The sequence below is a fragment of the Oncorhynchus mykiss genome, chromosome 17, assembly GCF_057628025.1.
Source record: "Oncorhynchus mykiss isolate SJ-2025 chromosome 17, ASM5762802v1, whole genome shotgun sequence".
Taxonomy (NCBI): Eukaryota; Metazoa; Chordata; class Actinopteri; order Salmoniformes; family Salmonidae; genus Oncorhynchus; species Oncorhynchus mykiss.
The window spans coordinates 77,182,073-77,251,420 of NC_143038.1; the positions used below are offsets into that span (position 1 = coordinate 77,182,073).

Consider the following 69,348-nt stretch of genomic DNA (forward strand, 5'->3'; position numbering starts at 1 on the left):
GGATACTTCTCCCGGTAGACAGACCACACCTTGGATACTTCTCCCGGTAGACTGACCACACCTTGGATACTTCCCCTGGTGACAGAAGACTCACACCATGGAATGGATCAATCTCATCTCTTTCTGTGGTTGTATAGGTAGTACAATGAATCAATATAAATGCTTGGTTGACACCTCTGAGACCAAACTTCTTTATTGTTCTATCTAAAACACGATGTAGAAATTATCATGTAACTATATATTTTCAAATAAGTGCCCTTTTTTTCAGGCCCGCAAATTGATCTTGACAAATAAATGGGTCCAACAGCAATATGTGCGGCCATCCGATGAATTTCCCGAACCCTGATGTGACCGTTGAGCCCCAAAAGGTGTCCACCCTGGGCATGATTCTCTTCTCTGTGTCCCTGTAGACCTGCAGACTGCGGTCAACAGTCAGTCAGGTAGTGGTTAGACCTGCAGACTGCGGTCAACAGTCAGTCAGGTAGTGGTTAGACCTGCAGACTGCGGTCAACAGTCAGTCAGGTAGTGGTTAGACCTGCAGACCACGGTCAACAGTCAGTCAGGTAGGGGTTAGACCTGCAGACCACAGTCAACAGTCAGTCAGGTAGTGGTTAGACCTGCAGACCACGGTCAACAGTCAGTCAGGTAGGGGTTAGACCTGCAGACCACGGTCAACAGTCAGTCAGGTAGTGGTTAGACCTGCAGACCACGGTCAACAGTCAGTCAGGTAGTGGTTAGACCTGCAGACCACGGTCAACAGTCAGTCAGGTAGTGGTTAGACCTGCAGACCGCGGTCAACAGTCAGTCAGGTAGAAGTTAGACCTGCAGACTGCGGTCAACAGTCAGTCAGGTAGTGGTTAGACCTGCATACCACGGTCAACAGTCAGTCAGGTAGGGGTTAGACCTGCAGACCACGGTCAACAGTCAGTCAGGTAGAGGTTAGACCTGCAGACTGCGGTCAACAGTCAGTCAGGTAGTGGTTAGACCTGCAGACCGCGGTCAACAGTCAGTCAGGTAGTGGTTAGACCTGCAGACCACAGTCAACAGTCAGTCAGGTAGTGGTTAGACCTGCAGACCACGGTCAACAGTCAGTCAGGTAGTGGTTAGACCTGCAGACCACGGTCAACAGTCAGTCAGGTAGTGGTTAGACCTGCAGACCACGGTCAACAGTCAGTCAGGTAGTGGTTAAACCTGCAGACCACGGTCAACAGTCAGTCAGGTAGGGGTTAGACCTGCAGACCACAGTCAACAGTCAGTCAGGTAGTGGTTAGACCTGCAGACCACGGTCAACAGTCAGTCAGGTAGTGGTTAGACCTGCAGACCACGGTCAACAGTCAGTCAGGTAGTGGTTAGACCTGCAGACCACGGTCAACAGTCAGTCAGGTAGTGGTTAAACCTGCAGACCACGGTCAACAGTCAGTCAGGTAGAGGTTAGACCTGCAGACCACGGTCAACAGTCAGTGATTAGACCTGCAGACCATGGTCAACAGTCAGTCAGGTAGAGGTTAGACCTGCAGACCACGGTCAACAGTCAGTCAGGTAGAAGTTAGACCTGCAGACCGCGGTCAACAGTCAGTCAGGTAGTGGTTAGACCTGCAGACCGCGGTCAACAGTCAGTCAGGTAGAGGTTAAACAGGTTAGGAGGTTAGAAGACCATACCGTCGGCATCTACAGCCTGTTGGTCCTACAGTCCGTGTTGTGTTCTGACTGGTGAGGAGGGCGAGTAGAAGCCCAAGAAATCTTGTCAGGTAGTTTAGTCTGACTCAGTCACTTCTGGGAGTTGAAGTTTGTTTCATTCACAGAAAAATAGAGTAGTCTTCTGAATGAAATACCCAGAAAAAGGAAATGTTGACGCCCTTCACTTGATCTGCCCCCACAAACCAAGCTAGCCAACCACAGCACTGCAAAACATGATACAGCCAATCAGACAATGGGATCCTGTAGAGTAGATGATCCAAGATCACACAACAAGAGATATGGTCTGGCTGGATGGGTTATATAGAACTATGGTTTGACTGGATGGGTTATATAGAGCTATGGTCTGGCTGGATGGGTTATATAGAGCTATGGTCTGGCTGGATGGGTTCTATAGAGCTATGGTCTGGCTGGATGGGTTATATAGAGCTATGGTCTGGCTGGATGGGTTATATAGAGCTATGGTCTGGCTGGATGGGTTATATAGAGCTATGGTCTGGCTGGATGGGTTATATAGAGCTATGGTCTGGCTGGATGGGTTATATAGAACTATAGTCTGGCTGGATGGGTTATATAGAGCTATGGACTGGCTGGATGGGTTATATAGAGCTATGGACTGGCTGGATGGGTTCTATAGAGCTATGGTCTGGCTGGATGGGTTATATAGAGCTATGGTCTGGCTGGATGGGTTATATAGAGCTATGGACTGGCTGGATGGGTTCTATAGAGCTATGGTCTGTCTGGATGGGTTATATAGAGCTATGGTCTGGCTGGATGGGTTATATAGAGCTATGGTCTGGCTGGATGGGTTATATAGAGCTATGGTCTGGCTGGATGGGTTATATAGAACTATAGTCTGGCTGGATGGGTTATATGGAGCTATGGTCTGGCTGGATGGGTTGTAGATTACAATGTCTAGTCAAGTAAGTAACCTCTCTCTCTCTCTAACCCATTACACTGTCTTGTAGGTAACCTCTCTCTCTAACCTATTACACTGTCTAGTAAGTAACCTCTCTCTCTAACCTATTACACTGTCTTGTAAGTAACCTTTCTCTCTCTAACCCATTACACTGTCTAGTAAGTAACCTCTCTCTCTCTAACCCATAACACTGTCAAGTAAGTAACCTCTCTCTCTAACCCATTACACTGTCTAGTCTATTAAGTAACCTCTCTCTCTAACCCAGTAAGTAACCTCTCTCTCTCTGACCCATTACACTGTCTAGTAAGTAACCTCTCTCTCTCTAACCCATTACACTGTCTAGTAAGTAACCTCTCTCTCTAACCTATTACACTGTCTAGTAAGTAATCTCTCTCTCTAACCCATTACACTGTCTAGTCTAGTAAGTAACCTCTCTCTCTAACCCATTACACTGTCTAGTCTAGTAAGTAACCTCTCTCTCTAACCCATTACACTGTCTAGTCTTGTAAGTAACCTCTCTCTCTCTCTCTAACCCATTACACTGTCTTGTAAGTAACCTCTCTCTCTCTCTAACCCATTACACATTCTAGTCTTTAACTAACCTCTCTCTCTCTAACCCATTACACTGTCTAGTCTAGTAAGTAACCTCTCTCTCTAACCCATTACACATTCTAGTCTTTAACTAACCCCTCTCTCTCTAACCCATTACACTGTCTAGTAAGTAACCTCTCTCTCTAACCTATTACACTGTCTAGTCTTGTAAGTAACCTCTCTCTCTAACCCATTACACTTTCTCGTAAGTAACCTCTCTCTCTCTAACCCATTACACTGTCTAGTCTAGTATGTAACCTCTCTCTCTCTAACCCATTACACCGTCTAGTCTAGTAAGTAACCTCTCTATCTAACCCATTATACAGTCTTGTAAGTAACCTCTCTCTCTAACCCATTACACTGTCTTGTAACCTCTCTCTCTAACCCATTACACTGTCTAGTTTAGTAAGTAACCTCTCTCTCTAACCCATTACACTGTCTAGTCTTGTAAGTAACCTCTCTCTCTAACCCATTACACTGTCTAGTCTAGTAAGTAACCTCTCTCTCTCTAACCCATTACACTGTCTAGTCTAGTATGTAACCTCTCTCTCTCTAACCCATTACACTGTCTAGTCTAGTAAGTAACCCATCTCTCTAACCCATTACACAGTCTTGTAAGTAACCTCTCTCTCTAACCCATTACACTGTCTTGTAACCTCTCTCTCTAACCCATTGCACTGTCTAGTTTAGTAAGTAACCTCTCTCTCTCTAACCCATTACACTGTCTAGTAAGTAACCTCTCTCTCTAACCCATTACGCTGTCTTGTAACCTCTCTCTCTAACCCATTACACGGTCTAGTAAGTAACCTCTCTCTCTAACCCATTACACTGTCTAGTCTTGTAAGTAACCTCTCTCTCTAACCCATTACACTGTCTTGTAAGTAACGTCTCTCTCTAACCCATTGCACTGTCTAGTAAGTAACCTCTCTCTCTAACCCATTACACTGTCTTGTAAGTAACCTCTCTCTCTAACCCATTACACTGTCTTGTAACCTCTCTTTCTAACCCATTACACTGTCTTGTCACCTCTCTCTCTAACCCATTACACTGTATTGTAAGTAACCTCTCTCTCTAACCCATTACACTGTCTTGTAACCTCTCTCTCTCTAACCCATTACACTGTCTAGTTTAGTAAGTAACCTCTCTCTCTAACACATTACACTGTCTAGTAAGTAACCTCTCTCTCTAACCTATTACACTGTCTTGTAACCTCTCTCTCTCTAACCCATTACACTGTCTAGTTTAGTAAGTAACCTCTCTCTCTAACACATTACACTGTCTAGTTTGTAAGTAACCTCTCTCTCTAACCCATTACACTGTCTAGTTTAGTAAGTAACCTCTCTCTCTCTAACCCATTACACTGTCTTGTAACCTCTCTCTCTAACCCATTACACTGTCTAGTTTAGTAAGTAACCTCTCTCTCTCTAAACCCATTACACTGTCTAGTTTAGTAAGTAACCTCTCTCTCTCTAAACCCCATTACACTGTCTAGTTTAGTAAGTAACCTCTCTCTCTCTAAACCCATTACACTGTCTTGTAACCTGCGTAGCAGAGCAGGCTCCTTCCTCTCTGTCTCTCCGTCTGTTTTAAAAACTTGTATCTGCTTGGCAGAGTAGAGCACACTGTCTAGTTTAGTAAGTAACCTCTCCCTGTGTTTAGCTTTCAGACTCTGACTGCGGCTAGGCTAGCCTTGGCGTCCCCAGACTTCTATGAGCGTAGCGTAGCAGAGCAGGCTCCTCTCACTCTCTGTCTCTCCGTCTGTTTTAAAACTTGCATCTGCTTGGCAGAGTAGAGCACACTGTCCTACATCTGTCTTGGGAGAGGGAAGAAATTACTTGGCCTTGCACCGTACAGACAGCCTGCCTGCGAACCTCCGGTAAAGTATACTGGGTTGTCTCACTTTTATTTAGCTTTCTGGCCATCGCTGGTCATTAAGTTTACTGTGTTGGAGTGTTGATAAGGCTGCAGTGAGGGGTGTGTTCTGCATTGTGAGGCTTGTATTGATCCTTGTCCTGTCTGGAGCATGTTTTCTGTTTTCATGTAAGCGATGAGCATCAACTTTTAGTTTACTGCAATGTTAGTTATAAACAGCTTTTAAAAGTCACTTCCTGTTTCTTGCTGGTTAATCGAGGAACTTCAAGTCTTTCTCCTTCTGATGTTGGCAACAAATCCTTTCAGCATTACATCATATCCAACTATCTCGTAAGACTTAAACAAGTAAATCTTTTTTTTTTTTTTAAGTTAAAATAGTTGTTACAGCCTTGAAAAAGACTGTTCCAGAGGCAAACTATCGTGGGTTTCATTATTACAGTCTAAAAATGGCCTCTTTCAGTGTCTCATCCTCTCCTCTAGGTTCGTTTTTATTTCAGTCAGCTCTGTATTCCTCCCTCCCTCCCTCCCTCCCTCCCTCCCTCCCCTGTTTGTTTCGAGTTCCTTCCTCCATGTGAGCCTAGTCATCCAGAGGGTCACGTTAATCACAATGTTTTCCTCTTTTTCCCCTCCTCTCTTCTCCCTCTCTTTCCCCTCCTCTCTTCTCCCCTCTGAGTGGATGGAGGGAGGGTTTGTGTCCCAAAGGGCACTTTATTCCCTTCAAAAGTAGTACACTATATAGGGAACATGGTGGCATTTTGGACAAAGAAGGGGTTTTAATGGTTATATTCCAGGGACTATTTATGACTAAACACTGAGTTAACAGTACTGGCATTCTGTTGAAGGATGGTCTCCTGGGAAGGTTGGGGAAACAGTTGAGATATCCCAGGATCTGTTTACAACATAAACTAGTTTGGAGTAAATAAAACCCAATCCTCAACAGGACTGATTCTCCTCTGCCTCAGCGCTAAAGCTCAACACACTGCTTTTTTGGCATAGACCACTGCTTCATTGAGGCAGGAGCTGACGAAATCAAACAAGTACGTCAAACAGTGAAACCATTCTGCTTGTTCAAGGAATACAGGTCTTTGTTTTCTCTAGAAGTTATTTTCAGATGCAGAATAATTGTAGATCTGTATTAATAGCTGTTGTCTAGGTGACAGGATGGATGTAGATCTGTATTAACAGCTGTTGTGTAGGTGACAGGATGGATGTAGATCTGTATCAACAGCTGTTGTCTAGGTGACGGGATGGATGTAGATCTGTATTAACAGCTGTTGTCTAGGTGACAGGATGGATGTAGATCTGTATCAACAGCTGTTGTCTAGGTGACGGGATGGATGTAGATCTGTATTAACAGCTGTTGTGTAGGTGACAGGATGGATGTAGATCTGTATCAACAGCTGTTGTCTAGGTGACGGGATGGATGTAGATCTGTATTAACAGCTGTTGTCTAGGTGACAGGATGGATGTAGATCTGTATCAACAGCTGTTGTCTAGGTGACGGGATGGATGTAGATCTGTATTAACAGCTGTTGTCTAGGGAAGGGAGAGACTCCTTCGGGGAAGGAACCCTGCTGAGCACCGCCAAACTTCCACCAGACCAGAGCGCCGTCCGGCTATGCGGGCGTGGGTTTCCCAGTAGCTTGTGTAGGATTGCTACTTGCTTGCTAAGATTAGCCACTTTGCTCACATAGTCCTGTGCAAGCAAGTAGTTGCTACATTGAAAGTCAGCGCGGTCCACATTGTCCCGGAACAAAGCAAAGTAAACACAGCTCCTGCAGCGCTGGAAACGTTCAATAGCGAACTCCATTTGAGACCGGTGAGTCAGGCTTTCACGTCTCTCCCCCTATGCGGAAACTGGCAGGATCCCGGGACAGACAGTAGCGCTCACAACAATTTAGCCCAACAGAGCTGCAGGATTCAAAATAAAATTAAAGTCTAGGAAAACACTGTCAGCTTTCAAAGGTCTTTAGTTCAGGTTTCAGCATTCAACAACAACAAACATACGTCGTGCTTTGATGACACGCTTTCCCTCATTTTTATTTAATTTATTTCACCTTTATTTAACCAGTGCCTTGCGAAAGTATTCGGCCCCCTTGAACTTTGCGACCTTTTGCCACATTTCAGGCTTCAAACATAAAGATATAAAACTGTATTTTTTTGTGAAGAATCAACAACAAGTGGGACACAATCATGAAGTGGAACGACATTTATTGGATATTTCAAACTTTTTTAACAAATCAAAAACTGAAAAATTGGGCGTGCAAAATTATTCAGCCCCTTTACTTTCAGTGCAGCAAACTCTCTCCAGAAGTTCAGTGAGGATCTCTGAATGATCCAATGTTGACCTAAATGACTAATGATGATAAATACAATCCACCTGTGTGTAATCAAGTCTCCGTATAAATGCACCTGCACTGTGATAGTCTCAGAGGTCCGTCAAAAGCGCAAAGAGCATCATGAAGAACAAGGAACACACCAGGCAGGTCCGACATACTGTTGTGAAGAAGTTTAAAGCCGGATTTGGATACAAAAATATTTCCCAAGCTTTAAACATCCCAAGGAGCACTGTGCAAGCGATAATATTGAAATGGAAGGAGTATCAGACCACTGCAAATTATACTTCCGGCGCCGACAGAGATGGCCGCCTCGCTTCGCGTTCCTAGGAAACTATGCAGTTTTTTGTTTTTTTACGTGTTATTTCTTACATTAGTACCCCAGGTCATCTTAGGTTTCATTACATACAGTCGAGAAGAACTACTGAATATAAGAGCAACGTCAACTCACCATCAGTACGACCAAGAATATGTTTTTCGCGACGCGGACCCTGTGTTCTGCCTTACAAACAGGACAACGGAGTGGATCCTATGCAGCGACCGAAAAAAACGACTCCGAAAGAGAGGGAAACGAGGCGGTCTTCTGGTCAGACTCCGGAGACGGGCACATCGCGCACCACTCCCTAGCATTCTTCTTGCCAATGTCCAGTCTCTTGACAACAAGGTTGATGAAATCCGAGCAAGGGTAGCATTCCAGAGGGACATCAGAGACTGTAACGTCCTTTGCTTCACTGAAACATGGCTCACTGGAGAGACTCTATCCGAAGCGTTGCAGCCAACGGGTTTCTCCACACATCGCGCTGACAGAAACAAACATCTTTCTGGTAAGAAGAGGGGCGGGGGCGTATGCCTCATGGCCAACGTGACATGGTGTGATGAAAGAAACATACAGGAACTCAAATCCTTCTGTTCACCTGATTTAGAATTCCTCACAATCAAATGTAGACCGCATTATCTACCAAGAGAATTCTCTTAGATTATAATCACAGCCGTATATATCCCCCCAAGCAGACACATCATGGCTCTGAACGAACTTTATTTAACTCTTTGCAAACTGGAAACCATTCATCCGGAGGCTGCATTCATTGTAGCTGGGGATTTTAACAAGGCTAATCTGAAAACAAGACTCCCTAAATTTTATCAGCATATCGATTGCGCAACCAGGGGTGGAAAGACCTTGGATCATTGTTACTCTAACTTCCGCGACGCATATAAGGCCCTGCCCCGCCCCCCTTTCGGAAAAGCTGACCACGACATTTTGTTGATCCCTGCCTACAGACAGAAACTAAAACAAGAGGCTCCCACGCTGAGGTCTGTCCAACGCTGGTCCGACCAAGCTGACTCCACACTCCAAGACTGCTTCCACCACGCGGACTGGGACATGTTTCGTATTGCGTCAGACAACAACATTGACGAATACGCTGATTCGGTGTGTGAGTTCATTAGAACGTGCGTTGAAGATGTCGTTCCCATAGCAACGATTAAAACATTCTCTAACCAGAAACCGTGGATTGATGGCAGCATTCGCGTGAAACTGAAAGCGCGAACCACTGCTTTTAATCAGGGCAAGGTGTCTGGTAACATGACCGAATACAAACAGTACAGCTATTCCCTCCGCAAGGCTATCAAACAAGCTAAGCGTCAGTACAGAGACAAAGTAGAATCTCAATTCAACGGCTCAGACACAAGAGGCATGTGGCAGGGTCTACAGTCAATCACGGACTACAGGAAGAAATCCAGCCCAGTCACGGACCAGGATGTCCTGCTCCCAGGCAGACTAAATAACTTTTTTGCCCGCTTTGAGGACAATACAGTGCCACTGACACGGCCTGCAACAAAAACATGCGGTCTCTCCTTCACTGCAGCCGAGGTGAGTAAGACATTTAAACGTGTTAACCCTCGCAAGGCTGCAGGCCCAGACGGCATCCCCAGCCGCGCCCTCAGAGCATGCGCAGACCAGCTGGCCGGTGTGTTTACGGAGATATTCAATCAATCCCTATACCAGTCTGCTGTTCCCACATGCTTCAAGAGGGCCACCATTGTTCCTGTTCCCAAGAAAGCTAAGGTAACTGAGCTAAACGACTACCGCCCCGTAGCACTCACTTCCGTCATCATGAAGTGCTTTGAGAGACTAGTCAAGGACCATATCACCTCCACCCTACCTGACACCCTAGACCCACTCCAATTTGCTTACCGCCCTAACAAGTCCACAGACGATGCAATCTCAACCACACTGCACACCGCCCTAACCCATCTGGACAAGAGGAATACCCATGTGAGAATGCTGTTCATTGACTACAGCTCGGCATTCAACACCATAGTACCCTCCAAGCTCGTCATCAAGCTCGAGACCCTGGGTCTCGACCCCGCCCTGTGCAACTGGGTACTGGACTTCCTGACGGGCCGCCCCCAGGTGGTGAGGGTAGGCAACAACATCTCCTCCCCGCTGATCCTCAACAATGGGGCCCCACAAGGGTGCGTTCTGAGCCCTCTCTTGTACTCCCTGTTCACCCACGACTGCGTGGCCACGCACGCCTCCAACTCAATCATCAAGTTTGCGGACGACACGACAGTGGTAGGCTTGATTACCAACAACGACGAGACGGCCTACAGGGAGGAGGTGAGGGCCCTCGGAGTGTGGTGTCAGGAAAATAACCTCACACTCAACGTCAACAAAACTAAGGAGATGATTGTGGACTTCAGGAAACAGCAGAGGGAACACCCCCCTATCCACATCGATGGAACAGTAGTGGAGAGGGTAGCAAGTTTTAAGTTCCTCGGCATACACATCACAGACAAACTGAATTGGTCCACTCACACAGACAGCATTGTGAAGAAGGCGCAGCAGCGCCTCTTCAACCTCAGGAGGCTGAAGAAATTCGGCTTGTCACCAAAAGCACTCACAAACTTCTACAGATGCACAATCGAGAGCGTCCTGGCGGGCTGTATCACCGCCTGGTACGGCAACTGCTCCGCCCTCAACCGTAAGGCTCTCCAGAGGGTGGTGAGGTCTGCACAACGCATCACCGGGGGCAAACTACCTGCCCTCCAGGACACCTACACCACCCGATGTCACAGGAAGGCCATAAAGATCATCAAGGACATCAACCACCCGAGCAACTGCCTGTTCACCCCGCTATCATCCAGAAGGCGAGGTCAGTACAGGTGCATCAAAGCTGGGACCGAGAGACTGAAAAACAGCTTCTATCTCAAGGCCATCAGACTGTTAAACAGCCACCACTAACATTGAGTGGCTGCTGCCAACACACTGACACTGACTCAACTCCAGCCACTTTAATAATGGGAATTGATGGGAAATGATGTAAATATATCACTAGCCACTTTAAACAATGCTACCTTATATAATGTTACTTACCCTACATTATTCATCTCATATGCATACGTATATACTGTACTCTATATCATCGACTGTATCCTTATGTAATACATGTATCACTAGCCACTTTAACTATGCCACTTTGTTTACATACTCATCTCATATGTATATACTGTACTCGATACCATCTACTGTATCTTGCCTATGTTGCTCTGTACCATCACTCATTCATATATCCTTATGTACATATTCTTTATCCCCTTACACTGTGTACAAGACAGTAGTTTTGGAATTGTTAGTTAGATTACTTGTTGGTTATTACTGCATTGTCGGAACTAGAAGCACAAGCATTTCGCTACACTCGCATTAACATCTGCTAACCATGTGTATGTGACAAATAAAATTTGATCTGAGTTGATCTACCAAGACCTGGCCGTCCCTCTAAACTTTCAGCTCATACAAGGAGAAGACTGATCAGAGATGCAGCCAAGAGGCCCATGATCACTCTGGATGAACTGCAGAGATCTACAGCTGAGGTGGGAGACTCTGTCCATAGGACAACAATCAGTCGTATATTGCACAAATCTGGCCTTTATGGAAGAGTGCCAAGAAGAAAGCCATTTCTTAAAGATATCCGTTTAAAGTTTGCCACAAGCCACCTGGGAGACACACCAAACATGTGGAAGAAGGTGCTCTGGTCAGATGAAACCAAAATTGAACTTTTTGGCAACAATGCAAAACGTTATGTTAGGCGTAAAAGCAACACAGCTGAACACACCATCCCCACTGTCAAACATGGTGGTGGCAGCATCATGGTTTGGGCCTGCTTTTCTTCAGCAGGGACAGGGAAGATGGTTAAAATTGATGGGAAGATGGATGGAGCCAAATACAGGACCATTCTGGAAGAATGCTCTCCATCCAACCTCACTGAGCTCGAGCTGTTTTGCAAGGAGGAATGGGAAAAAATGTCAGTCTCTCGATGTGCAAAACTGATAGAGACATACCCCAAGCGACTTACAGCTGTAATCGCAGCAAAAGGTGGCGCTACAAAGTATTAACTTAAGGGGGCTGAATAATTTTGCACGCCCAATTTTTCAGTTTTTGATTTGTTAAAAAAGTTTGAAATATCCAATAAATGTCCTTCCACTTCATGATTGTGTCCCACTTGTTGATTCTTCACAAAAAAATACAGTTTTATATCTTTATGTTTGAAGCCTGAAATGTGGCAAAAGGGGGCCAAGGGGGCCGAATACTTTCGCAAGGCACTGTATTTATATATATATCCCTAACCCTTTATTTAACCAGGTAGGCCAGTTGAGAACAAGTTCTCATTTACAACTGCGACCTCGCCAAGATGAAGCAACGCAGTGAGACACAAACAACACAGAGTTATACATGGAATAAACACACGTACAGTCAATAACACAATAGAAAAGTCTATACACAGTGTGTAAATGTAGTGAGATTAGGGAGGTAAGGCAATAAATAGGCCATAGTGGCGAAATAATTTCAATTTAGTATTAATACTGGAGTGATAGATGTGCAGAAGATGAATGTGCAAGTAGAGATACTAGGATACAAAGGAGAAAAAAAATAATATTATGGGGATGAGGTAGTTGGATGGGTTATTTACAGATGGGCTATGTACAGGTGCAGTGATCGGTAAGCTGCTCTGACAGCTAACGCTTAAAGTTATTGAGGGAGATATAAGTCTCCAGTTTCAGTGAGTTTTGCAATTCGTTCCAGTCATTTGCAGCAGAGAACTGGAAGTAAAGGCGGCCAAAGAGGTGATGGCTTTGGGGATGACCAGTGAAATATACCTGATTTAGCGCGTGCTACGGGTGGGTGTTGCTATGGTGACCAGTGAAATATACCTGATGGAGCGTGTGCTACGGGTGGGTGCTGCTATGGTGACCAGTGAGCCAAGGCAGGGCTTTACCTAGAAAAGACTTATAGATAACCTGGAGCCAGTGGATTTGGCAATGAATATGAAGCGAGGGCCAGCCCACGAGAGCATGCAGGTCGCAGGGGTGGGTAGTATATTGGGCTTTGGTGATGAAACGGTTGGCACTGTGACAGACTGCATCCAGTTTGTTGAGTAGGCCAGTTCAGAACAAGTTTTCATTTACAGCTGCGACCTGGCCAAGATAAATCTGGAGACTATTTTGTAAATGACATCGCCGAAGTCGAGGATCGGTAGGATAGTCAGTTTTACGAGGGTGTGTGTGGCAGCATGAGTGAAGGACGCTTTGTTGAGAAATAGGAAGCCGATTTCTAGATTTAATTTTGGATTGGAGATGCTTGATGTGAGTCTGGAAGGAGAGTTTACAGTATAACCAGACACCTAGGTATTTGTAGTTGTCCACGTATTCTACTGTCTGTCTGACTGGGACTAGAGACCAGAGGCTTGTTATTATGGCGGTATAGCATGTGGAAACTGCACAATTTGGAAAAATTGAAAATTATTCCCTATGTAGTGCACTACTTTTGACCAGAGCCCTATGGGGGGAATAGGGAATAGGGTGCCATTTGTTACGCAGTCTCCCACAGCTCTCTATATCAGCTTTACCGGCATCTAAACCCCTCGATCCGATGTGTTACCCACAACCATGAAGCTGTAATTGATTAACTGTTTTATGAGGTCTTCCTATTGGAAGATGTTGTTGCCTGTTTTCCCCAGAGTAGGATAGAAAAAAAACACTGGAATCAGACTATTCTTTAGGGATACCATGGTGCCTTTGTGTCTTCATAATATTTTTTTAATATTTTTTTAAAATCATGTCTTGTCAATGTAATTCATTGACAATGCATGCTGGGATAAAACAATTTCCCAAGTCGGGCTTAATAAAGTAATACTCTACTCTCTCTCTCTATTCTACAGACTAGCCTGACTTTCTCCTGAGCCTCTATGGAGCGCTGGGTTCTCTTCTCTCTATTGCTCCTGGTCTACCTGTATTTGGAGGTGTCTGGAGCTGAAGCTGGGGCCCAGGACCAGAGAGTGCTGACTGGCCAGGGGAGGAGGAGGAGGAGAGGGCCATGGGAACCAGGGGGCCCGGAGTTCAACCAGCCCCAGCGAGGAGAGCTAGAATGGGGGAAGAGGAGGAAGGCAGGAGGGCCTGGGCAGGGGAGAGCCAGGGGAAACAGGGACAACCAGCGATCTCAAACCCCTCTGGGTCTGACGAGACTGGGGAGCCTTCCAGCCAACGCCGGAGGAGACGATGGAGCGTCTATTTTCATTGAGTCATACAAGAGTGTTGACGAGAGACAGACTAACTACAATGTCATCCCGGGTTGGTTCACCACCACACCTCTCTTTGTCTTCCTCTCCCTGGCTCTCTCTCTCCCTCTGGCCCTCTCTCTCTCCTTCTGGCCCTCCCTCTCTCTCCCTCTGGCCCTCTCTCTCTCCTTCTGGCCCTCTCTCTCTCCCTCTGGCCCTCTCTCTCTCCCTCTGGCCCTCTCTCTCTCCCTCTGGCCCTCTCTCTCTCCCTCTGGCCCTCTCTCTCTCTCCTTCTGGCCCTCTCTCTCTCCCTCTGGCCCTCTCTCTCTCCTTCTGGCCCTCTCTCTCTCCTTCTGGCCCTCTCTCTCTCCTTCTGGCCCTCTCTCTCTCCCTCTGGCCCTCTCTCTCTCTCTCCCTGGCCCTCTCTCTCCCTCTGGCCCTCTCTCTCTCTCCCTCTGGCCCTCTCTCTCTCCCTCTGGCCCTCTCTCTCTCTCCTTCTGGCCCTCTCTCTCTCCCTCTGGCCCTCTCTCTCTCTCCTTCTGGCCCTCTCTCTCTCTGGCCCTCTCTCCCCCTCTTTAATTCTCTCAATCGCTCTATTTGCATTCCATCTGCCGCTCCCCCTGATTTTCTCTCTCTCCCTCTGGCCCTCTCTCTCTCTCCCTCTGGCCCTGTCTCTCTCTCTCCCTCTGGCCCCCTCTCTCTCTCTCCCTCTGGCCCTCTCTCTCTCTCTCCCTCTGGCCCTCTCTCTCTCCCTCTGGCCCTCTCTCTCTCCCTCTGGCCCTCTCTCTCTCTCCTTCTGGCCCTCTCTCTCTCCCTCTGGCCCTCTCTCTCTCCTTCTGGCCCTCTCTCTCTCCTTCTGGCCCTCTCTCTCTCCCTCTGGCCCTCTCTCTCTCTCTCCCTGGCCCTCTCTCTCCCTCTGGCCCTCTCTCTCTCTCCCTCTGGCCCTCTCTCTCTCCCTCTGGCCCTCTCTCTCTCTCCTTCTGGCCCTCTCTCTCTCCCTCTGGCCCTCTCTCTCTCTCCTTCTGGCCCTCTCTCTCTCTGGCCCTCTCTCCCCCTCTTTAATTCTCTCAATCGCTCTATTTGCATTCCATCTGCCGCTCCCCCTGATTTTCTCTCTCTCCCTCTGGCCCTCTCTCTCTCTCCCTCTGGCCCTGTCTCTCTCTCTCCCTCTGGCCCCCTCTCTCTCTCTCCCTCTGGCCCTCTCTCTCTCTCTCCCTCTGGCCCTCTCTCTCTCTCTCTCTCTCCCTCTGGCCCTCTCTCTCTCTCCCTCTGGCCCTCTCTCTCTCTTTTTAATTCTCTCAATCGCTCTATTTGCCTTCCATATGCCTCTCTCCCTGATTTTCTCTCTCTCTCGTACTAGATGGTTGTTCTCTCCCTTATTTTCTCTCTCTCTCGCACTAGATGGTTGTTCTCAACCTGATTTTCTCTCTCTCTCGTACTAGATGGTTGTTGATATTACGCACCAAGAGTTATACTCACAGTCCTTTTATTTCCTACACAGTCAAACATTTAACCAGTTTGATTAGGTTTGGTGTGTTAGTACAGTTGTAGAACAGAAAAAGGCAGCGGATTATTTCAACAGGGACCAATGTCCTGTATTAGACTAGTAGGTAATGTACTGAAAGCATGATCTTGTATTTAACACTAGTAGACCTCAGTCAGTGGTTTACAGGGTGCCAGTCTGCCTGTGCTATCATACCAACTCCTTGTAACTCATTGTCATGTTTGACTTAAAATTGACAGCAATGGTGGTGTCAAGGGCACCGACAGATTGACGAAGGTGTCAAGGGCACAGACAGATTAATGGCGTTCGCCGGAGTGAAGGGCGATTCTGGCACCTGGCTGGCTGACGGCTCTGGCAGCTCCTGGCTGGCTGACGGCTCTGGCAGCTCCTGGCTGACTGACGGCTCTGGCAGCTCCTGGCTGGCTGACGGCTCTGGCAGCTCCTGGCCGGCTGATGGCTCTGGCAGCTCCTGGCTGGCTGGCGGCTCAGGACAGACTGGCGGCTCTGGCGGCTCAGGACAGACTGGCGGCTCTGGCGGCTCAGGACAGACTGGCGGCTCTGGCGGCTCAGGACAGACTGGCGGCTCTGGCGGCTCAGGACAGACTGGCGGCTCTGGCGGCTCAGGACAGACGGGAGGCTCTGGCGGCTCAGGACAGATGGGAGGCTCTGGCGGCTCAGGACAGACGGGAGGCTCTGGCGGCTCTGGACAGACGGGAGGCTCTGGCGGCTCTGGACAGACGGGAGGCTCTGACGGCTCAGGACAGACGGGAGACTCTGACGGTACTGAGCAGGAGGAAGGCTCTGGCGGCGCTGGACAGGCGGGAGCACCTGTAGTGAGAAGACGGAGAGACAGCCTGGTGCGGGGGGGTGGCACCGGATAGACCGGACCATGCAGGCGCACTGGAGCTCTTGAGCACCGAGCCTGCCCAACCTTACCTGGTTGAATGCTCCCCGTAGCCAGGCCAGTGCGGCGAGGTGGAATAGCCCGCACTGGGTTGTGCTGGCGTAAGGCTGGTGCCATGTACGCCGGCCCAAGGATGCAGTTTATCACTGTGCCATCCGTTTTGTTACTAAAGCACCTTATACCACCCACCACTGCGACCTGTATGCTCTAGTCGGCTGGCTCTCGCTACATATTCGTCGCCAGACCCACTGGCTCCAGGTCATCTACAAGTCCATGCTAGGTAAAGCTCCGCCTTATCTCAGTTCACTGGTCACGATGGCAACACCCACCTGTAGCACGTGCTCCAGCAGGTGTATCTCACTGATCATCCCTAAAGCCAACACCTCATTTGGCCGCCATTCGTTCCAGTTCTCTGCTGCCTGTGACTGGAACAAATTGCAAAAATCGCTGAAGTTGGAGACTTTTATCTCCCTCACCAACTTCAAACATCTGCTATCTGAGCAGCTAACTGATCGCTGCAGCTGTACATAGTCTATCGGTAAATAGCCCACCCAATTTTACCTACCTCATCCCCATACTGTTTTTATTTATTTACTTTTCTGCTCTTTTGCACACCAATATCTCTACCTGTACATGACCATCTGATCATTTATCACTCCAGTGTTAATCTGCAAAATTGTAACTATTTGCCTACCTCCTCATGGCTTTTGCACACAATGTATATAGACTCTCTTTTTTTCTACTGTGTTATTGACTTGTTAATTGTTTACTCCATGTGTAACTCTGTTGTCTGTTCACACTGCTATGCTTTATCTTGGCCAGGTCGCAGTTGCAAATGAGAACTTGTTCTCAACTAGCCTACCTGGTTAAATAAAGGTGTTCTCAACTAGCCTACCTGGTTAAATAAAGGCACCTGGCTCTGAAAGATTAGTGGAATCTGTGTGAGTAGCTGGACAGGTAGGATGACTGACAGTGAAGGTGAACAGGTGGTCACGTGTCAGGTGACAGAGGAATGGATGAGACTGAGGCAGGAATTCCTTTAACCATGAAGTGGTATATTTACTGAGTAGTGTGGATTCATGGACGCACAGAACTTCTGGATCAGATGGAGTTAAGGAAGAGAAAGCAGCGAGATCAGGCGATGGCAATTTCCTCCTTTTATGGAGTTGAGATCTGTCGGACATTTCCACCTGACCTAATTAAAGCGCCCCTGGCCCAGCTGAGTAAATGGCAATGAATTAAAGGATTATTCCACCAACTCCATGGGCCTTTTCTACAGGCTCGATGCCCACTCTAGCCCGGCTGATACGAGGAGCTGGAATGTACTGCACCGGGCTATACACAAGCACTGGGGACACCGTGCGCTCCACCGCATAACATGGTGCCTGCGATGGAGAGGACCAAAGCACAGCGTTGTTAGTGTTCATCTTTTTAAAAGAGAAACTGAACACTTCAAAAATACAAAAACAACAAAGTGAAAACCGAAACAGTTCTATCTGGTGCAGACACACAAAGACTGAAAATAACCACCCACAAAACACAAAGGAAAACAGGCTACCTAAATATGGTTCCCAATCAGGGACAACGATAGACAGCTGCCTCTGATTGAGAACCATATCAGGCCAAACACAGAAATAGACAATATAGAAAAACTAACATAGACTGCCCACCCCAACTCACACCCTGACCATACTAAATAAAGACAAAACAAAGGAATAAAGGACAGAACGTGACAATATCTTAATCGGCGTCAAGTCAACATTTGAAGTAAGCATACGCCAATTAAAACACATGGTTTTCTGAGTAATGTTTCAAATGGACATGTGAAGACCTTAATCGGCATTCCAGCTGTGTACTTGATCTGTGCTAGCATCAGCCAAGCTAGCCTCCCTCTTTAGCGCAAGTGAAGTGAGTTCGGAACAACTGAATGTAGTTTAGTAGAAGTAGTTTTCACATACGAGACGAGACGAGACGAGTGTAAAAATCCTTAGCAGTGTAAAATGTTTTTTTTTCTTCCTTTTTTTCCTTTACGTAGTATGTCTGAACTCAGAATAAATATACTTGCCAAAAATAACATGCTTGCTGGGTAAAATGTTTATTTTGATTGGCGATTATCTGCGTTTCTCAGAGTGCCATCAGGTAGCCTGTTTTCAGATGTGTCCATGTAAACATTATTATGCTCCATTGGGGAAAACCCCCTATGTTCTATTGGGGAAAACCCCCTGTGTTCTATTGGGGAAAACCCCCTGTGTTCTATTGGGGAAAACCCCCTGTGTTCTATTGGGGAAAACCCCCTGTGTTCTATTGGGAACCCCTCCTGTGTTCTATTGGGGAACCCCCCTGTGTTCTATTGGGGAAAACCCCTGTGTTCTATTGGGGAAAACCCCCTGTGTTCTATTGGGGGAACCCCCTGTGTTCTATTGAGGAAAACCCCTGTGTTCTATTGGGGAAAACCCCCTGTGTTCTATTGGGGAACCCCCCTGTGTTCTATTGGGGAAAACCCCCTGTGTTCTATTGGGGAACCCCCCTGTGTTCTATTGGGGAACCCTCCTGTGTTCTATTGGGGAACCTCCCTGTGTTCTATTGGGGAAAACCCCTGTGTTCTATTGAGGAAAACCCCTGTGTTCTATTGGGGAAAACCCCCTGTGTTCTATTGGGGAAAACCCCTCCTGTGTTCTATTGGGAAAAACCCCTCCAGCTAATTTGGTTCTGCTATGGAGGTGTCAAGGGCACCGACAGATTAACGGAGGTGTCAAGGACTCCGACAGAGGACTACCATTCAACTACCAACGTGGCGGTCCACTCGACTGCCACCGCGGCGGTCCACTCGACTGCCAACGTGGCGGTCCACTCGACTGCCAACGTGGCGGTCCACTCGACTGCCAACGCGGCGGTCCACTCGACTGCCAACTCAGTGCAAGAGGCGTCACTACAATCCCTGGTTTGATTCCAGGCTCTATCACATGCGGCCGTGATTGGGAGTCTTATAGGGTGACACACAATTGGCCCAGCGTCGTCCTGGTTTGGCCGGGGTAGCCGCCATTGTAAATAAGTCTGGACTTCCTAGACGATAATAGTTAGCTGCTGTTGGAGCTCCACTTCTACCACCATCACTCTCTGATAACATGACACGGTCAAACTTGGAGGAACCTGATACAGCAAACACTTCCTCCCCAAACTGGTCACCTGGAGGAACCTCACACAGCAAACACTTCCTCTCCAAGCTGGTCACCTGGAGGAACCTCACACAGCCAACACTTCCTCCCCAAGCTGGTCACCTGGAGGAAGCTCACACAGCAAACACTTCCTCCCCAAGCTGGTCACCTGGAGGTACCTCACAGCCAACACTTCCTCTCCAAGCTGGTCACCTGGAGGAACCTCACACAGCCAACACTTCCTCCCCAAGCTGGTCACCTGGAGGAACCTCACACAGCAAACACTTCCTCTCCAAACTGGTCACATGGAGGAATATCACACAGCAAACACTTCCTCTCCAAACTGGTCACATGGAGGAATATCACACAGCAAACACTTCCTCTCCAAACTGGTCACATGGAGGAATATCACACAGCAAACACTTCCTCTCCAAACTGGTCACATGGAGGAATATCACAAGCTGGTGCTGTGCTCATTTAGCCCGGGGACAAGGTTATGCCGGGAGTCCTGAGATGGTAGTGAAGTCTCAGTTTTAAAGTTTAAAATAAGAACATAATCAAATTCCTAGAATAATGAGAATATAGTACACAAAATAAGTCCATCAGTTATTCCTGATTACTGACCATGCTGCAACTACGGTCCGTACTATCTGGGATCCTTGGGACGTCCATAAGACATTGAAGTTGACATTTAATTGTTCAAGGTTGGAAAATGCAGAAATTGCTCTGCCGTTTCCTGTTTGCTAAAATTTGAAGAGTTCACCTAATTTAAGTTGACAAAGCATGAACTCGGTGTAGAGAATCATTATACCATCTAAACTGCTGTGAAATATCGTTAACATTAACCTCCAGGTATCAGCCCCTCTGCCCCGTCTCCCCCTCCAGGTATCAACCCCTCTGCCCCGTCTCTCCCTCCAGGTATCAACCCCTCTGCCCTGTCTCCCCCTCCAGGTATCAGCCCCTCTGCCCCGTCTCCCCCTCCAGGTATCAGCCCCACTGCCCCGTCTCTCCCTCCAGGTATCAGCCCCTCTGCCCCGTCTCTCCCTCCAGGTATCAGCCCCTCTGCCCCTCCAGGTATCAACCCATCTGCCCCATCTCTCCCTCCAGGTATCCACCCCTCTGTCCCGTCTCTCCCTCCAGGTATCAGCCCCTCTGCCCCATCTCTCCCTCCAGGTATCCACCCCTCTGCCCCGTCTCTCCCTCCAGGTATCAGCCCCTCTGCCCCATCTCTCCCTCCAGGTATCCACCCCTCTGCCCCGTCTCTCCCTCCAGGTATCAGCCCCTCTGCCCCATCTCTCCCTCCAGGTATCAGCCCCTCTGCCCCGTCTCTCCCTCCAGGTATCAGCCCCTCTGCCCCATCTCTCCCTCCAGGTATCCACCCCTCTGCCCCGTCTCTCCCTCCAGGTATCAGCCCCTCTGCCCCATCTCTCCCTCCAGGTATCAGCCCCTCTGCCCCTCCAGGTATCAACCCATCTGCCCCATCTCTCCCTCCAGGTATCCACCCCTCTGTCCCGTCTCTCCCTCCAGGTATCAGCCCCTCTGCCCCATCTCTCCCTCCAGGTATCCACCCCTCTGCCCCGTCTCTCCCTCCAGGTATCAGCCCCTCTGCCCCATCTCTCCCTCCAGGTATCCACCCCTCTGCCCCGTCTCTCCCTCCAGGTATCAGCCCCTCTGCCCCATCTCTCCCTCCAGGTATCAGCCCCTCTGCCCCGTCTCTCCCTCCAGGTATCAGCCCCTCTGCCCCATCTCTCCCTCCAGGTATCAGCCCCTCTGTCCCGTCTCTCCCTCCAGGTATCAGCCCCTCTGCCCCATCTCTCCCTCCAGGTATCCACCCCTCTGCCCCGTCTCTCCCTCCAGGTATCAGCCCCTCTGCCCCATCTCTCCCTCCAGGTATCAGCCCCTCTGCCCCGTCTCTCCCTCCAGGTATCCACCCCTCTGCCCCTCCAGGTATCAGCCCCTCTGCCCCGTCTCTCCCTCCAGGTATCAGCGTCTCTGCCCGTCTCTGCCTCCAGAACTAAGGGACAACGTGTGTACCAGAGCATCGACATGTTTCTCTCTCCTCTCTTTGTCTCTCACTTTTCCCCCTTCTGTGTCTTTCCCTCCCCCAGCTAAGAAGGGCATATGTATGCCAAGGCCTCAGCACGTTGGAGTCGTAGAGAAGGAAAGAGGTCTCAACTTATCTGTGCCATTATGGCATGCGTGACAGCATGGGCAGCTCCATTGAGGATTTATTGAACCAGGTCGTGTGTCATGTATTTATTGTGACCACTAGACCACTAGGTAGACCTTACAGTGAAATGCTTACTTACAGAAGACAATGCTCTGATCATTGGCTGATGCCTCCCAACCAATTGGAATCCCCACCCAGCTAACTACTTTAAAATGGTGGCCCTCAATAGCAACACAGACAGAACAAGGAGCCAGATGTTTCAATGGATGTATAAATCTGAAACATCTGGTTGGATCTTCCATTCCCCACCAAATATGGTGAGGAGAGGAAGCCCAGTGGCCGGCCGTGGGAGAGTATGAAGCGAGATGGAATTGAGCCGACATTCTGACAATTTTTCTCACAGTTTTCTGTTCCCAAAACTAGGATCTGTTACACACAAAGTGCACAAAGTTTTGTAGAATTGACCCTTTGCCAAAGTTTCAAAAATGGCATTGTTGCACACGCGTACTTCACAGAGAAGGCATTCCTTAACCGACTTGATTGTTTTGCCCTCTATGCTTCATTTGCTCCCATTGGAAACGACACATATGAATTATCTTGGGTTAGTTATTAATATCTTTGATGGCAATGTTCATGCAATTTTTTTTGATTTCCGAGTAGAGATCTCTATACATTTCTATGGTTTGATCAGGCCACCGGTCCCCCAAGCCATGTGTCACCTAGCATCTCCTAACAAACCTGCCCTTCCCCATCTCTCCCGCAGGTAAAAAGGGCCAGTGTGTGTACCAGGGCATCACCATGTTTGAGCAGGCCGTCTGGTCCCCCAAGCCGTGTGTTACCTGTCTGTGTAGCGGAGGGGAGGTGCTGTGTGACGAGGTCACATGTCCTCCTCATCGATGTCACTTCCCCTACACCCCCTCTGGCGAGTGCTGTCCTGTCTGTATGGACACAGGTAGGTGTTTGTCTGAATGATGTGGTTGTGTTAAAGGGTATCATTATCTAGCTAAACTTAGAGTTATTAGAGTAATTTTTTAAAATCTCAATATCCAATCATTTCTAGGTAACAATTAAGTACCTTACTGTGATTGTTTTGACTTTTTTAATTTAAAACAAAGTCAAAAATCAAAATTGCTTCTTCGCAAAGAACAATTTCTCAAACAAGAATTTTGATATGATTTTCTGAGTGGGGGAGGGGAAAACTGAAAACATATATTTTGTTTAACTAGGCAAGTCAGTTAGGAACTAATTCTTATTTACAAAACTAGCTGTTATTGGCAGAGGTTTGGAACTCTCTTTCTTATGCGTTTAATGAACTAATTTACCACCTAGTGATTTAACCAGCAAAACAGGCTGAAGTTTCAGGCAGCTTTTACACTAAAAGGGCGTTAACATAATTTTCACAGTATTATTCAGACTGTTTTCAGCAGCCATCAGACTGCTGAACGCTTGAACTCGACATCTGCACAGACTCTCTGCACCTTAGTACACATGCATAGACAGATACACATATACATTAATGCTACACGCACGCACGCACACACACACACACACACACACACACACACACACACACACACACACACACACACACACACACACACACACACACACACACACACACACACACACACACACACACACACACACACACACATTCATGCTACACACACACACACACACACACATTCATGCTACACACACACACACACACACATTCATGCTACACACACACACACACATTCATGCTACACACACACACACACACACATTCATGCTACACACACACACACACATTCATGCTACACACACACACATTCATGCTACACACACACACACACACACACACACACACACACACACACACATTCATGCTACACACATCACAACTGCTGCTTCCAGACTCTTATTAAACTGCTCAGTTTATACATATTATACAAATGATGGAGACATTAATTCTCACTGGGCCATTTCTGCTTCCCTCTTTCCCCTCCCTCCCTTCTCCGTCCTCTTCTCTAACACTCTGTGGTTCTGATTGGCTGGGCCAGCTTCCCGTGGTGATGTCCTTGACTTCTCTGGCGATTCCCCAGTAGCCAATGACCCAGACTCTGTGACCCCTGACCTTGACCCAATCCTTGACCCCGTGGTGACCCGCACCAAGGCCGAGATTGAGCTCCTGAATAGAGAGGAGGAGCAGCGCCTCCTCGAGAAGGAAAAGAGGAGGAAGAAACAGAAGGAGGAGGCGGATAGACAGCGGCGGCGGCAGGAGGAGAAGAGGCGGCGGCAGGAGGAGAAGAGGAGGCAGGAGGAGGAGAGGCTGCAAATGGAGAAGGAAGAGAGAAGGCAGGAAGAGGCAAGGAGACTAAAGGAGGAGGTGGCCATGAAGGAGCGGGAGAGGAAGCTGGAGGAGGAGAGGAGAAGACATGAGGAGGAGCTAAAGGAGAAACTGAGGGAACTAGCAGAGCTGGAAGAGGAAGAAGAAGAAGAGGAGGACGAAGAGGAGGAGATGGAGTGGCTGCTGAGAGGAGATGTTTTCCAAATGTTTCCAGATGAGCCGACCGAAGAGGACCTCCTTCCTCCTCCCCTAGCCAAGCCCACTGACAGAGAAGAGGAGGATGGAAAAGAGGTGGTGGTACATAGACCTGGGATCACCCTCCCGCTAGGTTGTGATATCTCTGATGTCACTGTGACGTGTGAGAACGCTAAACTGACCAACTTCCCTCCTCTCAACATCCCTGAGCTCAAGTCCCTAAGTCTGGAGGGTAAGTCTGTGTATGTTACCCTTCCCTGAACATTGTTACAGGCATAGACCAATGCAGAGATTACAGGTCATCAACTTCTATTTAGTCTCTGTAGCCAGATAGGAATTACATTCACAACCACTCTAAACACAACAACTAAAACAATCCCTTTATTGAGAAGGGAGTAGTGTGTTTGGTAATACCTAATATGGCCACAGGGACTAAAGTGAACAGAGGTAAAAACTGAGGGGGGAATATAAACCTGAGGATAGACATTTTTCCATGCTGCAGTTTTGGAGGCTTTGCAGAATTAGACAATAGAGGCACGCTATGAGAGTTTAGCCTCTGGAAAATGTTTTGACTTGCTGGACACGTAGTCATGCAGAGTACAACAGTTATTCTAAACACAAGCAGTGGCATACCGTAGTTTCGCAAGGTCCCATTTTTGGAGGGGGGGAAATAACAGTTAACTTCCTGCAGCTCTACACATTTCACCTGAGGGGCTGAGAGAAAATGTTGTAGTTTTAAAACTGAGTGGTTTCCCAAAATATTGCACTTGAAAGTCGCTTGTTATTTACCTCAGACCACTCGTAGAACCTCAGTGTGTGAGGTAAGTCTCAGCCCCTCCAGGTATCAGCCCCTCTGCCCCTCCAGGTATCAGCCCCTCTGCCCCTCCAGGTATCAGCCCCTCTGCCCCTCCAGGTATCAGCCCCTCTGCCCCTCCAGGTATCAGCCCCTGGTGCATCGCTAGTTTTTACCCTTCCGTTGTATACACAGAAGACCTCTGCTAAACATACACTACATGACCAAAAGGTATGTGGACACCTTCTTGTTGAACATCTCATTAAAAAATCATGGGCATTAATATGGAGTTGGTCCCCTCTTTGCTGCTATAACACTCTTCCACTCTTCTGGGAAGGCTTTCCACTAGATGTTGGAACATTGCTGCTACAACAGCCTCCACTCGTCTGGGAAGGCTTTCCACTAGATGTTGGAACATTGCTGCTATAACAGCCTCCACTCTTCTGGGAAGGCTTTCCACTAGATGTAGGAACATTGCTGCTATAACAGCCTCCACTCTTCTGGGAAGGCTTTCCACTAGATGTTGGAACATTGCTGCTATATCAGCCTCCACTCTTCTGGGAAGGCTTTCCACTAGGATGTTGGAACATTGCTGAGAGGACTTGCTTCCATTCAGCCACAAGAGCATTATGTGAGGTCAGGCACTGATGTTGGGTGATTAGGCCTGGCTCGCAGTCGGCGTTCCAATTCATCCCAAAGGTGTTCGATGGGATCGAGATCAGGACTCTGTGCAGGCCCGTTAATTTATTCCACACTGATCGTAACAAACCATTTCTGTATGGACCTCGCTTTGTGCATGGGGGCATTGACATGCTGAAACAGGAAAGGGCATTCCCCACACTTTTGCCACACAGTTGGAAGCACAGACTCGTCTAGAATGTCGTTGTATGCTGGAGCATTAATATTTGCCTTCACTGGAACAAAGGGGCCAACCCGAACCATGCAAAAAGAGCCCCAGACCATTATTCCTCCTCCACCAAACTTTAGTGCTGCCTCCATTGGGGCAGAAAGCATTCTCTTGGCACCTGCCAAACCCAGATTTGTCCATCGGACTGTCAGATGGTGAAGCGTGAATTATCACTCTAGAGAACGCATTTCCACTGCTCCAGAGTCCAATGGTGGCTTTACACCACTCCAGCCGACGCTTGGCATGGCCCATGGTGATCTTAGGCTTGTGTGTGGCTGCTCAGCCATGGAAACCCATTTCATGATGTTTCCGACTAACAGTTCATGTGCTGACGTTGTTTAGAGGTAGTTTGGAACTCGGAAGTGAGTGGCCCCGGTGCACAACTGTGGAAGAGGACAAGTATATTAGAGTGTCTAGTTTGAGAAACAGACGCCTCACAAATCCTCAACTGGCAGCTTCATGAAATAGTATCCACAAAACACCAGTCTCAACGTCAACAGTAAAGAGGCGACTCCGGGATGTTGGCCTTCTAGGCAGAGTACCTATGTCCAGTGTCTGTTCTTTTGCTCATCTTAATCTTTTATTTTAATTGGCCAGTCTGAGATATGGCTTTTTCTTTGCAACTGCCTAGTGACTAGTGATCCATTTATTGAAGTGGCCTTCTGGATGGTAACGGCGTGAACAGGCAGTGGCTCGGGTGGTTTTTGTCCTTGATGATCTTTTTGGCCTTCCTGTGACATCGGGTGGTTGTTGTCCTTGATGATCTTTTTGGTCTTCCTGTGACATCGGGTGGTGTAGGTGTCATGGAGGGCAGAATGTTTGCCCCCGGTGATGCTTTGTGCAGACTACACCACCCTCTGGAGAGCCTTACGGTTAAGGGCATATGTATGGCAACTGTGAAACAGCCTGACAGGATGCTCTCGATTATGCTTCTGTAAAGGTTTGTCATGATTTTGGGTGACAAGACACATTTCTTCAGGCTCCTGAGGTTGAAGAGGCGCTGTTGTGCCTTCCTCACCACACTGTCTGTGTGGACCATTTCGGTATGTCTGTGATCCGAGGAACTTAACTTTCCAACTTCTCCACCGCTGTCCCTTCGATGTGGATACGGTGGTGCGCCCTCTGCTGTTTCCTGAAGTCTACGATCATCGCCTTTGTTTTGTTGACGTTGAGTGACTCCGCACACTCCGAGTGCCCTCACCTCCTCCCTGTAGGCTGTCTCGTCGTTGTTGGTGATCAAGCCCACTACTGTAGTGTCGTCTGCAAACTTGATGATTGAGTTGGAGGAATGCATGGCCACGCAGTCATGGGTGAACAAGGAGTACAGGAGAGGGCTCAGAACGCACCCTTGTGGGGCCCCAGTGTTGAGGGTCAGCGAAGTGGAGATGGTGTTTCCTACCTTCACCACATGGGGGGGGGGGGGGCGTCAGAAAGTCCAGGACCCAATTGCACAGGGCCGGGTTGAGACCCAGGGCCTCCAGCTTGATGATGAGCTTGGAGGGTACTATGGTGTTGAATGCTGACCTGTAGTCAATGAACAGCATTCTTACATAGGTATTCCTCTTGTCCAGATGGGATAGGGCAGTGTGCAGTGTGATGGCGAATTCGTCGTCTGTGGACTTGTTTGGGCGGTATGCAAACTGAAGTTGGTCTAGGGTGGCAGGTAAGGTGGAGGTGATATGATCCTTGACTAGTCTCTCAGAGCACTTCATGATGATAGAAGTGAGTGCGGTAGTCATTTAGTTCAGTTATCTTTGACTTCTTGGATGCAAGAACAATGATGGCCATCTTGAAGCATGTTGGGACAGCAGACTGGGATATGGAGTGATTGAATATGTCCGTAAACACACCAGCCAGCTGGTCTACGCATGACCTGAGGACATGGCTAGGGATGCCGTCTGGGGTAGCAGCCTTGCGAGGGTTAACACGTTTAAGTGTTTTACTCACGTCGGCCACGGAGAAGGAGAGGGGTGGGCGTGGTCATTGTTAACGGGCCGCGACAGTGGCACTGTAAAATCCTCACAGCGGGAAAAGAAGGTGTTTAGTTTGTTTGGAAGCAAGACGTCGGTGTCCCTGACGTGGCTGGTTTTCTTTTTGTAGTCCATGATTTCCTGTAGACCCTGCCACATACGTCTCGTGTCTGAGCTGTTGAATTGCGACTCCACTTTGTCCGTGTACCGGCATTTCGCCCGTTTGATTACCTTACGGAGGGAATAACCACACTGTTTATATTCAGCCAGACCTCTTGCCATGGTTAAATGCTGTGGTTTGCACTTTCAGTCTTGTGCGAATGACCATCCACAGTTTCTGGTTAGGGTACCTTGATGTCAAGAGACTGGACATTGGTGAGTACTATATTCGGGAGCGGTGGGCGATGTGCACGTCCACGTCTGACCAGGAGGCCCCTTCTGCGGCTCTGTTGTTTTGGGTTGGCTACAGGGATCTGATCCATTGTCCTGGGTGGTGGTCTGAACAGAGGATCTGATTCGGGAAACTTGTATTCCTGGTCGTAATGTTGGTAAGTTGACGTTGCTCTTATATCCAATAGTTGTATGTATGTATGTATGTATGTATGTATGTATGTATGTATGTATGTATGTAATAAGACTTAATATTTCCTGGGGTAACAATGTAAGAAATAATCCATTAAAAACTAAATACATAGTTTCCTAAGGACTCGAAGCGAGGCGACCATCTCTGTTGGCGTCATCTTGCATATGGAGATTGCATAGCTGTGTGCTCAATTTTATACACCTGTCAGCAACGGGTGTGGCTGAAATAGCTGAATCAACTAATTTTAAGGGGTGTCCACATACTTTTGTATATATAGTGTCATTGCAATCTAAACCCAACCTTCATTTACTCATTGTGACACACTGAGAATCCAAACTCAGTTTTTGACCAGACTGACTCCTATTGTCACTTTGCAGTCCATTTTGACACTAGAATAAATGTTTCTGACCATTTTCAAAAGGATTTAGTTGTGTTTTTTTGAGGGACAGTTGCTATTTAAGGTCTTGTTGAGCAGCTAGTTAGTATAATCAGTGTTAAATTGGGATTGGACTGAAAACCCACAGGACTGTAGATCTCCAGTTAGAGGGTTGGACTGAAAACCCACAGGACTGTATAGATCTCAAGTTAGAAGCTTGGACTGAAAACCCACAGGACTGTAGATCTCCAGTTAGAGGTTTGGACTGAAAACCCACAGAACTGTAGATCTCCAGTTAGAGGGTTGGACTGAAAACCCACAGGACTGTATATCTCCAGGGAGAGGGTTGGACTAAAAACCCACAGGACTGTAGATCTCCATTTAGAGGGTTGGACTGAAATCCCACAGGACTGTATAGATCTCAAGTTAGAAGCTTGGACTGAAAACCCACAGAACTGTAGATCTCCAGTTAGAGGGTTGGACTGAAAACCCACAGGACTGTAGATCTCCAGGGAGAGGGTTGGACTGAAAACCCACAGGACTGTATATCTCCAGGGAGAGGGTTGGACTGAAAACCCACAGGACTGTAGATCTCCAGGGAGAGGGTTGGACTAAAAACCCACAGGACTGTAGATCTCCAGGGAGAGGGTTGGACAACCCTGATCTAGACGATCTAAGCATTGAGGATAATAATGTGAAGGGATTTCATATGAATGTTTGTGCTGAACCACCAGGTAACTCCATCACAACCATCCCAGTGGGGGCGTTCAACGGCATCCCCAACCTGGAGTCCATCAACCTGGGAAAGAATAAGTTGACAACTGCTGGAATCGCCCCACACACCTTCAAAGTAAGAGTATTTCCTTCAAAATAAGAGTGCTTCACAACCATTTCCACACGCCTTGAAAGTATGAATCTCACCTTCATAATACAAGTCTTTCTCTTCTGGCATCAGAAGAGTAAGAGTTACACTGCATCAATGCTAGGTATGTTAATAGCACCACCCTGGATTGCATGGTGCTACAGAGGGTGGTGCGGACAGCCCAGTACATCACTGGAACCGAGCTCCCTGCCATCCAGGACCTCTCTTTATCAGGCTGTGTGAAAGGAAGGCCTGGAAAATAATTAAAGACTCCATCCAAGCCATAGACCGTTCTCTCTGCTTGGTGTCAAGACTTGCCTATCAAGTCTGACACCAACAGGCTCCTGAACAGCTTCTGTCCCCGAGCCATAAGACTAAATGGTTACCTGGACTATTTGCATTGACCCCCTTATTTTAGTAAATAGTTATTCATATGTTTGGCACTGACTCTCTTGAACAGACTCAATGTACACTCACTGGTCTCTAACCACACACTTACATTCTACACTGACTCCAACACGCACGCACGCACGCACGCACACACACACACACACACACACACACACACACACACACACACACACACACACACACACACAAAACACGCATATTGACCCAGACATGCAAACACTGCTGCTACTCTTTGTTTATTATCCAAGTAATTTTACCCCTACCTACATGTGCATATTGTGTTCAGGACCAAAAGTGAATTGCTTTGCCACATTTTTGCATTAGTGCCTCGTTGCAAACAGGATGCATGTTTTGGAATATTTTTATTCTGTACAGGCTTCCTTCTTTTCACTCTGTTATTTAGGTTAGTATTGTGGAGTAACTACAATGTTGTTGATCCATCCTCAGTTTTCTCCTGTCACTGCCATGAAACTCTAACTGTTTGTCACCATTAGCCTCATGGTGAAATCCCTGAGCAGTTTCCTTCCTCTCTGGCAACTGAGTTAGGAAGGACGCCTGTATCTAGTGTGGGGGTGTTGATAATAACTTCACCATGCTCAAATGGATATTCAATGTCTGCTTTTTGTATTTTTACCCATCTACCAATCTGTGCTCTTCTTTGCGATGCATTGGAAAACCTCCCTGTTCTTTGTGGTTGAATCTGTGTTTGAAATACACAGCTCAGCTGAGGGACCTGACAGATAATTGTATGTTTGGGTACAGAGATGAGGTAGTCATTCATTTAAAAAACCATATTAAACACTATTACTGCACAGAGTCTATTCAACTTATTATGGGACTTGTTAAGACACGTTTTTACCCCTGAACTTATTTAGGTTTGCCATAACAAAAGGTTTGAATACTTGTTGACCCAAGACATTTCATCTTTTCAGTTTTTATTAATTAGTGCAATTTCAAAAAACACTCCGCTTTCACATTATAGGTTGTTATTGTGTGTAGTCCCATGACAAAAACATCTCAAATGAATCCCTTTTAAATTCAGGATGTAACATTTTAACAATGTTTTGTATGCTAAAATTTTTTGGGGGAAAGATTATATTATTTCGTACTAATATACTAATATGCTCAGAGAAATATTTTGTTAAAGTAATACAAAATAGATATATTTTTAAAAGACGGGTCAAAATGCTTGGATCTCCTGTTTTCTACATCATCCTGCTCTTAAGAGGATCACGACACTGAGCCTTTTTCTAAAATGTTTTATGAGATTGGAAAACACAGAGATCTTAGACCATGGGAGAGATCTTAGACCATTCCTCCATACAGAATCTTCACAGATCCTTGATATCCTTTGTCTGCTCTTATGAACTGCACTCTTCCACGACTGAAGGTCAATGTAATTCAAATCCGGAGACTGTTGATTTTGTGGTCAACTAAACATTTCCTTGTGGATTCTGATGTTTGCTTAGGGTTATTATCTCGCTGGAAGTTTCAGCCTCCTGGTTGAAACCAACCAGGTTTTTGTCTCTGTTTTATTCCAAGTGCCGTTTAGTATGTTTTTCTTCTCTATTTCCAAGGTCCCTTAAGGTGAGAATCTAGAGACAGTCAGGATGTTTCTATAACAAAAATAAAGCTTGATTTTGTTAACAAGAAACTCCCTATCGTGACAGGAGTGCCAACATCGACCGTTTTATTTCCAAACCACACCCACTCACTGCTACGGGTCACATCCACCCACTGCTACGGGTCACACCCACCCACTGCTACGGGTCACACCCATCCACTGCTACGGGTCACACCCACCAACTGCTACGGGTCACACCCACCCACTGCTACGGGTCACACCCATCCACTGCTACGGGTCACACCCACCCACTGCTACGGGTCACACCCATCCACTGCTACGGGTCACACCCACCCACTGCTACGGGTCACACCCACCCACTGCTACGGGTCACACCCACTCAAAGTATTTCTAAGAAAATAAATATTCCTGCTATTTCAATCCAGGTCTGATACTGAGTAGTTTACAATCCAATGTACAATATTTCAATTTCTTTAACTGTTTCCAGTATGACAGAATGACAGATTATTATCCAATACTATTACATGTCAATGATACATGTTTATTGATCTACTTTATTAGCCAATACTATTACATGTCAATGATACATGTTTATTGATCTACTTTATTAGCCAATACTATTACATGTCAATGATACATGTTTATTGATCTACTTTATTAGCCAATACTATTACATGTCAATGATACATGTTTATTGATCTCCTTTATTAGCCAATACTATTACATGTCAATGATACATGTTTATTGATCTACTTTATTAGCCAATACTATTACATGTCAATGATACATGTTTATTGATCTACTTTATTAGCCAATACTATTACATGTCAATGATACATGTTTATTGAAGGATCGGACCCCTTTTTTCAATTTTCTCCTAAAATGACACCCAAATCTAACTGCCTGTAGCTCAGGACCTAAAATGACATACCCAAATCTAACTGCCTGTAGCTCAGGACCTAAAATGACATACCCAAATCTAACTGCCTGTAGCTCAGGACCTAAAATGACATACCCAAATCTAACTGCCTGTAGCTCAGGACCTAAAATGACACCCAAATCTAACTGCCTGTAGCTCAGGACCTAAAATGACACCCAAATCTAACTGCCTGTAGCTCAGGACCTAAAATGACACCCAAATCTAACTGCCTGTAGCTCAGGACATAAAATGACATACCCAAATCTAACTGCCTGTAGCTCAGGACCTAAAATGACACCCAAATCTAACTGCCTGTAGCTCAGGACATAAAATGACATACCCAAATCTAACTGGCTGTAGCTCAGGACCTAAAATGACATACCCAAATCTAACTGGCTGTAGCTCAGGACCTGAAACAAGGATATGCATTTTCTTGGTACCATTTGAAAGGAAACACTTTCAAGTTTGTGGAAATGTGAAATTAATGTAGGATAATATAACATTAGATCTGGTAAGAGATAATACAATGAAAAAACCATGCCTTGTTTTGTATTTTTTCTGAACCATCTTTGAAATGCAAGAGAAAGGCCGTAATGTATTATTCCAGCCCCTTTGCAATTTAGTCTTTGGCCACTAGAGGGCAGCAGTGTATGTGCAAAGTTTTCAACTGATTTTATTTATTTTTATTTTTTATTTTACCTTTATTTAACCAGGCAAGTCAGTTAAGAACAAATTCTTATTTTCAATGACGGCCTGGGAACAGTGGGTTAACTGCCTGTTCAGGGGCAGAACGACAGATTTGTACCTTGTCAGCTCGGGGGTTTGAACTCACAACCTTCCGGTTACTGATCCAATGAACCATTGCATTTCTGTTCAACATGTTGTATCAAGTCTGCCCAAATGTGCCTAATTGGTTTATTAATAACTTTTCAAGTTCATAACTGTGCACTATCCTCAAACAATAGCATGGTATTCTTTCACTGTAATAGCTACTGTAAATTGGATAGTGCAGTTAGATTAACAAGAATTTAAGCTTTCTTCCCATATCAGATATGTCTATGTCCTGGGAAATGTTCTTGTTACTTACAACCTCATGCTAATCACATTAGCATAGAGGTTAACTTTATTGTCCATTACTATTACATGTCAACGAAACAACTGACATTGATCGTCTAGCTTTCGCAACACCCCAGCGCTCGCGCGCACACAGACACACAGACTTTGTTAATGTTTGTTGTTCAGGGCCTGAAGTTCCTGAGCCGTCTTTATCTGGACAACAACCTCCTAGAGACGGTCCTACCAGACTTTCCATCAACACTACAGGAGCTGAAGATCAACGAGAATCACCTCAAAGGGATCGAAGAGAACAGCTTCCAAGGTAGTACAAAGAAATAACTAATTTGCCTGCTGCTACTTACTGGACAAAAATACAAATTACTTTTCAAACTTCTTTTGGGGGTGTTTCAGGCCATATAGTGCTTCAATCTAAAATACTTTGACAACAGAAACATGCATAATTGTTATTGGAAGAGTCTGAAACTATAAACAAACTCAGGGAGACGTTTTTATAGGAAAATGTTTTAAGTTCTGTGTAATTTCTCGAAGGTCTGAGCGACCTGTTGACCTTGGAGTTGGAGGGGAATCTCCTGAGTGAAGGCAACGTGGATCCTCTAGCTTTCAGACCCCTCTCCCAGCTCTCCTACCTCCGTCTGGGCAGAAACCACTTCAGGACCGTCCCCCAGGGCTTGCCCCCATCTCTACTGGTGAGCTTTTATACATTTTATAGAAAAACCTAAGGTACATTTTGTACTTCCTCAAGGCTCTGTTTTCGACCACTATGTTTCTTTTGCTACCTCTCTGCAATTTTAGTCATAGACACAGTGTACATTTCCACTGCTAAGGGGACGATACACATTTCCACTGCTAAGGGGACGATACACATTTCGATGAAACGGTGATGCAACTGCAAACTTTTTCTTACTTCTTGAGTGTAGGGGGCAGTATTTTCGTATTTGGCAACAAAAAAAACATACCCATTTGAAACTGCCTATTTCTCAGGCCCAGAAACTAGAACATGCATATAATTGTCAGATTAGGATAGAAAACACTCTAGAGTCTCCAAAACTGTCAAAATATTGTCTGTGTGTATAACAGAACTGATATTGCAGGCGAAAACCTGAGGAAAATCCAACAAGGAAGTGCTGTTTTTCCTGAAAGCTCTCTGTTCCATTGGATGCCTCACCTCCATTCAAAGGGATATCAACCATATTACTTTTCCTATGGCTTCCTCAAGCTGTGAACAGTCTTTAGACATAGTTTCAGGATTTTATTTTGAAAAATGAGCGAGAAAGAACCCATCGCGTCAGTGGATGGCTGGGTGCCAGCAGAGCTTTTCATGCGCAACAGCCATTTTCTCTCTCTCTCCTATGGAAGAAGCTACATTCCGGTTGACATATTATCGATTATGTATTGTAAAAACAACCTGAGGATTGATTATAAAAAACATTTGACATCTTTCTACGCACTTTACGGATACTATTTGGAATTTTCGTCTGCGATGTCGTGACTGCTCGAGCCTGTGGATTTCTGAACATAACGCGCCAAACAAATGGAGGTATTTTGGATATAAAAATAATCTTTATGGAACAAAAGGAACATTTATTGTGTAACTGGGAGTCTCGTGAGTGCAAACATCCGAAGATCATCAAAGGTAAGCAATTTAATTTATTGCTTTTCTGACTTTCATGACCAATCTACTTGGCTGCTAGCTGTTTGCAATATTTTGTCTACTGAGAGAGATGTTCTTACATAAACGCTTGGTATGCTTTCGGCAAAAAGCTTTATTGAAATCTGACACGCCAGATGGATTAACAACAAGCTAAGCTGTGTTTTGCTGTATTGCACTTGTGATTTCATGAAAATTAAATATTTTTAGTAATTTAATTTGAACTTGGCTCTCTGCAATTGAGCGGATGATGATGAAAATATTCCCGCTAACGGGATGGGTGCATCAAGAAGTTTTAAGAAGTATTTTCCACAACTCTCTCTCATCCTCTGGTTAAAGGCAAGGCGCCATGCAGGCCAGGAAGGAGAGGCTCTGTCAGATAAGTTTCTCCTTAAAACTACCACTGAGGTCTGTCTGTGGGGAAACAATCTGAACAAACATACCAACGATGGCTAACCCAAACAGTCAGGCTGACCACAGACATGGAGGCTTGCTTCAATTAACACCCAGTATAACATGTTCAATAACAACAGCTATGTATGCTGAGTATACACGAGAGGAACATCAGGGTCTCATCAGGGTCTCATCAGAGCATCTCTCCCAGAGGAACGAAGGGCCTCATCAGAGCATCTCTCCCAGAGGAACGAAGGGCCTCATCAGAGCATCTCTCCCAGAGGAACGAAGGGCCTCATCAGAGCATCTCTCCCAGAGGAACGAAGGGCCTCATCAGAGCATCTCTCCCAGAGGAACGAAGGGCCTCATCAGAGCATCTCTCCCAGAGGAACGAAGGGCCTCATCAGAGCATCTCTCCCAGAGGAACGAAGGGCCTCATCAGAGCATCTCTCCCAGAGGAACGAAGGGCCTCATCAGAGCATCTCTCCCAGAGGAACGAAGGGTCTCATCAGAGCATCTCTCCCAGAGGAACGAAGGGTCTCATCAGGGCATCTCTCCCAGAGGAATGAAGGGTCTCATCAGAGCATCTCCATTCTTCATTGTATCATTCTGTTTCTTTGCAGGAGGTTTATCTTGAGAACAACCTGATAGAAGAGATATCTGACTCTGTCTTCAACCAAACCACTAACCTAAACGTGATCTCACTGAGACACAACAGACTGGAGGAGTCCAGGATTGCACCTCTAGCATGGATCAACCACAAGTAAGAAAACAGTAAGATCTCACAAGTCTTCTTTTTTTCTCATCAATAAATCTTACAGGGAATAACATTCCTTTCCTTTCTCTTTCATGTGTTGGCTCTCTCTCTCTCTCTCTCTCTACACACACACACACACACACACACACACACACACACACACACACACACACACACACACACACACACACACACACACACACACACACACACACACACACACACACACACACACACACACACACACACACCCCATCCATCCATCAGGAACCTGGAGTCCATTGACCTGTCCTACAACCGTCTGTACCTGGTCCCATCCTACCTGCCCAGAGCTCTGGTCCACCTGGTCTTGGTAGGGAACCAGATTGAGAGGATCCCAGGTATTTACCATCGAGGACAAGTGTTTTAATGAATACTTCTTAAGTACTTATCTTCTGGGAATACAAATGTTCATCTTGTTGTATGTTTTAATACAGGGTTTGTGTTTGCCCACATGGAGCCGGGCATAGAGTACCTGTACCTGTCCCACAACAAGCTGGATGGGGAGGGAGTGGAGCCACAGTCCTTCTTGGGCACCTATACCTCCATGACAGAGCTGTGTTTAGACCACAACCAGCTGATAACGGTTCCCCTTGGTATCAACCAGATGAGCACTCTGCACTTCCTGCGCCTCAATAACAACAACATTAGGTATTGGATTGTTACTGTACATTGACGTAAATGTTTATAGATGCACCGTTTCACCATGTGCTATTTCAATAGCTACACTGACTGCAAAAAAAACTAAAGTTATTTATCCCAAGATGATGAAGTAACGGTATTCGATTGATGGATCATTGGGCTATAATAACCTAGTGGCAGGGCTATAATAACCTAGTGACAGGGCTATAATAACCTAGTGACAGGGCTATAATAACCTAGTGACAGGGCTATAATAACCTAGTGGCAGGGCTATAATAACCTAGTGGCAGGGCTATAATAACCTAGTGACAGGGCTATAATAACCTAGTGGCAGGGCTATAATAACCTAGTGGCAGGGCTATAATAACCTAGTGGCAGGGCTATAATAACCTAGTGACAGGGCTATAATAACCTAGTGGCAGGGCTATAATAACCTAGTGGCAGGGCTATAATAACCTAGTGACAGGGCTATAATAACCTAGTGGCAGGGCTATAATAACCTAGTGACAGGGCTATAATAACCTAGTGGCAGGGCTATAATAACCTAGTGACAGGGCTATAATAACCTAGTGGCAGGGCTATAATAACCTAGTGACAGGGCTATAATAACCTAGTGGCAGGGCTATAATAACCTAGTGACAGGGCTATAATAACCTAGTGGCAGGGCTATAATAACCTAGTGGCAGGGCTATAATAACCTAGTGGCAGGGCTATAATAACCTAGTGGCAGGGCTATAATAACCTAGTGGCAGGGCTATAATAACCTAGTGGCAGGGCTGTAATAACCTAGTGGCAGGGCTATAATAACCTAGTGGCAGGGCTATAATAACCTAGTGACAGGGCTATAATAACCTAGTGGCAGGGCTATAATAACCTAGTGACAGGGCTATAATAACCTAGTGACAGGGCTATAATAACCTAGTGGCAGGGCTATAATAACCTAGTGGCAGGGCTATAATAACCTAGTGGCAGGGCTATAATAACCTAGTGACAGGACTATAATAACCTAGTGACAGGGCTGTAATAACCTAGTGGCAGGGCTATAATAACCTAGTGGCAGGGCTATAATAACCTAGTGACAGGGCTATAATAACCTAGTGGCAGGGCTATAATAACCTAGTGGCAGGGCTATAATAACCTAGTGGCAGGGCTATAATAACCAAGTGGCAGGGCTATAATAACCTAGTGGCAGGGCTATAATAACCTAGTGGCAGGGCTATAATAACCTAGTGGCAGGGCTATAATAACCTAGTGGCAGGGCTATAATAACCTAGTGGCAGGGCTATAATAACCTAGTGGCAGGGCTATACTAGCCTAGTGACAGGGCTATAATAACCTAGTGGCAGGGCTATAATAACCTAGTGGCAGGGCTGTAATAACCTAGTGGCAGGGCTATAATAACCTAGTGACAGGGCTATAATAACCTAGTGGCAGGGCTATAATAACCTAGTGACAGGGCTGTAATAACCTAGTGACAGGGCTATAATAACCTAGTGACAGGGCTGTAATAACCTAGTGGCAGGGCTATAATAACCTAGTGGCAGGGCTATAATAACCTAGTGGCAGGGCTATAATAACCTAGTGGCAGGGCTATAATAACCTAGTGACAGGGCTATAATAACCTAGTGGCAGGGCTATAATAACCTAGTGGCAGGGCTATAATAACCTAGTGGTAGGGCTATAATAACCTAGTGACAGGGCTACAATAACCTAGTGACAGGGCTGTAATAACCTAGTGACAGGGCTATAATAACCCAGTGACAGGGCTGTAATAACCTAGTGGCAGGGCTATAATTACCTAGTGGCAGGGCTATAATAACTTAGTGGCAGGGCGATAATAACCTAGTGGCAGGGCTATAATAACCTAGTGACAGGGCTATAATAACCAAGTGGCAGGGCTATAATAACCTAGTGGCAGGGCTATAATAACCTAGTGGCAGGGCTATAATAACCTAGTTGCAGGGCTGTAATAACCTAGTGGCAGGGCTGTAATAACCTAGTGGCAGGGCTATAATAACCTAGTGACAGGGCTATAATAACCTAGTGGCAGGGCTATAATAACCTAGTGGCAGGGCTGTAATAACCTAGTGGCAGGGCTATAATAACCTAGTGGCAGGGCTATAATAACCTAGTGGCAGGGCTATAATAACCTAGTGGCATGGCTATAATAACCTAGTGGCAGGGCTATAATAACCTAGTGACAGGGCTATAATAACCTAGTGGCAGGGCTATAATAACCTAGTGGCAGGGCTATAATAACCTAGTGGTAGGGCTATAATAACCTAGTGGCAGGGCTATAATAACCTAGTGGCAGGGCTATAATAACCTAGTGGCAGGGCTATAATAACCTAGTTGCAGGGCTGTAATAACCTAGTGGCAGGGCTGTAATAACCTAGTGGTAGGGTTGTAATAACCTAGTGACAGGGCTATAATAACCTAGTGGCAGGGCTATAATAACCAAGTGGCAGGGCTATAATAACCTAGTGACAGGGCTATAATAACCGATTTGAATAGGCCTTCACAGAACACAGAAGATTTATCAATTCAAGAGTATTGACTTTCTTCTAGACGTCCAATACAGAGTATAGGTAATCACTTCATGCTGTACAACCAATTCACCTTTTCAACATCTTACAGGACGTTTGCAGAGGACGCTTTCTGTGACCCCGAGAACGACGAGGACGCTAACATATTGACGCTGCGTCTGGAGAACAACTACATCGACCCCAGGAAGATCTCTTCCTCCGCCTTCTCCTGCGTACGCTCCTACTCCAGCATCGTCTTGAAACCTCAGTGGACCAAGTAACATGCAACTACATCGACCCTAGGAAGATCTCTTCCTCCGCCTTCTCCTGCGTACGCTCCTACTCCAGCATCGTCTTGAAACCTCAGTGGACCAAGTAACATGCAACTACATCGACCCCAGGAAGATCTCTTCCTCCGCCTTCTCCTGCGTACGTTCCTACTCCAGCATCGTCTTGAAACCTCAGTGGACCAAGTAACATGCAACTACATCGACCCCAGGAAGATCTCTTCCTCCGCCTTCTCCTGCGTACGCTCCTACTCCAGCATCGTCTTGAAACCTCAGTAGACCAAGTAACATGCAACTACATCGACCCCAGGAAAATCTCTTCCTCCGCCTTCTCCTGCGTACGCTCCTACTCCAGCATCGTCTTGAAACCTCAGTGGACCAAGTAACATGCAACTACATCGACCCCAGGAAGATCTCTTCCTCCGCCTTCTCCTGCGTACGCTCCTACTCCAGCATCGTCTTGAAACCTCAGTGGACCAAGTAACATGCAACTACATCGACCCCAGGAAGATCTCTTCCTCCGCCTTCTCCTGCGTACGCTCCTACTCCAGCATCGTCTTGAAACCTCAGTGGACCAAGTAACGTGCAACTACATCGACCCCAGGAAGATCTCTTCCTCCGCCTTCTCCTGCGTACGCTCCTACTCCAGCATCGTCTTGAAACCTCAGTGGACCAAGTAACATGCAACTACATCGACCCCAGGAAGATCTCTTCCTCCGCCTTCTCCTGCGTACGTTCCTACTCCAGCATCGTCTTGAAACCTCAGTGGACCATGTAACAAGCGTCTTTTTACCACTAAAATTCCAGTAAAATGTAACTAAATCACCAGCTGTGTTGAAACCTCAGTGGATGAAGTCACATGCTTCTAACATTAACAACATAACATAACATAACAAGCATACCCCTTAGCACCTTCTCTTTAGGCACTCCTGTAGATCTGAAAGGTGTAAACAATATGGCTACATTTCCACACAGCCAATCAGAAGGCAAGATCACGTAATTACCATATTGTTTCAGCCAATTACAAAGGAAGAATTAAATGACGATGATCCTCTCAGATCGAGAGGAAATGCCTGGAAGTCCACGTGGAATTCAGCCTGTGTATTCTGTCTGTTATTCTAGTAAAAACCAAAAGAAACTGTCACTGGCCGTGTCCCGAAATCTGTCAAGTACGGGTTGTTACAGTATATCAAGAAAATGTCCCTAAATCAGCAGCCTCCGACGGTGTCTCAATATTACTGAGTGATGCGTACAACCTGCGACGCATGTTAATGTACTGTTAAGGTCTGTGGGAAACATTCTGCTAGGTAAACACACTGTATGTACCTTCCATTTCTCAGTGTTTTATTCATCTTTATTAAACTGGTTGTTGTTTTTTTTACCATGGAAGGAAAATGTCTTGGGGGGGATTAAGGCACAACTTCTTGGGCTTTTTCCTGAAACCTTTCATTTAAAGATTGAAGAGTTTCATCCATTGTAGAGAAACCTCAGTCAATCAAAAGCACTGAGGCTGGATCTGGGTGTAACATCGGGTGAGTGATGAGTGAGGAGTCAAATGCAGAGAGCGAAGTGAATGGGAAAAACGCTTTAATGTCCTTCAAAACGTAACAGGTCCAAACATGGGTGAATGCCCTAAAACACTGGTGGTAAACAAACCCAAAACCTAGTTACAAACACTGGACAGCGAAAACCCCAAAACAAACACGATACATCACCAAACGTAACAACCAACAAGCCCTCACAAACACCAACGGGCAGACCAAACTTAAATAACACCCATCCCAAAACCCCAACAAGGAACAGGTGAAAACAATTAGACCAAAACAAACGAAAAGGAAAAAGGAATCGGTGGCAGCTAGTAGACCGGTGACGACGACCGCCGAGCGCCACCCGAGCAGGAAGTGGAGCCACCTTCAGTGGCAGCTAGTAGACCGGTGACGACGACCACCGAGCGCCACCCGAACAGGAAGGGGAGCCACCTTCAGTGGCAGCTAGTAGACCGGCGACGACAACCGCCGAGCGCCACCCGAACAGGAAGGGGAGCCACCTTCGGTGGTATTCGTGACACTGGGCTGCTTTTGAAATGGCACACTATACCCTATGCAGTGCACTACTTTAGACCAGGGCCCATAGGGAATAGGGTGCACTACTTTAGTACTTTAGACCAGGGCCCATAGGGAATAGGGTGCACTACTTTAGACCAGGGCCCATAGGGAATAGGGTGCACTACTTTAGACCAGGGCCCATAGGGAATAGGGTGCACTACTTTAGTACTTTAGACCAGGGCCCATAGGGAATAGGGTGCACTACTTTAGACCAGGACCCATAGGGAATAGGGTGCACTACTTTAGACCAGGGCCCATAGGGAATAGGGTGCACTACTTTAGACCAGGGCCCATAGGGGATAGGGTGAAACGAGGTCCTGGTGACGGAGGGTTACAATAAGGACCTAACAGAGATCAAAACAAACTTTATTAGTCACATGCGCCGAATACAAAAAGTCTAGACCTTACTGTGAAATGTTGACTAACATTAACCAACAGTGCAGTTCAAGAAAGAGAAAATATTTAACAAATAGACTAAAGTAAAAGATAATAATAAAAAGTAACAAAATAAGAATAACAATGTGGAGGCTATATACAGGGGGTACCGGTACAGAGTCAATGTGGAGGCTATATACAGGGGGTACCGGTACAGAGTCAATGTGGAGGCTATATACAGGGTGTTACGGTACAGAGTCAATGTGGAGGCTACATACAGGGTATTACGGTACAGAGTCAATGTGGAGGCTATATACAGGGGGTACCGGTACAGAGTCAATGTGGAGGCTATATACAGGGTGTTACGGTACAGAGTCAATGTGGAGGCTACATACAGGGGGTACCGGTACAGAGTCAATGTGGAGGCTATATACAGGGGGTACCGGTACAGAGTCAATGTGGAGACTATATACAGGGGATACCAGTACAGAGTCAATGTGGAGGCTATATACAGGGGGCACCGGTACAGAGTCAATGTGGAGACTATATACAGGGGGTACCAGTACAGAGTCAATGTGGAGGCTATATACAGGGGGCACCGGTACAGAGTCAATGTGGAGACTATATACAGGGGGTACCAGTACAGAGTCAATGTGGAGGCTATATACAGGGGGCACCGGTACAGAGTCAATGTGGAGGCTATATACAGGGTATTACAGTACAGAGTCAATGTGGAGACTATATACAGGGGGCACCGGTACAGAGTCAATGTGGAGGCTATATACAGGGGGTACCGGTACAGAGTCAATGTGGAGGCTATATACAGGGGGCACCGGAACAGAGTCAATGTGGAGGCTATAAACAGGGGGCACCGGTACAGAGTCAATGTGGAGACTATATACAGGGGTACCGGTACAGAGTCAATGTGGAGGCTATATACAGGGTATTACAGTACAGAGTCAATGTGGAGACTATATACAGGGGGAACCAGTACAGAGTCAATGTGGAGGCTATATACAGGGGGCACCAGTACAGAGTCAATGTGGAGACTATATACAGGGGGTACCGGTACAGAGTCAATGTGGAGGCTATATACAGGGTAGTACAGTACAGAGTCAATGTGGAGACTATATACAGAGGGTACCAGTACAGAGTCAATGTGGAGGCTATATACAGGGGGCACCGGTACAGAGTCAATGTGGAGGCTATATACAGGGGGTACCGGTACAGAGTCAATGTGGAGGCTATATACAGGGTGTACCAGTACAGAGTCAATGTGGAGGCTATATACAGGGGGCACCGGTACAGAGTCAATGTGGAGGCTATATACAGGGGGTACCGGTACAGAGTCAATGTGGAGGCTATATACAGGGGGTACCGGTACAGAGTCATTGTAGAGGCTATATACAGGGTATTACGGTACAGAGTCAATGTGGAGGCTATATACAGGGGGTACCGGTACAGAGTCATTGTAGAGGCTATATACAGGGTATTACGGTACAGAGTCAATGTGGAGAATATATACAGGGTATTACGGTACAGAGTCAATGTGGAGGCTATATACAGGGGGTACCGGTACAGAGTCAATGTAGAGGCTATATACAGGGTATTACGGTACAGAGTCAATGTGGAGAATATATACAGGGTATTACGGTACAGAGTCAATGTGGAGGCTATATACAGGGGGTACCGGTACAGAGTCAATGTGGAGGCTATATACAAGGGGGCACCGGAACAGAGTGAATGTGGAGGCTATATACAGGGGGCACCGGTACAGAGTCAATGTGGAGGCTATATACAGGGTATTACAGTACAGAGTCAATGTGGAGACTATAACAAGGGGTACCAGTACAGAGTCAATGTGGAGACTATATACAGGGGGTACCGGTACAGAGTCAATGTAGAGTCTCTATACAGGGGGTACCGGTACAGAGTCAATGTGGAGGCTATATACAGGGTGTTACGGTACAGAGTCAATGTGGAGGCTATATACAGGGTATTACGGTACAGAGTCAATGTGGAGAATATATACAGGGTATTACGGTACAGAGTCAATGTGGAGGCTATATACAGGGGGTACCGGTACAGAGTCAATGTAGAGGCTATATACAGGGGGCACCAGTACAGAGTCAATGTGAAGGCTATATACAGGGGGCACCGGTACAGAGTCAATGTGGAGGCTATATACAGGGGGCACCGGAACAGAGTCAATGTGGAGGCTATATACAGGGGGCACCGGAACAGAGTCAATGTGGAGGCTATATACAGGGGGTACCGGTACAGAGTCAATGTGGAGGCTATATACAGGGGGGCACCGGAACAGAGTCAATGTGGAGGCTATATACAGGGGGTACCGGTACAGAGTCAATGTGGAGGCTATATACAGGGGGCACCGGAACAGAGTCAATGTGGAGACTATATACAGGGTATTACGGTACAGAGTCAATGTGGAGACTATATACAGGGTATTACGGTACAGAGTCAATGTGGAGACTATATACAGGGGGTACCAGTACAGAGTCAATGTGGAGGCTATATACAGGGTGTTACGGTACAGAGTCAATGTGGAGGCTATATACAGGGGGTACCGGTACAGAGTGAATGTGGAGGCTATATACAGGGGGTACCGGTACAGAGTCAATGTGGAGACTATAACAAGGGGTACCAGTAAAGAGTCAATCTGGAGGCTATATACAGTGGGTACCGGTACAGAGTCAATGTGGAGGCTATATACAGGGGGTACCGGTAGAGAGTCAATGTGGAGGCTATATACAGGGGGTACCGGTACAGAGTCAATGTGGAGGCTATATACAGGGCGCACCGGTACAGAGTCAATGTGGAGACTATATACAGGGGGTACCAGTACAGAGTCAATGTGGAGGCTATATACAGGGGGCACCTGTACAGAGTCAATGTGGAGGCTATATACAGGGTATTACAGTACAGAGTCAATGTGGAGACTATATACAGGGTATTACGGTACAGAGTCAATGTGGAGACTATATACAGGGGGTACCAGTACAGAGTCAATGTGGAGGCTATATACAGGGTGTTACGGTACAGAGTCAATGTGGAGGCTATATACAGGGGGCACCGGAACAGAGTCAATGTAGAGGCTATATACAGGGGGTACCGGTACAGAGTGAATGTGGAGGCTATATACAGGGGGTACCGGTACAGAGTCAATGTGGAGACTATAACAAGGGGTACCAGTAAAGAGTCAATGTGGAGGCTATATACAGGGGGTACCGGTACAGAGTCAATGTGGAGGCTATATACAGGGGGTACCGGTACAGAGTCAATGTGGAGGCTATATACAGGGGGCACCGGAACAGAGTGAATGTGGAGGCTATATACAGGGGGCACCGGTACAGAGTCAATGTGGAGGCTATATACAGGGTATTACAGTACAGAGTCAATGTGGAGACTATAACAAGGGGTACCAGTACAGAGTCAATGTGGAGACTATATACAGGGGGTACCGGTACAGAGTCAATGTAGAGGCTATATACAGGGGGTACCGGTACAGAGTCAATGTGGAGGCTATATACAGGGTGTTACGGTACAGAGTCAATGTGGAGGCTATATACAGGGTATTACGGTACAGAGTCAATGTGGAGAATATATACAGGGTATTACGGTACAGAGTCAATGTGGAGGCTATATACAGGGGGTACCGGTACAGAGTCAATGTAGAGGCTATATACAGGGGGCACCAGTACAGAGTCAATGTGAAGGCTATATACAGGGGGCACCGGTACAGAGTCAATGTGGAGGCTATATACAGGGGGCACCGGAACAGAGTCAATGTGGAGGCTATATACAGGGGGCACCGGAACAGAGTCAATGTGGAGGCTATATACAGGGGGTACCGGTACAGAGTCAATGTGGAGGCTATATACAGGGGGGCACCGGAACAGAGTCAATGTGGAGGCTATATACAGGGGGTACCGGTACAGAGTCAATGTGGAGGCTATATACAGGGGGCACCGGAACAGAGTCAATGTGGAGACTATATACAGGGTATTACGGTACAGAGTCAATGTGGAGACTATATACAGGGTATTACGGTACAGAGTCAATGTGGAGACTATATACAGGGGGTACCAGTACAGAGTCAATGTGGAGGCTATATACAGGGTGTTACGGTACAGAGTCAATGTGGAGGCTATATACAGGGGGTACCGGTACAGAGTGAATGTGGAGGCTATATACAGGGGGTACCGGTACAGAGTCAATGTGGAGACTATAACAAGGGGTACCAGTAAAGAGTCAATGTGGAGGCTATATACAGGGGGTACCGGTACAGAGTCAATGTGGAGGCTATATACAGGGGGTACCGGTAGAGAGTCAATGTGGAGGCTATATACAGGGGGTACCGGTACAGAGTCAATGTGGAGGCTATATACAGGGCGCACCGGTACAGAGTCAATGTGGAGACTATATACAGGGGGTACCAGTACAGAGTCAATGTGGAGGCTATATACAGGGGGCACCTGTACAGAGTCAATGTGGAGGCTATATACAGGGTATTACAGTACAGAGTCAATGTGGAGACTATAACAAGGGGTACCAGTACAGAGTCAATGTGGAGGCTATATACAGGGGGCACCAGTACAGAGTCAATGTGGAGACTATATACAGGGGGTACCGGTACAGAGTCAATGTGGAGGCTATATACAGGGTATTACAGTACAGAGTCAATGTGGAGACTATATACAGGGGGTACCAGTACAGAGTCAATGTGGAGGCTATATACAGGGGACACCGGTACAGAGTCAATGTGGAGGCTATATACAGGGGGTACCGGTACAGAGTCAATGTGGAGGCTATATACAGGGTGTTATGGTACAGAGTCAATGTGGAGGCTATATACAGGGGGTACCGGTACAGAGTCAATGTGGAGGCTATATACAGGGTGTTACGGTACAGAGTCAATGTGGAGGCTATATACAGGGGGCACCGGTACAGAGTCAATGTGGAGGCTATATACAGGGGGTACCGGTACAGAGTCAATGTGGAGGCTATATACAGGGGGCACCGGAACAGAGTCAATGTGGAGGCTACATACAGGGGGTACCGGTACAGAGTCAATGTGGAGGCTATATACAGGGGGTACCGGTACCGAGTCAATGTAGAGGCTATATACAGGGTGTTATGGTACAGAGTCAATGTGGAGGCTATATACAGGGTGTTACGGTACAGAGTCAATGTGGAGGCTATATACAGGGGATACCGGTACAGAGTCAATGTGGAGGCTATATACAGGGGGTACCAGTACAGAGTCAATGTGGAGGCTATATACAGGGTGTTACGGTACAGAGTCAATGTGGAGGCTATATACAGGGGGTACCGGTACAGAGTCAATGTGGAGGCTATATACAGGGGGCACCTTTACCCAGTCAATGTGGCGGCTATATACAGGGGGTACAGGTACATAGTCAATGTGTGGGAGTACAGGTTAGTCGAGTAGGTGGGGGTAAAGTGACTATATATATAGTCTCGTTATTGTTATTTTATTGTGTTTTTATCATTTTTTACGTTAGTTTAATTGGTAAATATTTTCTTAAATCGTCTTGAACTGCATTGTTGGTTAATAAGGGCTTGTCAGTAACCATTTCAAGGTAAGGTACCTGTTTTATTCGGCCCATACCTGTTGTATTTGTTTCAAGGTAAACCTGTTGTATTCGGCCCATGTGACAAATAAAGTTTGATTTGATTTGACTTAGTTGACCACGGCGGGTCTTGCAGGGCAGAAATTTGATGACCTTGTAGGAAGTCACTGAGCTCTTCAGTAAGGCTATTCTACTGCCAATGTTTTTCTATGGAGATTGCATTGCTGTGCTCGATTTTATGCACCTTTCAGCAACGGGTATGGCTGAGAAAGCCAAATCCACTCATTTGAAGAGCTGTCCACATACGTTTGTGTATATATACACTACCAGTCAAAAGTTTGGACACACCTACCCATTCTAGGGTTCTTCTTTATTTTTTACTATTTTCTACATTGTAGAATAATAGTGAATACATCAACACTATGAAATAACACACATGGTAACCAAAACAGTGTTAAACAAATTAAAATATATTTTAGTCTTCAAAGTAGCCACTACTTAGCACATTCTTTGCATTCTTCATGAGGAATGCTTTTCCAACAGTCTTGATAGAGTTCCCACATACAGTGGGGCAAAAAAGTATTTAGTCAGCCACAAATTGTGCAAGTTCTCCCACTTAAAAAGATAGTCACCGTTCTTGTGGTAATTTTGACCCCACGGGGTGTGATCTTGCGTGGAGCCCCAGATCGAGGGAGATTATCAGTGGTCTTGTAGGTCTTCCATTTCCTAATAATTGCTCCCACAGTTGATTTCTTCAAACCAAGCTGCTTACCTATTGCAGATTCAGTCTTCCCAGCCTGGTGCAGGTCTACAATTTTGTTTCTGGTGTCCTTTGACAGCTCTTTGGTCTTGGCCATAGTGGAGTTTGGAGTGTGACTGTTTGAGGTTGTGTACAGGTGTCTTTTATACTGATAACAAGTTCAAACAGGTGCCATTAATACAGGTAACGAGTGGAGGACAGGGGAGCCTCTTAAAGAAGAAGTTACAGGTCTGTGAGAGCCAGAAATCTTGCTTGTTTGTAGGTGTCCAAATACTTATTTTCCACCATAATTTGAAAATAAATGCATAAAAAATCCTACAATGTGATTTTCTGGATTTTTTTTTCTCATTTTTGTCTGTCATAGTTGAAGTGTACCTATGATGAAAATTACAGGCCAGGGAGAACTTGCACAATTGGTGGCTGACTAAATACTTTTTTGCCCCACTGTATGCTGAGCACTTGTTGGCTGCTTTTAATTCACTCTGAGGTCCAACTCATCCCAAACCATCTCAATTTGGTTGTGGTTGGGAGATTATGGAGGCCAGGTCATCTAATGCAGCACTCCATCACTCTCCTTCTTGGTCAAATAGCCCTTACACAGTCTAGAGGTGTGTTGGGTCATTGTCCTGTTGAAAAAAACATTTTTAGTCCCACTAAGCGCAAACCAGATGGGATAACATATCGCTGCAAAATTCTGTGGTAGCCATGCTGGTTAAGTGTTCCTTGAGTTCTAAATACATCACAGACAGCGTCACCAGCAAAGAAACCTCACACCATCACACCTCCATGCTTCACGATGGTAATGACACATGCATCTGTTCTACTCTGCGTCTCACAAAGACCCGGTGGTTGGAACCAAAAAAAAGTCAGATTTTGATAAACACTTGACACCGAAATGCCTATTTTGACAAAATAACGATTGGTAAAGCGATAATTGAAACATGATAATTTAAACATCTAACAGAATAATTAATTAGATTGGAAAGAAAAAGCCATATCTCAGACTGGCCAATAAAAATAAAATATTAAGGTGGGCAAAAGAACACAGACACTGGACAGAGGAACTGTGCCTAGAAGGCCAGCATCCTGGAGTCACCTCTATACTGTTAACGCTGAGACTGGACAGAGGAACTCTGCCTAGAAGGCCAGCATCCTGGAGTCACCTCTATACTGTTAACGCTGAGACTGGACAGAGGAACTCTGCCTAGAAGGCCAGCATCCTGGAGTCACCTCTATACTGTTAACGCTGAGACTGGACAGAGGAACTCTGCCTAGAAGGCCAGCATCCTGGAGTCACCTCTATACTGTTAACGCTGAGACTGGACAGAGGAACTCTGCCTAGAAGGCCAGCATCCTGGAGTCACCTCTTTACTGTTAACGCTGAGACTGGACAGAGGAACTCTGCCTAGAAGACCAGCATCCTGGAGTCACCTCTTTACTGTTAACGCTGAGACTGGACAGAGGAACTCTGCCTAGAAGGCCAGCATCCTGGAGTCACCTCTTTACTGTTAACGCTGAGACTGGACAGAGGAACTCTGCCTAGAAGGCCAGCATCCTGGAGTCACCCCTTTACTGTTAACGCTGAGACTGGATAGAGGAACTCTGCCTAGAAGACCAGCATCCTGGAGTCACCTCTTTACTGTTAACGCTGAGACTGGACAGAGGAACTCTGCCTAGAAGACCAGCATCCAGGAGTTGCCTCTTCACTGTTGATGTTGAGACTGGTGTTTTGTGGGTACTATTTAAGGAAGCTGCCAGTTGAGGTCTTGTGAGGCGTCTGTTTCTCAAACTAGACACTATAATGTACTTGTCCTCTTGCTCAGTTGTGCACCGGGGCCTCCTACTCCTCTTTCTATTCTGGTTGGCAATTTCTCGCATGGAATAGCCTTCATTTCTCAGAACAAGAATAGACTGACTAGTTTCAGAAGAAAGATCTTTGTTTTTGGCCATTTTGAGCCTGTAATCAAACCCACAAATGCTGATGCTCCAGATACTCAACTAGTCTAAAGAAGGCCGGTTTTATTGCTTCTTTAATCAGAACAACAGTTTTCAGCTGTGCTAACATAATTGCAAAAGGGTTTTCTAATGATCAACTAGCCTTTTAAAATGATAAACTTGGATTAGCTAATACAACGTGCCATTGGAACACAGGAGTGATGGTTGCTGATAATGGGTCTCTGTTCGCCTATATAGACATTCCATTAAAAAAATCTGCCGTTTCCAGCTACAATAGTCATCTACAACATTAATAATGCCTACACTGTATTTCTGATCAATTTGATGTTATTTTAATGGACAAAAAAATAGCTTTTCTTTAAAAAACAAGGACATTTCTAAGTGACCCCAAACTTTTGAACGGTAGTGTACATGTGATATGAGTAATGTAAGATATGTAAAAATTATTAAAGTGCCATTATTTAGAGTGCCATTGTATAAAGTGACAAGCAATCAGCCATGAACCACTGATCACGTCTCTTCCTGTCACATGACTTCTGTTCTGATGATGTAGTAAGTAGGTATGAACATTCACTTTACCGTAAGCTGCCGAGTCATATTTTCCCCTAATTTCAATGAGAACCTGGGTTCAAATACTATTTGAAATCTTTCAAGTAATTTGAGTGTTTGCTTCATCCTGCCTGGGGTGCCAAATGGACTGGGTTTACAGTTTTGGGATTATTTTATTGGTTTCATTAAGCCAGGCAAGCTCAATCAATCACAGCTATTGTATTTGAAACTATTTCAAATAGTATTTGATCCCAGGTCTGGAAGACATACACAGTTTATTGGTGTCCATGGAAATGACTCTAAACTGTCTGTGTCTTGTGCTAAGCTAATTGGACATAATAAGGGTATATCCTGTTTATACTGAATGGAACTCATTTGAAAAGGTTGACTATCTATAGATCTCATGAGCACAGACATAACTGTCCGGCGCCGACAGAGATGGCCGCCTCGCTTCGCGTTCCTAGGAAACTATGCAGTTTTTTGTTTTTTTACGTGTTATTATTCAGTAGTTTTGGAATTGTTAGGTTAGATTACTCGTTGGTTATTACTGCATTGTCGGAACTAGAAGCACAAGCATTTCGCTACACTCGCATTAACATCTGCTAACCATGTGTATGTGACAGATAAAATTTGATTTGATTTGATTTGAACTAATTGACATCACGGTCATAGAAGAGAATGGAGAGGGCTCTTTATTCATGTTTCAATATAGTAAATATGGTAGTATTGATTCTTGAAAGATTTGATTCCTTTCAATATTTAAGCATGCAGAATGTGAGAGAAGAGTGAAGCAGGCTCTATGCTTGATACCGAATCATCTGGTTGTGTTGTGAATATGCATATTTTGATGCATGAACTGAAAATTATTGTTAGAACAAGATCTCAGTCTACAGACTGATCTTCTGTAGGAAAATAATACAAACCAACTCAGTATGAGAGAGATGATGCACTGAAACATGAATAAAAACCCCCTGTCCATTATAGCTGGGTGTTTCAGCCAAACCCTAACCTAGTTGGGCCCTCTGGGTTTCACCCTTCAGACTGCAGTGTGCTGTGGCAAGCAAATATCAGATGCCACAAGCATTTTAAGCACTGAAGGAAACATGCACTTAGACCTATTCTGTGCTTTTGTTGAGTATGAGTAGGGAGATTTCTGGTAATTCCAACCTAATTCAATGGTTATTTTGGCCATGACTCATTCCTAAAACAGAATTCAAAGTGAAACTGGGAAGTGAGAATGCAATCCCAGCTGCTGCTAAAGAGTGTAAACAAGAGACGCATTAACTGAGCTATGGGGCCATTTTAGAGAATCATTAACTAACTGAGCAATGGGCCGTTTTAGAGAATCATTAACTAACTGAGCTATGGGGTCATTTTAGAGAATCATTAACTAACTGAGCTATGGGGCCATTTTAGAGAATCATTAACTAACTGAGCAATGGGCCGTTTTAGAGAATCATTAACTAACTGAGCAATGGGCCGTTTTAGAGAATCATTAACTAACTTAGCTATGGGGCCATTTTAGAGAATCATTAACTAACTGAGCTATGGGGCCATTTTAGAGAATCATTAACTAAATTAGCAATGGGGGCATTTTAGAGAATCATTAATTAGCTATGGGGCCATTTTAGAGAATCATTAACTAACTGAGCTATGAAGCCATTTTATAGACACATTAACTAACTTAGCTATGGGGGCATTTTAGAGAATCATTAACTAACTGAGCTATGGGGCCATTTTAGAGAATCATTAACTAGCTAAGCCATGGGGCCATTTTAGAGACACATTAACTAGCTAAGCCATGGGGCCATTTTAGAGACACATTAATTAGCTAGCTAAGCCATGGGGCCAATTTAGAGACACATTAATTCTTTGGGATAGGGGGCAGCATTTTCACTTTTGGATGAATAGCGTGCCCAGAGTGAACTGCCTCCTACTCAGTCCCAGATGCTAATATATGCATATTATAGAAAACATTCTAAAGTTTCTAAAACTGTTTGAACGATGTCTGTGACTATAACAGAACTCATATGGCAGGCAAAAACCTGCCAATCCAAACAGGAAGTGGGAAATCTGAGGTTTGTAGTTTTTCCAACTCAGCCCCTATCAAATTCACAGTGGGATATGGGTTATGTTGCACTTCCTAAGGCTTCCACTAGATGTCAACCGTCTTTAGAACGTTGTTTCAGGCTTCTACTGTGAAGAGGGGCCGGATGGGAGCTGTTTGACTAAGGGGTCTGCCTGCAGCCTCGTTCTCAGTCACGCGCTTTCACATGAGAGGTATCTCTCTTTCCATTGCTTTTCTACAGACAATGGAATTCTCCGGTTGGAACATTATTGAACATTTATGATAAAAACATCCTAAAGATTGATTCTATACTTATTTTGACAAGTTTCTTCGACCTGTAATATAACTTTTTGAACTTTCCGTCCTACTGGACCTGAACTCGATTTTGGTTTGTTTATCAAACGCCCTAACAAAAGAAGCTATTGGACATAAATGGACATAAATGACGGACATTATCGAACAAAACAAGCATTTATTGTGGAACTGCGATTCCTGGGAGTGCATTCTGATGAAGATCATCAAAGGTAAGTGAATACTGGGCTTTAGGTGAGGCAGGTGAACCTGTAACTTTATTACTTCAACAGCCATTTAACATGAGGTCCTCTTGTAGCTTTACAGGAAAATGACTCTGAGCATAAAAGGCAACACCTCCACCATTGGCATTCCCGTATCTTGTGAATATGTTTTCTTTAGGACCTTTTTTAGGACCTCCATTCAGACACATATTATCTAGTAATTTAACATCATAGTATCTTTTCACATTTATTGCATAACTACATACTGATTAAAATGTGTTCTTGGATCACGCTATCGCTATGTTACATTCTCTGCTGACTTAGTGTTATTGGCGGTTGCTATATCCCCTGCCAAAATAGCAATGACTCATTGTTTCCTCTCTAATTTAGGGAGTAGGGAGACAGCAGGTCATAGTGGAGTAACTGACTGTAGTTAACCTACTGGTCATAATTTATTCTCTAATAAAGGGAGACAGCAGGTCATAGTGTAGTATCTGACTGTAGTTAACCTACTGGTCATTACTTATTCTCTAATGTAAGGAGACAGCAGGTCATAGTGGAGTATCTGACTGTAGTTAACCTACTGGTCATTACTTATTCTCTAATGTAAGGAGACAGCAGGTCATAGTGGAGTATCTGACTGTAGTTAACCTACTGGTCATTACTTATTCTCTAATGTAGGGAGACAGCAGGTCATAGTGGAGTAACTGACTGTAGTTAACCTACTGGTCATTATTTATTCTTTAATAAAGGGAGACAGCAGGTCAAAGTGGAGTAACTGACTGTAGTTAACTAACTGGTCATTATTTATTATCTAATGTAAGGAGACAGCAGGTCAAAGTGGAGTATCTGACTGTAGTTAACCTACTGGTCATTATTTATTATCTAATGTAAGGAGACAGCAGGTCAAAGTGGAGTATCTGACTGTAGTTAACCTACTGATCATTATTTATTATCTAATGTGAGGAGACAGCAGATCAAAGTGGAGTAACTGACTGTATTTAACTTACTGGTCATTATTTATTCTCTAATAAAGGGAGACAGCAGGTCATAGTGGAGTAACTGACTGTAGTTAACCTACCTGTGATCTGGGTGGGATTAAACAAACCCTTTGGCTTTCTGTCTGTCATTATCTGGATAATATGTGTGAAATGCTTGATAATGTATTTGATATCAACGGAGAGGTATATTTTCTGGGAAACCTAAATACTGACTTGCTTTCATCAAGCTGCTCACTCAAGAAACTCAAACTCAAACTGGAACCATTTTTTAAATATATTTTTTATTCCACCTTTATTTAACCAGGTAGGCCAGTTGAGAAAAAGTTCTCATTTACAACTGAAACCTGCCCAAGATAAAGCAAAGCAGTGCGACAAAAACAACAGAGTTACACATGGAATAAACAAACATACAGCCAATAACACAATAGGAAAGTCTATATACAGTGTGTGCAAATGAGGTAAGATAAGGGAGGTAAGGCAATAAATAGGCCATGGTGGCAAAATAATTACAATTTAGCAATTAAACACTGGAGTGATAGATGTGCAGAAGATGAATGTGCAAGTAGAGATACTGGGGTGCCAAGGAGCAAAATAAATAAATAGCAGTGTGGGGATGAGGTAGATTGGATGGGCTGTTTACAGATGGGCTGTGTACAGGTGCAGTGATCTGTGAGCTGCTCTGACAGCTGGTGCTTAAAGTTAGAGAGGGAGATATGAGTCTCCAGTGATTTTTTGTAATTAGTTCCCGTCATTACCAGCAGAGAAGTGGAAGGAAAGGCGGCCAAAGGAGGAATTGGCTTTGGGGGTGACCAGTGAAATATACCTAATGGAGCGCGTACTACAGGTGGGTGCTGCTATGTTGACCAGTGAACTGAGATAAGGTGGGGCTTTACCTAGCAAAGACTTCTAGATGATCTGGAGCCAGTGGGATTGGCGACGAATATGAAGCGAGGGCAAGCCAACGAGAGCATACAGGTCACAGCGGTGGGTAGTATATGGGGCTTTGGTGACAAAGCGGATGGCACTGTGATAGACTGCATCCAATTTGTTGAGTAGAAGTACGGGTAACGCAGACGACACCATTCTGTATACTTCTGGCCCTTTTTTGGACACTGTGTTTAACTAACTTCCAGATGAGCGTCAATGCCTTACAACACTCCTTCCGTGGCCTACAACTACTCTTAAAAGCAAGTAAAACTAAATGCATGCTCTTCAACCGATCAGAAAAGAGTCAGCCTGAGAATTTAACCCTGTGGCACCCCCATAGACTGCCAGAGGTCCGGACAACAGGCCCTCCGATTTGACATAATTAACTCTGTCTGAGAAGTAGTTGGTGAACCAGGCGAGGCAGTCATTAGAGAAACCAAGGCTGTTGAGTCTGTCGATGAGTATGTGGTGATTGACAGAGTCAAAAGCCTCAACCAGGTTGATGAATACGGCTGCACAGTATTGTCTTTTGTCGATGGCGGTTATGATATCGTTTAGGACCTTGAGCGTGGCTGAGGTCCACCCAAACCAGATTGCATAGCGGAGAAGGTACGGTGGGATTCAAATTGGTCGGTGATCTGTTTAACTTGGCTTTCAAAGACCTTAGATAGGCAGGGTAGGATAGATATAGGTCAGTAGCAATTTGGGTCTAGAGTGTCTCCCCCTTTGAAGAGGGGGATGACCACGGCAGCTTTCTAATCTTTGGGAATCTCAGACGACACGAAAGAGAGTTTGAACAGACTAGTCATAAGGGTTGCAACAATTGCGGAGGATAATCTTAGAAAGAGAGGGTCCAGATTGTCTAGCCTAGCTGATTTGTAGGGGTCCAGATTTTGCAGCTCTTTCAGAACATCAGCTATCTGGATTTGGTTGAAGGATATGGGGAGGCTTGGGGAGGCTTGGGCAAGTTACTATGGGGGGTGCAGAGCTGTTGACCGGGGTTGGGGTAGCCAGGTGGAAAGCATGGCCAGCCGTAGAGAAATGCTTATTGAAATTCTCAATTATTGTGGATTATCGGTGGTGACACTTTACAGTGTCCCAAAATGTTTTGGAATTAGTGCCACAGGATGCAAATTTCTGTTTGAAAAAGCTTGCCTTTGCTTTCCGAACTGACTATGTATATATGGGTTTCTGACTTCCCTGAAAAGTTACATATCGCTGGTAGTATGCCACAGGATGTTTTTGTGCTGGTCAAGGGCAGTCAAGTCTGGAGTGAACCAAGAGCTAAATCTGTTCTTGGTTCTAAATATTTTGAAAGGGGCATGCTTATTTAAGATGGTGAGGAAAGCACTTTTAAAGAACAACCAGGCATCCTCTACTGACAGAATGAGGTCAGTATCCTTCCAGGATACCCGGGCCAGGTCAATTAGAAAGGCCTGCTCACAGAAGTGTTTTAGGGAGCGTTTGACAGTGATGAGTGGAGGTCATTTGACCGCAGACCCATAATGGACGCTGGCAGTGATTGCTGAGATCCTGGTTGAAAACAGCAGAGGTGTATTTAGAGGGAAAGTTGGTCAGGATGATATCTAAGAGGGCGCCCATATTTACAGATTTGGGGTTGTACCTGGTAGATTCCTTGATCATTTGTGTGAGATTTTTTTTTTTTTTTTTACCTTTATTTAACTAGGCAAGTCAGTTAAGAACAAATTCTTATTTTCAATGACGGCCTAGGAACAGTGGGTTGTGGGTGGCCTGTTCAGGGGCAGAACGACAGAGCTGTACCTTGTAAGCTCGGGGGTTTGAACTTGCAACCTTCCGGTTACTAGTCCAACACTCTAACCACTAGGCTACCCTGCCAAGCACAAAAGGGAAACTATAAAAATCAAGATCAATATAAAATGTATGCTTGCACAAAATACAATAACTGACAAAATACAATAATATATTTTTAATCCACTTAACTTGTTACCAAATAGTCTTTGGGTATTGAAAAGTACTTTATATGATTCTAAAAAGATTTTGTAGATTTTATAGCGTTTGTCTGTGATGTTAAATATTTTCCAATGAATCACCACCGTCAAGTATTTGTGGGTAGAAACAGCATTGGGTTGCAGAATGGAGCTGACCATGATCACACACAACCACACTTCTGCTCCTTTTCTCTCTGTCGGAAAGTCTGAGAAATGCTACATAGCTAGTTTTGAACACACACCGAGAAGATCATGAACATAATCCTCTGTGTGTGTGTTCAGGCATCAGTTGTTTTATTCTCTTCTCACACTCCCACAATCAACCCACCGTTGATTATGGGTGAATAACCCTGACCTGAGGGTTCCAAAGAGGATTGTAGCCAGATGTAAATTTAAAAAAAGAATAAACATTTTCCAAATCTAATTATTCTTCAGAGGAGAATAAAAATAAATAAATGAAAAGCAACGTACACACACCATATAAAGATCTTTTCTTAAAATGTAATGTTGCTCAAAGTAATTATGAAAGACGATCTGATTATTGTCATGATTATTAAAATCCTTATTATTAAAAGAAAAAGATTCACCACTTAAAAATAATGTCATTTTAAAGTCGCCTGAAAACTAAAGCGGTTCAATAAATAACACATGAAGATATGACAAACCAATCTGAAGGAAGCTTCCATTTCCCTAAGTCATGAGCTGGCATCAGTTTAGATCACAGTTTGAGAGGATCATAAATGGAACTCAAATCAAATCAAACCACATTGTATTTGTCACGTGCCCCGAATACAACCTTACTGTGAAAGGCTTAATACATCAGATGTAGACCTTACTGTGAAAGGCTTAATACATCAGATGTAGACCTTACTGTGAAAGGCTTAATACATCAGATGTAGACCTTACTGTGAAAGGCTTAATATAACAGATGTAGACCTTACTGTGAAAGGCTTAATATAACAGATGTAGACCTTACTGTGAAAGGCTTAATATAACAGATGTAGGTAGACCTTACTGTGAAAGGCTTAATACATCAGATGTAGACCTTACTGTGAAAGGCTTAATATAACAGATGTAGGTAGACCTTACTGTGAAAGGCTTAATACATCAGATGTAGACCTTACTGTGAAAGGCTTACTGACATGCCCTTAACCAACAATGCAGTTCAAGAAATATAGTTTTTATATTAAATATTTACTAAATAAACAAAAGTAAAAAATAAAATAAATCAAAAAGTAACACAAGAAGGGTACATAACAATAAGGAGGTACCGGTTAGTAATGGGACTATATACAGGAGGTACCGGTTAGTAATGGGACTATATACAGGGGGTACCGGTTAGTAATGGGACTATATACAGGGGGTACCGGTTAGTAATGGGACTATATACAGGGGGTACCGGTTAGTAATGGGACTATATACAGGGGGTACCGGTTAGTAATGGGACTATATACAGGGGGTACCGGTTAGTAATGGGACTATATACAGGAGGTACCGGTTAGTAATGGGACTATATACAGGGGGTACCGGTTAGTAATGGGACTATATACAGGGGGTACCGGTTAGTAATGGGACTATATACAGGAGGTACCGGTTAGTAATGGGACTATATACAGGGGGTACCGGTTAGTAATGAGACTATATACAGGGGGTACCGGTTAGTAATGGGACTATATACAGGGGTACCGGTTAGTAATGGGACTATATACAGGGGGTACCGGTTAGTAATGAGACTATATACAGGAGGTACCGGTTAGTAATGGGACTATATACAGGGGGTACCGGTTAGTAATGGGACTATATACAGGGGGTACCGGTTAGTAATGGGACTATATACAGGGGGTACCGGTTAGTAATGGGACTATATACAGGGGGTTCCGGTTAGTAATGAGACTATATACAGGGGGTACTGGTTAGTAATGAGACTATATACAGGAGGTACCGGTTAGTAATGGGACTATATACAGGGGGTACCGGTTAGTAATGGGACTATATACAGGGGGTACCGGTTAGTAATGGGACTATATACAGGGGGTACCGGTTAGTAATGGGACTATATACAGGGGGTACCGGTTAGTAATGGGACTATATACAGGGGGTACCGGTTAGTAATGAGACTATATACAGGGGGTACTGGTTAGTAATGAGACTATATACAGGGGGTACCGGTTAGTAATGGGACTATATACAGGGGGTACCGGTTAGTAATGGGACTATATACAGGGGGTACCGGTTAGTAATGGGACTATATACAGGGGGTACCGGTTAGTAATGGGACTATATACAGGGGGTACCGGTTAGTAATGAGACTATATACAGGGGGTACCGGTTAGTAATGGGACTATATACAGGAGGTACCGGTTAGTAATGGGACTATATACAGGGGGTACCGGTTAGTAATGGGACTATATACAGGAGGTACCGGTTAGTAATGGGACTATATACAGGGGGTACCGGTTAGTAATGGGACTATATACAGGGGGTACCGGTTAGTAATGGGACTATATACAGGGGGTACCGGTTAGTAATGGGACTATATACAGGGGGTACCGGTTAGTAATGAGACTATATACAGGGGGTACCGGTTAGTAATGGGACTATATACAGGGGGTACCGGTTAGTAATGAGACTATATACAGGGGGTACCGGTTAGTAATGGGACTATATACAGGGGGTACCGGTTAGTAATGAGACTATATACAGGGGGTACCGGTTAGTAATGGGACTATATACAGGAGGTACCGGTTAGTAATGGGACTATATACAGGGGGTACCGGTTAGTAATGGGACTATATACAGGGGGTACCGGTTAGTAATGGGACTATATACAGGGGGTACCGGTTAGTAATGGGACTATATACAGGGGGTACCGGTTAGTAATGAGACTATATACAGGGGGTACCGGTTAGTAATGTGACTATATACAGGGGGTACCGGTTAGTAATGGGACTATATACAGGGGGTACCGGTTAGTAATGGGACTATATACAGGGGGTACCGGTTAGTAATGGGACTATATACAGGGGGTACCGGTTAGTAATGAGACTATATACAGGGGGTACCGGTTAGTAATGGGACTATATACAGGGGGTACCGGTTAGTAATGGGACTATATACAGGAGGTACCGGTTAGTAATGGGACTATATACAGGGGGTACCGGTTAGTAATGGGACTATATACAGGGGGTACCGGTTAGTAATGAGACTATATACAGGAGGTACCGGTTAGTAATGGGACTATATACAGGGGGTACCGGTTAGTAATGGGACTATATACAGGGGGTACCGGTTAGTAATGGGACTATATACAGGGGGTACCGGTTAGTAATGAGACTATATACAGGGGGTACCGGTTAGTAATGGGACTATATACAGGGGGTACCGGTTAGTAATGGGACTATATACAGGGGGTACCGGTTAGTAATGAGACTATATACAGGGGGTACCGGTTAGTAATGGGACTATATACAGGGGGTACCGGTTAGTAATGAGACTATATACAGGGGGTACCGGTTAGTAATGGGACTATATACAGGGGGTACCGGTTAGTAATGAGACTATATACAGGGGGTACCGGTTAGTAATGAGACTATATACAGGGGGTACCGGTTAGTAATGGGACTATATACAGGGGGTACCGGTTAGTAATGGGACTATATACAGGGGGTACCGGTTAGTAATGAGACTATATACAGGGGGTACCGGTTAGTAATGGGACTATATACAGGGGGTACCGGTTAGTAATGGGACTATATACAGGGGGTACCGGTTAGTAATGAGACTATATACAGGAGGTACCGGTTAGTAATGGGACTATATACAGGAGGTACCGGTTAGTAATGGGACTATATACAGGAGGTACCGGTTAGTAATGGGACTATATACAGGGGGTACCGGTTAGTAATGGGACTATATACAGGAGGTACCGGTTAGTAATGGGACTATATACAGGAGGTACCGGTTAGTAATGGGACTATATACAGGGGGTACCGGTTAGTAATGAGACTATATACAGGAGGTACCGGTTAGTAATGGGACTATATACAGGAGGTACCGGTTAGTAATGGGACTATATACAGGAGGTACCGGTTAGTAATGGGACTATATACAGGGGGTACCGGTTAGTAATGGGACTATATACAGGGGGTACCGGTTAGTAATGGGACTATATACAGGGGGTACCGGTTAGTAATGGGACTATATACAGGAGGTACCGGTTAGTAATGGGACTATATACAGGGGGTACCGGTTAGTAATGAGACTATATACAGGGGGTACCGGTTAGTAATGAGACTATATACAGGGGGTACCGGTTAGTAATGAGACTATATACAGGGGGTACCGGTCAGTAATGAGACTATATACAGGGGCTACCGGTTAGTAATGAGACTATATACAGGGGGTACTGGTTAGTAATGAGACTATATACAGGGGGTACCGGTTAGTAATGGGACTATATACAGGAGGTACCGGTTAGTAATGGGACTATATACAGGGGGTACCGGTTAGTAATGGGACTATATAAAGGGGGTACTGGTTAGTAATGAGACTATATACAGGGGGTACCGGTTAGTAATGGGACTATATACAGGAGGTACCGGTTAGTAATGGGACTATATACAGGGGGTACCGGTTAGTAATGGGACTATATACAGGGGGTACCGGTTAGTAATGAGACTATATACAGGGGGTACCGGTTAGTAATGAGACTATATACAGGGGGTACCGGTTAGTAATGGGACTATATACAGGGTGTACCGGTTAGTAATGGGACTATATACAGGAGGTACCGGTTAGTAATGGGACTATATACAGGGGGTACCGGTTAGTAATGGGACTATATACAGGGGGTACCGGTTAGTAATGGGACTATATACAGGGGGTACCGGTTAGTAATGGGACTATATACAGGGGGTACCGGTTAGTAATGGGACTATATACAGGGGGTACCGGTTAGTAATGAGACTATATACAGGGGGTACCGGTTAGTAATGGGACTATATACAGGGGGTACCGGTTAGTAATGGGACTATATACAGGAGGTACCGGTTAGTAATGGGACTATATACAGGGGGTACCGGTTAGTAATGGGACTATATACAGGGGGTACCGGTTAGTAATGGGACTATATACAGGGGGTACCGGTTAGTAATGGGACTATATACAGGGGGTACCGGTTAGTAATGGGACTATATACAGGAGGTACCGGTTAGTAATGGGACTATATACAGGGGGTACCGGTTAGTAATGAGACTATATACAGGGGGTACCGGTTAGTAATGAGACTATATACAGGGGGTACCGGTTAGTAATGAGACTATATACAGGGGGTACCGGTTAGTAATGAGACTATATACAGGGGCTACCGGTAGGTAATGAGACTATATACAGGGGGTACTGGTTAGTAATGAGACTATATACAGGGGGTACCGGTTAGTAATGGGACTATATACAGGAGGTACCGGTTAGTAATGGGACTATATACAGGGGGTACCGGTTAGTAATGGGACTATATAAAGGGGGTACTGGTTAGTAATGAGACTATATACAGGGGGTACCGGTTAGTAATGGGACTATATACAGGAGGTACCGGTTAGTAATGGGACTATATACCGGGGGTACCGGTTAGTAATGGGACTATATACAGGGGGTACCGGTTAGTAATGAGACTATATACAGGGGGTACCGGTTAGTAATGAGACTATATACAGGGGGTACCGGTTAGTAATGGGACTATATACAGGGGGTACCGGTTAGTAATGGGACTATATACAGGAGGTACCGGTTAGTAATGGGACTATATACAGGGGGTACCGGTTAGTAATGGGACTATATACAGGGGGTACCGGTTAGTAATGGGACTATATACAGGGGGTACCGGTTAGTAATGGGACTATATACAGGGGGTACCGATTAGTAATGGGACTATATACAGGGGGTACCGGTTAGTAATGAGACTATATACAGGGGGTACCGGTTAGTAATGGGACTATATACAGGGGGTACCGGTTAGTAATGGGACTATATACAGGAGGTACCGGTTAGTAATGGGACTATATACAGGGGGTACCGGTTAGTAATGGGACTATATACAGGGGGTACCGGTTAGTAATGAGACTATATACAGGAGGTACCGGTTAGTAATGGGACTATATACAGGGGGTACCGGTTAGTAATGGGACTATATACAGGGGGTACCGGTTAGTAATGGGACTATATACAGGGGGTACCGGTTAGTAATGAGACTATATACAGGGGGTACCGGTTAGTAATGGGACTATATACAGGGGGTACCGGTTAGTAATGGGACTATATACAGGGGGTACCGGTTAGTAATGAGACTATATACAGGGGGTACCGGTTAGTAATGGGACTATATACAGGGGGTACCGGTTAGTAATGAGACTATATACAGGGGGTACCGGTTAGTAATGGGACTATATACAGGGGGTACCGGTTAGTAATGAGACTATATACAGGGGGTACCGGTTAGTAATGAGACTATATACAGGGGGTACCGGTTAGTAATGGGACTATATACAGGGGGTACCGGTTAGTAATGAGACTATATACAGGGGGTACCGGTTAGTAATGGGACTATATACAGGGGGTACCGGTTAGTAATGGGACTATATACAGGGGGTACCGGTTAGTAATGAGACTATATACAGGAGGTACCGGTTAGTAATGGGACTATATACAGGAGGTACCGGTTAGTAATGGGACTATATACAGGAGGTACCGGTTAGTAATGGGACTATATACAGGGGGAACCGGTTAGTAATGGGACTATATACAGGAGGTACCGGTTAGTAATGGGACTATATACAGGAGGTACCGGTTAGTAATGGGACTATATACAGGGGGTACCGGTTAGTAATGAGACTATATACAGGAGGTACCGGTTAGTAATGGGACTATATACACGAGGTACCGGTTAGTAATGGGACTATATACAGGAGGTACCGGTTAGTAATGGGACTATATACAGGGGGTACCGGTTAGTAATGGGACTATATACAGGGGGTACCGGTTAGTAATGGGACTATATACAGGGGGTACCGGTTAGTAATGGGACTATATACAGGAGGTACCGGTTAGTAATGGGACTATATACAGGGGGTACCGGTTAGTAATGAGACTATATACAGGGGGTACCGGTTAGTAATGAGACTATATACAGGGGGTACCGGTTAGTAATGAGACTATATACAGGGGGTACCGGTTAGTAATGAGACTATATACAGGGGGTACCGGTTAGTAATGAGACTATATACAGGGGGTACTGGTTAGTAATGAGACTATATACAGGGGGTACCGGTTAGTAATGGGACTATATACAGGAGGTACCGGTTAGTAATGGGACTATATACAGGGGGTACCGGTTAGTAATGGGACTATATAAAGGGGGTACTGGTTAGTAATGAGACTATATACAGGGGGTACCGGTTAGTAATGGGACTATATACAGGAGGTACCGGTTAGTAATGGGACTATATACAGGGGGTACCGGTTAGTAATGGGACTATATACAGGGGGTACCGGTTAGTAATGAGACTATATACAGGGGGTACCGGTTAGTAATGAGACTATATACAGGGGGTACCGGTTAGTAATGGGACTATATACAGGGGGTACCGGTTAGTAATGGGACTATATACAGGAGGTACCGGTTAGTAATGGGACTATATACAGGGGGTACCGGTTAGTAATGGGACTATATACAGGAGGTACCGGTTAGTAATGGGACTATATACAGGAGGTACCGGTTAGTAATGGGACTATATACAGGGGGTACCGGTTAGTAATGGGACTATATAAAGGGGGTACTGGTTAGTAATGAGACTATATACAGGGGGTACCGGTTAGTAATGGGACTATATACAGGAGGTACCGGTTAGTAATGGGACTATATACAGGGGGTACCGGTTAGTAATGGGACTATATACAGGGGGTACCGGTTAGTAATGAGACTATATACAGGGGGTACCGGTTAGTAATGAGACTATATGCAGGGGGTACCGGTTAGTAATGGGACTATATACAGGGGGTACCGGTTAATAATGGGACTATATACAGGGGGTACCGGTTAGTAATGAGACTATATACAGGGGGTACCGGTTAGTAATGGGACTATATACAGGGGGTACCGGTTAGTAATGGGACTATATACAGGAGGTACCGGTTAGTAATGAGACTATATACAGGGGGTACCGGTTAGTAATGGGACTATATACAGGGGGTACCGGTTAGTAATGGGACTATATACAGGGGGTACCGGTTAGTAATGGGACTATATACAGGGGGTACCGGTTAGTAATGGGACTATATACAGGGGGTACCGGTTAGTAATGGGACTATATACAGGGGGTACCGGTTAGTAATGGGACTATATACAGGGGGTACCGGTTAGTAATGGGACTATATACAGGGGGTACCGGTTAGTAATGGGACTATATACAGGGGGTACCGGTTAGTAATGGGACTATATACAGGGGGTACCGGTTAGTAATGGGACTATATACAGGGGGTACCGGTTAGTAATGGGACTATATACAGGGGGTACCGGTTAGTAATGGGACTATATACAGGGGGTACTGGTTAGTAATGAGACTATATACAGGGGGTACCGGTTAGTAATGGGACTATATACAGGGGGTACCGGTTAGTAATGGGACTATATACAGGGGGTACCGGTTAGTAATGGGACTATATACAGGGGGTACTGGTTAGTAATGGGACTATATACAGGGGGTACCGGTTAGTAATGAGACTATATACAGGGGGTACTGGTTAGTAATGAGACTATATACAGGGGGTACCGGTTAGTAATGGGACTATATACAGGGGGTACTGGTTAGTAATGGGACTATATACAGGGGGTACCGGTTAGTAATGGGACTATATACAGGGGGTACCGGTTAGTAATGGGACTATATACAGGGGGTACCGGTTAGTAATGTGACTATATACAGGGGGTACCGGTTAGTAATGGGACTATATACAGGGGGTACCGGTTAGTAATGGGACTATATACAGGGGGTACCGGTTAGTAATGAGACTATATACAGGGGGTACCGGTTAGTAATGGGACTATATACAGGGGGTACCGGTTAGTAATGGGACTATATACAGGGGGTACCGGTTAGTAATGGGACTATATACAGGGGGTACCGGTTAGTAATGAGACTATATACAGGGGGTACCGGTTAGTAATGGGACTATATACAGGGGGTACCGGTTAGTAATGGGACTATATACAGGGGGTACCGGTTAGTAATGAGACTATATACAGGGGGTACCGGTTAGTAATGGGACTATATACAGGAGGTACCGGTTAGTAATGGGACTATATACAGGGGGTACCGGTTAGTAATGGGACTATATACAGGGGGTACCGGTTAGTAATGGGACTATATACAGGGGGTACTGGTTAGTAATGAGACTATATACAGGGGGTACCGGTTAGTAATGGGACTATATACAGGGGTACCGGTTAGTAATGAGACTATATACAGGGGGTACCGGTTAGTAATGAGACTATATACAGGGGGTACCGGTTAGTAATGAGACTACATACAGGGGGTACCGGTTAGTAATGGGACTATATACAGGGGGTACCGGTTAGTAATGAGACTATATACAGGGGGTACCGGTTAGTAATGGGACTATATACAGGGGTACCGGTTAGTAATGGGACTATACAGGGGGTACCGGTTAGTAATGGGACTATATACAGGGGGTACTGGTTAGTAATGAGACTATATACAGGGATTCAGGGTAAATTACCGGGTTGTACCCAGTCAGTGACAGTGACTAAGGTTCAGGGTAAAGTACTGGGTTGTAGCCGGCTAGAAACAGGGACTAAGGTTCAGGGTAGTGTACCGGGTGGTAGTCGGGTAGTGACAGGGACTAAGGTTCAGGGTAGTGTACCGGGTGGTAGTCAGCTAGTGACAGTGAGTAAGGTTCAGGGTAGTGTACCGGGTGGTAGTCGGCTAGTGACATTGACTATGGTTCAGGGTAAAGTACTGGGTGGTAACCGGCTAGAAACAATGACTAAGGTTCTAAGGTTCAGGGTAAAGAACCGGGTTGTAGTCGGCTAGTGACAGTGAGTAGGGTTCAGGGTAAGGAACCGGGTTGTAGTCGGCTAGTGACAGTGAGTAGGGTTCAGGGTAAAGAACCGGGTTGTACCCAGTCAGTGACAGTTACTATGGTTCAGGGTAAAGAACTGGGTGGTAGTCGGCTAGTGACAGTGAGTAAGGTTCAGGGTAGTGTACCGGGTGGTAGTCGGCTAGTGACAGGGACTAAGGTTCAGGGTAGAGTATCGGGTGGTTGCCGGCTAGTGACAGTGACTAAGGTTCAGGGTAGAGTACTGGGTGGTAGCCGGCTAGTGACAGTGAATAAGGTTCAGGGTAGAGTACTGGGTGGTAGCCGGCTAGTGACAGTGACTAAGGTTCAGGGTAGAGTACCGGGTGGTAGTCGACTAGTGACAGTGACTAAGGTTTAGGGAACATTGAACATTTGAACATCTTGGCCATGTTCTGTTATAATCTCCACCCGGCACAGCCAGAAGAGGACTGGCCACCCCACATAGCCTGGTTCCTCTCTAGGTTTCTTCCTAGGTTTTGGCCTTTCTAGGGAGTTTTTCCTAGCCACCGTGCTTCTACACCTGCATTGCTTGCTGTTTGGGGTTTTAGGCTGGGTTTCTGTACAGCACTTTGATATATCAGCTGATGTACGAAGGGCTATATAAATACATTTGATTTGAATTGATTTGGTTCAATTATCCTACATCATAGTACATTTTATGGCAATGTAGTACAGTAGCTACATGAGTCTGGATGGTGAATAATTGGTATGACAGAGTCGTATGTTGAAGACCTACTACTGCTTGAGATGCAGCTGGAGGCAAGGGTCTGTTCACTTCTTATTATACATGATACCTCTCTGTGATTTTAGTGGTAAACACAGATTCAGTCTTTACTGCCACGTGGAGATACACAGCTGGTAGATTGGATTTTACATTTCAACTGTGTTCCCTGACATCTTGTATCCACAGGTTTGCTCTTCGTGCCTGAGAACGTCCCGACCGACACATTAATGATCGACCTCCAGAACAACGACCTCACTGAGATTGAGGACGACTTCAAAAGACAAGCTATGTAAGAAACACTGACACGTCTCCTACTATGAACAAACTCTACATAAGAAACATAAACATCTCTCCTACTTTGATCAACACTGTAAATTCCTTCACTGTTTCCTCTCAGTTTGGACTAGAGCTTGCCCACTGTGCACAAACTGGTTGAATCAACGTTGTTTCATCGTAATTTGTCAAAGTATTGTGATGTTGAATCTGCAAAAAGTCATCAGTGTTGAAATTAGGGTAAAACTTCAACTTAAATACAATGACTTAACCTGACTAACAGGTTGGTTTTTATTTAATTGAACCTTTCTAGGCAACTCAGTTAAGAACAAATTCTTATTTACAATGACGGCCTACCAA

The 69,348-nt window shown here is 45.4% G+C and overlaps 1 protein-coding gene across 1 annotated transcript; it reads left to right on the plus strand.

Moving 5' to 3' along the window:
* Nucleotides 1-4,731: 4,731 nt before the first annotated feature.
* LOC110511384 (extracellular matrix protein 2) lies at nt 4,732-41,842 on the plus strand. Its single transcript, XM_090206514.1, has 11 exons — nt 4,732-5,081; nt 13,632-14,040; nt 22,464-22,652; nt 23,746-24,459; nt 29,591-29,706; nt 33,876-34,011; nt 34,239-34,396; nt 36,375-36,514; nt 36,776-36,888; nt 36,985-37,198; nt 39,827-41,842. Exons 2-11 carry the CDS (start codon nt 13,659-13,661, stop codon nt 39,993-39,995), a joined length of 2,331 nt encoding a protein of 776 aa, XP_090062640.1. The 5' UTR covers nt 4,732-5,081; nt 13,632-13,658; the 3' UTR covers nt 39,996-41,842.
* The last annotated feature ends 27,506 nt before the right edge of the window (nt 41,843-69,348 follow it).

Bases quoted from the DNA above. Each gene is read 5' to 3' on its own strand.
- LOC110511384 (XM_090206514.1), top strand. From the start codon at position 13,659: ATGGAGCGCTGGGTTCTCTTCTCTCTATTGCTCCTGGTCTACCTGTAT. The intron at 14,041-22,463 runs GTTGGTTCACCA...TCTCTCCCGCAG, and splicing joins TAACTACAATGTCATCCCGG to GTAAAAAGGGCCAGTGTGTG. The intron at 24,460-29,590 runs GTAAGTCTGTGT...CTGAACCACCAG, and splicing joins CAAGTCCCTAAGTCTGGAGG to GTAACTCCATCACAACCATC.